The sequence below is a fragment of the Syzygium oleosum genome, unplaced genomic scaffold (assembly GCF_021117445.2).
Source record: "Syzygium oleosum isolate NSW1041296 unplaced genomic scaffold, Sole_v2.1 Sole_v2.39, whole genome shotgun sequence".
Lineage (NCBI taxonomy): Eukaryota > Viridiplantae > Streptophyta > Magnoliopsida > Myrtales > Myrtaceae > Syzygium > Syzygium oleosum.
Genome location: NW_026607523.1, coordinates 1780847 through 1852090, shown reverse-complemented (window position 1 = coordinate 1852090; position 71244 = coordinate 1780847). Strand labels below are relative to the sequence as shown.

At 39.2% G+C, this 71244-nt stretch overlaps 6 protein-coding genes across 8 annotated transcripts; 4 read left to right on the top strand and 2 right to left on the bottom strand.

Moving 5' to 3' along the window:
• Nucleotides 1-21132: 21132 nt before the first annotated feature.
• Nucleotides 21133-25794, top strand: LOC115691935 (probable serine/threonine-protein kinase PBL19). 3 transcript variants are annotated; one of them, XM_056305735.1, is made up of 6 exons: nucleotides 21133-21549; nucleotides 22268-22704; nucleotides 23097-23215; nucleotides 23294-23357; nucleotides 24460-24582; nucleotides 24965-25794. In XM_056305735.1, exons 2-6 carry the CDS (start codon nucleotides 22354-22356, stop codon nucleotides 25523-25525), a joined length of 1218 nt encoding a protein of 405 aa, XP_056161710.1. In that variant the 5' UTR covers nucleotides 21133-21549; nucleotides 22268-22353; the 3' UTR covers nucleotides 25526-25794. The 3 variants fall into 3 exon arrangements, with proteins under 3 accessions (XP_056161710.1, XP_056161709.1, XP_030474541.1); XM_056305734.1 differs by adding an exon at nucleotides 21645-22175 and having other exon boundaries at nucleotides 21150-21549; nucleotides 23097-23357; XM_030618681.2 differs by having other exon boundaries at nucleotides 21152-21549; nucleotides 23097-23357.
• A 2789-nt stretch (nucleotides 25795-28583) lies between these two features.
• Nucleotides 28584-36159, bottom strand: LOC115691951 (pentatricopeptide repeat-containing protein At5g41170, mitochondrial-like). Its single transcript, XM_056305803.1, has 3 exons — nucleotides 33063-36159; nucleotides 31212-31423; nucleotides 28584-30524 (listed from the first exon to the last, which is right to left on the bottom strand). The coding sequence occupies exon 1, from the start codon at nucleotides 35998-36000 to the stop codon at nucleotides 33277-33279; it is 2724 nt and encodes a 907-aa protein (XP_056161778.1). The 5' UTR covers nucleotides 36001-36159; the 3' UTR covers nucleotides 28584-30524; nucleotides 31212-31423; nucleotides 33063-33276.
• A 1419-nt stretch (nucleotides 36160-37578) lies between these two features.
• On the top strand, nucleotides 37579-40577 carry LOC115691966 (10 kDa chaperonin 1, chloroplastic-like). The gene is made up of 7 exons (XM_030618715.2): nucleotides 37579-37820; nucleotides 37915-37973; nucleotides 38125-38175; nucleotides 38736-38801; nucleotides 38908-38955; nucleotides 39588-39617; nucleotides 40329-40577. The coding sequence occupies exons 1-7, from the start codon at nucleotides 37733-37735 to the stop codon at nucleotides 40395-40397; spliced, it is 411 nt and encodes a 136-aa protein (XP_030474575.1). The 5' UTR covers nucleotides 37579-37732; the 3' UTR covers nucleotides 40398-40577.
• A 2134-nt stretch (nucleotides 40578-42711) lies between these two features.
• On the bottom strand, nucleotides 42712-48131 carry LOC115691958 (protein TRIGALACTOSYLDIACYLGLYCEROL 4, chloroplastic). Its single transcript, XM_030618710.2, has 5 exons — nucleotides 47774-48131; nucleotides 46751-47000; nucleotides 45555-45936; nucleotides 44026-44342; nucleotides 42712-43021 (listed from the first exon to the last, which is right to left on the bottom strand). Exons 1-5 carry the CDS (start codon nucleotides 48043-48045, stop codon nucleotides 42824-42826), a joined length of 1419 nt encoding a protein of 472 aa, XP_030474570.2. The 5' UTR covers nucleotides 48046-48131; the 3' UTR covers nucleotides 42712-42823.
• Nucleotides 48132-51077: 2946 nt separating this feature from the next.
• Nucleotides 51078-51815, top strand: LOC115691963 (putative invertase inhibitor). Its single transcript, XM_030618714.2, has one exon. It carries the CDS (start codon nucleotides 51119-51121, stop codon nucleotides 51662-51664), a length of 546 nt encoding a protein of 181 aa, XP_030474574.1. The 5' UTR covers nucleotides 51078-51118; the 3' UTR covers nucleotides 51665-51815.
• An 11097-nt stretch (nucleotides 51816-62912) lies between these two features.
• On the top strand, nucleotides 62913-63461 carry LOC130135915 (putative invertase inhibitor). Its single transcript, XM_056305781.1, has one exon. It carries the CDS (start codon nucleotides 62913-62915, stop codon nucleotides 63459-63461), a length of 549 nt encoding a protein of 182 aa, XP_056161756.1.
• Nucleotides 63462-71244: the final 7783 nt, after the last annotated feature.

The following is a 71244-nucleotide window of genomic DNA, read 5'->3' as shown; positions in this document are numbered from 1 at the left end:
ATCTTATAATCTTTAGCATTAGTCCGAAATTGATGATGCATCTCATATTTCATTTGCTCTCCCTCCTTGATTTCGTAACAAAATTTCATTTACTCCTATTGGGGGCACTTTCTAAGACCAGCGCAGTCGACATACCCACGAAATTGCACGAGTACATCAAGTCCGAGAGTCGATTTTCGAGGAGACATAGCAAGATCTTCCACTACGTCTTCTGATACGATCCAAATCTAGTGTTTTGCAACTTGCACAACTGTAAGTCCAATGAAAGCTAGAAAATAAAATTAAATAAAGAATAGTTGTAGATTACTATTTACGAGATGGGAGAAGATTAAAATTTGTATGACACGTCACCTATACTACTTGGCATGCTAATATCAAATATTTTTTTATTGTTTCTAGTTTTTAACGTATATTGACGACGAAGGCTGCATTTTGATGTTTCGAAGCAACGTATCTCCTTTTTATTTGTCTTGAGCTACCTGGGAAACAAAGGAATCCCCTGCTTTGGACTGATGAAGAATCTCATTGAAAATCGTTAGTCATATCAAATGCACGTTTAACAATAGAAACTCCAGGCTAGTGACCCACATGGGACATTCTTCCCTATTTATTTATTTGAGGTAAATGGACTGGAAGACCTAAAATATATCAGGAAAGTGCCACTTAGCCTTTAAAACTTTCAAAGAGTGTAATCAAGTCGAGTGCAATCGAGTCATAAAATTTTCAAAAAGTGCAATCAAGTTCTAAAACTTATCAAGTTGATGCAATCAAATCCTACTTTTAACTCCATTCAACTTGATAAATGGAAAATGCTAACAAGCTTCAAACTTGAATGCACTAATTTGATAAGTTTTAGGACTTAATTGCGTTTTTGAAAGTTTTTAACTTCAATTGCACTTTTATAACAAGTTTTAAGACTTGATTGCACTTTTAAAAGTTTTAAAACTCAATTTTAAAACTTTCAGTGTGCATATCCCTTTTTATTTTTATATTTTCCTATTTTTCATTAACATAGGAAACAAGAAACCCTAGTACATTGGAACAACTGAGTCGTCCGAGGAAGCACTGACCAAATTTGAGCCCCCCTTCTTTGGAAGAATCGTCCACCCAGGTCGGTCCCCTCCTCTCCGTTGTTTTTTTTTTTTTTCTAACTCTCCTCTTTTGCTCAGCCTCTTGCAGAGCGTGAGAGTCGAACCCTGTACCTATGATACTAGCGTCCCCATCCTCCTAAACCCTTTACCAATAGGGCCACATGCCTATTGGCCTCGTCGTTGATTGACACTTGATATGCTTTGAAACCTGCTTAACACTTTCCTAAAAATAATTATCAGATTGTGCAGTCTTGAGGTATTTGTCAAGATTTTTATAACAATTGAAGCGCCTCTTTTTCACGACCATAGCTGCTACGAAAGATATGTGGAACTATCATATTGGTTACAATGGAAACGAATAGTAAATCACATGTTTCACATGATCTTCACGGGATTAGACTATGTCTAAGTGCTTCGCGGACCCGAACTCGAACCATATACATGTGGCCTAGACTTCGATGGCGGTGTTAAGAGTAGGAGTTTGCTTCGATCAAGAAAACCGTCGGCTGAACTTTGCGTTACGAGTCAAGCAGGCATACATACTATCCGAAAGGTGCCGAGATAAAGAAAGAAGAACATGTCACATACTCCAGAAGTATCACATTTTCGTATCTTTAAAAGAATGAATATATTGAAAGAGAACTTGAAAATTCCTCGCAACAACTTACACGGAAGTACTTTTGTCGCTAAACAATTTCTAATGTGAAATTATGTGAGTCAAATGTGCATATACTTGAAATGGGGTACCATCTCTTATTCCAGATGAAGTTACAGAATTCGTCTTAATCCTTTTTAGGGCGGTATCTCCCATGGAACATTAAAAGCTTCTTTTTCGCATGAGCACTATCCGAGAGTGTTAATGGGTTGAACTGGAAACCAAACAGCAAAAAAATTGATTATTGAAGATGGTTGAGATCTTATCAACTTTGATAGGAGAAAATGTTCTTGAAAGGCTTTGATTTCCACTAAACTTCTTCTACACCGTGTTAACTTGTGTAATTGACTAATTTTGCTTTATTATATAAACTGGCCAATTAGCAAGTTATGCCCTTTGTCTATTTGAATTGGACAATCACGTCGAGGCATTTTCTTCATTAAGTATTAGAAGTTTATGTACACATTTTGAGGCAAATTTGGCTGAGGCAAATCTCTGAGAAGCTTTTGAAATTGAATTTGCAAGGCATCAGTTACAACTTGAACAGGAAGAAGATCTGAACTCTGGAGGGCGGTTTTCTCCGGCTCAGGAGTGGTTGCCACTGGTACTTCTTTTTCGTGCTCTGTTGCAGGAGTGCAACAATTGATATTCCAGAATGCTTAATATCTTTGATTTTCTAAGCGAGAGGGATCTCCTCGCTAGCCGTCGCCCCTGAAGATTCCTCTTTTTCTCTAGTGAGATCGACTTCATAGGGTTCCATAGGAGCATGCGATCTCCGACTGGACATTTTTTGTGCCAACGTATTACTTGAAGGCGCGAAGTCCCTGAGATGATTTTGGAGTCACTTTGGAAGATTGAAAGAAGAGACTTACGGGTGATAGAATTTTCGATGATAGAGTTTTGGAGAGAAAATGAGAGAAAGGACACAAGGATGATGAGACGAAGAGTTTGGAAGTCAGTTGCTCTTTATAATACGAGTAACTGCTTGGCCGCGATTAGCAATTTCATAGGAGGAAAGCAATAGAGTAAGCAGAGAAGAATTTCAAATTCTAACAGCAAATTTTTATCTCTTTCCAATTTCTTCCTAAAAGTTCGGTTCTGAATTCGTACAGAAATTCTTAGTGGCGATTATTATGATCTTCTATCAGAACTATCAGAGTAAAAAGACGGGGTCTAACAATAATAATTTGAAAACCAGGAACTTACCTTGTGCTTGAGCCAATTCCATTTTCCTGCATATATATCGACACTTTTAGTAAATACAAGTCTGTAAATTTTATTTACCATGAAATCTCTTATAATCTAACAATCGGGGAGCTTGAAAGAGGATTGGTCAATCACGGGCAAAAGAAGCAAAATTCCTTGTTCCACCAACCTTCCTGCAATATCCAAGAATTACGGGCTCCTTTGCAATCTTCAAGAAGCATTCACTAGCGGATCTCCACTCCAAGAAGAGAATGCCAACTGTGAACTGAACAGAAAATAGAATCCACCCAGGAAGCAATCTAAACGAAAGTTAATGAATCAATTACGGAACCCTTTCGTCTTTCCTAATCGATTCAGTGAACATGCTTCAAAGTTCACTTTATGATTGCCTACCATGTAAATGAGTCTCGAGCCATTCAACAGATAAAACAAGGGCATATACCCATGTGGTCACATGAGACATGTATTAGATGGTTCAAGTCGTGCCAAATGTAACTCTTCCTTATGAAGCGACCTTTATACAAAGCAATGTAATTTTATCAAAATGTCAGCTTTTATCATGTATTTCTCTCCTCTTGTCAACCATTTAATTGGAAACCCTTTGTCCCAAATAATTCATAACAATCTTTGTGAAGCAACCAACAGATTTGTCTTTTAACAGAGAAGTTCTCTCTCTAACTTTTCTTGGTAGCTAAAATACGTTTTCGGGGAACTCAAGAGTACGAGAAACACTTTCTATTGGGTCAGCTAGATGCTTTCATCAGTTATCCACTTCTCATTCCCTGCCATAGTCCCTAACTATGAGACATGAAGTAAACCAAAAGTCTAATTATACCAATGATATCCACGTTGCTAGTTGTTGAGAAGAGAGATCTCGAGATCCGTAAATATCTAAGGATTAGCCTTGCGCAGAAGAAGCACCCACAAGAGTATGAAATAGAGAGGGAGTGAGAGGAGGAGTGAGCAATTACTGGACCCAAACGTCGGGAGTAACAAATGGCAAGTCGCTCGTGGGAAAGTTTTCTCAGTGATTTGCCGCCGAGGTCAATAAAAATGCTGAAGTCTAGACATTCATTCATCTAAAAAGTTCCTTCAATAAGTGAATTAATAGGATATTTATACTAAGAGAATCAAAAGGATTGCTTGACAGGAATATAACATGTGGTGGGAAACCAACAGTAGATAGGCAACCGTGTGTCAAGGAGACACTGGCCAATCATGGAGTGTCACGTGCTAGGAATACACAAGCTGACACTAAGCCCACTGGAAAGGTTGGGGGATAGGCTCGACCATCCCTAAAGAACCTTGCTCTACGTCTACTAAGCTAAAATTCTCTAAATCATCCCAATCGGAGGGGAATAACCAGGTTGCTACCATCAATTCTAAGTTATGCTTGTGAAAAGCAATTCTCATGTGGATTAAGCCTGCGATAAATCCATAACAATAGCACTTATTAGTATTCAAGCAATTATATGAAAAATAATATATTTATGTCTATAGTAGTATATTTAATCTTACGTCATTAAACATAATTTTTGACAAAATTGACCATCATTAGAAACCTCGTCATCTTTGAGAAATCAATTGTAGATTTATGATGAGGATAACGAGTTTTCTTTTGGGACACTGATTATAAGATACATTGGGTGTGCTTTGGTGTCCTTTGAGATAGTTTAGAGATCTAAACAACGTAGGAATAATGCTGTAAATAAATAGGTTTACTAAATGATGCGGCAAATTTTCGTGTACAATTTGGGTATCTCTGGGGTTACTCTAAAAGTAATAATATATATCGAATTTTATTTGCTCTTCCTCCTAGATTTTTTTTTTTTTTAAAAAAGGGCATTTCTAAGACCAAAGCAGTCGACATACCCACGTAATTGCACGAGCCTATTAATCCGATGGTTGATACTCGAGGAGACATCGCAAGATCTACTTCTATTACGTCTTCTGATACGATCCAAAGCTAGGGTTTTGCAACTTTCACAACGCTAAGTTCAATGAGAACTGAAAAGAAAAATGAATCGGATCATCGTTCAAAAATCCTTAAACCTATTATACGGCGGTCAATTTAGTTTTAAACATTTTAACGTTGCCAAATTATTTCTAATCATTTTGATGATTTGTTAATATAGTCAATCCAAACAAAATCATTACGTGGACGCCGGCCGTCCTACATGATCGGTGCTAACGTTGACATTTTTGCAATTTTTTTAATCTTCTAGATTTTTTTTTCTTTCCTTTCTCTTTTTTCTTTTTTTCCTATTACCCTCTGCAGATCACCAGGGCCAACAAGTTGCCAGCCATCGGCGAGGGCCGAGTTGCCCTCACTAACCATAGGTGAAGAGAAATCGGCAAAAAAGAAAGTGGAAAGAAAAGAAAAGGTAAACAAGGAAAAGAATCATAAAATTATTTTAAAAAATTACAAAAATCGTCCACATCAGCGCTATCGTGCCACATAGGACGGCCAAAACTGACTAGACCGCCATATCTGCGATTGTCTGCCAATTTTGGTCTAAAGACTATATTAGAAAATAGCAAAAAAGTTTAGGATTAATTTGGCAAAATTAAAAATTTAGGACAGACTTGGCCGTCGTATAATAAGTTTAGCAACATATCTCCTTTTTTCTATCCCATTTTTTGGTCAGGATTTTTTTTTTTAACTTTTGCTTGGCAGTTCAAGAAAACTCTGAATTAATAAATAAATTAAAAAAAGAGAATTGTAGTTAAATCAAACCACAAGCCACCTTGGAAACGAAGGAATCCCCTTGCTTTGGACCGATAAAAAATCTCATTGGAAAAAACGAGTCACATGAAATGCCCGTTTAACGATAAAAACCTCCAGGCAAGCGACCCACATGGGACTGTTTATTTATTTATTTATTTATTTTCCTAATTTTTCATTTAACATAGGAGACATAAAATCATAGTACAGTGGACCAAGTCAGTCGTCGGAGGAAGCGCTGACCAAATCTGACCCCCCTCTTTGGAGGAATCATACAAGTATTTTTGCGCTTATATTCAATTACAACCTGACACAAAATTACAGACATTGAATAAAATGAAAAAAAAAATAGAAATCTACTCAGACCACTTACTTTCAAGAAAATATTAGGTGGTCCCACCCCGCCACGTCAGCCACACTCCTCTCCACTCATTGATCGCCACGTGTCCAAATGGGGGGCTCGCGTTTCGGATTTTCAAATATCCCTTTCTCAGTCCCCTGTTCTTCTCCCACAAACACCCCCACAATCACATTAGACTCTGAGCCTTGAATCGTGCAAAGCTAAAAAAAAATGTCGCTTGTACTCAGTTGCAGATTTTGACGCGTAGATATGTAATCTTGGGCGCTGCATTTGTTTCTTTCATGAATGATGGCTCTTTCTTTGCCTTCGAGATTTCGTTCTGGCGGTGTGATTTCTTTTCCGACTGCTGAGCATGCATGTCTTTTCCGTGTGTTTGTTTGTGCACATGTGCTTTGCCTTTGTTTGGAGAGGATAATTAAGCTGGGTGGCCTTACTTGGCTAAATCGGTTTCTTCGGTACTATATGTTTTTCAGGCGAAGAGAGCATTGTTCCATTAATAGTGCGAAGACTAGTGGATTTCCCGGCGTTGACAAAAATAGAGACGCTTCTTCACTGTCGCATTTCCAGAAACCTTGAATCGCTGCAAAAATCGTTTACAAAGCTTCCTCAAGCTCAGAACAACCATACTTGAAGCTTTGAAGCTTTGTCATTGGAATGGCTATGGCGGTTTTTTGGAGACGATGAAGATGAAGTTGAGAGGGGCGTTTGTAGAAGAAGAGCAGGTTACTGAGAAAGGGATTCTTGAAAATCTGAAATATGGACCCCCACCTATACACGTGGCGATCAACGAGTGAGAGGCGCATGGCTGATGTGGTGGGGCGAGGCCATCCTATAAGGCTATATATTCTCCCTACTTCTCTCTCTTGCTCCTCTGACCACACCATCTCTAAGCTTGACCTCTGCGCCTTCTTCGTCGGTGCTACTTCCACGCTAACACCGCTACACATCCAAATTGAGCCACTCACTCCATCGTCTTTCGTCTTCGTCTATTCGTCTTCGGCTTTGTCTTCCTCAATGTGTCTGTTTGCCTTTGATGTTGGCTAACAGTATCATCAAGAGAGTAGTGAATAGATGATTTCTAGAAACTCGACAAAATATTACGAAATTTATACATCAAGTTTGATATAAGCACAAATCGGTTAAAGCGGTGTGTTGATATAGGCAGGAGCCAATAATATCAAGTGGTGCAATGCGCGTCTGTCATGTTGTAATGAATATAAGCAGAGAGAATGAGAACAATGCACTCAGAGCTTTTATAATGGTTCGCCTCAGTGGAAGCCTACATCCACTCTCCCAGACTAACAACCTATTAACTGGATTATACTAGCAATCTTTGAGTAGTTACAGTAGAATGTGCCGAGTATACCCAAGCGCTTCTTCTTAAAGTCCATGATGCTTATACCCAAGCAAATAGATCTCGCTATCTCACACCTAAGCATAAATTATAACACTATCAACACTTCTCAAGAGATTACAATTTCAATATGCTCAAAAATTTTTATAAAATGTAAAGCTTTTCTTTGTAATTGGATTTGTTAACTCTGGATCTCTTGTACTCTTCTCGGGGTCTTATTAATCTCCTTTTATACTCCTTAACATCCGATCTTTCCATTGGACAATCTTCATGAGGATCAATCTCCAAGCTGACTGTGAGACGATTGTCTAATAGACCAATTTAGCCGTTAGAGTCAACTACTTTTGAGTTTCCGTATATTTGGTCGCTCGTATAATCAAATCTTTGGTTTCCAAAAATAGAGTAGCTCGTCTAAGAAAAGTAACTTGTCTTCAAAATGATTGTCAATCAATCAAGATATCACACGTAATTAATATCTTCTACCTAGATAATCAATCATTTTCTTCTATGATAGGAATCCATACCAGATCACAAACTGTCAAAAGATAAGATAACTTATCTCGGGAAATTATCCTCAGAGCATGTGATAAGGTTGTTTTTCCAGGTAGTGTAGTGGATCTGCTTATTATAACAGTCCCCTGCTATATCCAGTTGCTTGATGATATCAGACTCCTGCTTATATTAGGCTTTTTGTGATATCAGACTCCAAATATATCAAGTTTCCCGATTATATTTAACTGCGTCTCACTCGATACTTCGAGTACGGTGGTGATGCAGATCCTCTAGAATGTTCTCCTTGATACCTCCAAGTCTTTATGAACCCTCCATTCTTCAAGACTTGTTCACCTAGGTCCTTCCAGCTATTTTGAATCTTTTCATTTTACATATTCAAGTTCCTTTTATGTGGATATTACCTTAGGCATAAATAACACTTGCATATATGGATTCATGGATTATTTTGTCAACTTCAAAGTATATTAAGAGGTTTTCTCAACAGTCTTCGTCTTCGGCCACCGGCCAAATCTGGTTGCTTCATCTTCCTGTCATCACCATAGCTCCAGATATGGTCTTCGGCTTTGTCATCCTTGGTTCATCTTCAACTTCGCCTTCCTCCATGTGTTTGTTTGTTTTTTACTTCATCTTCCATTGTTCGTCTTCCTCTGTTTTTGTTTATGAGCTCAGCGACACTATGAGCTAGGTGTCCTTACTTGGCTAAATCAGTTTCTTCATCACCATATTTTTCAGACAAAGAGAGCACTATTCCATTAATAGAGTAAAGACTAGTGGATCTTGACGTTGACAAAAACATAGACGCTTCTTCATCGTCACATTTCCAGAAACCTTGAATCACTGCAAAAATCGTTTACAAACTTCTTTAAAATGAGAGCATACATATCACAAATAGCACTTTTTTTTCTTATTAAGCTCTAAACAACGATACTTTGAAGCTTGGTCGTTGGAATGGCTATGGCGGTTTTGTGGAGACCAAGAGATGAAGTTGAGGGGTGTTTGTGGAAGAAGAGTAGGTGACCGAGAAATGGACACTTGAAAATATGGGACCCCACCTGGACACGTGGCAATCAACGAGTGGAGAGACGCATGGCTGACGTGGTAGGGCAGGACCACCCAATATTTTCTCCCTACTTTCTCTCTCTTCCTCCGTCGTCCACACGACCTCTAAGCTTAACCTCTGCTCCTCCTTTGTCGTTGCCACGTCCACAACGACACCGCTGCACATCAAAATTGAGCCACTCCCTTCATCGTCTTTCTAGTCGTCTTCGTCTTCGGCTTCATCTTTCTCAGTGCGTTCGTTCGCTTTGATGTTGGCTAACAATATCACCTAGAGAAGGGTAAATAGATTATTTCGAGAAACTTGACAAAATATTGCTGAATTTATAATGTCAAGTTTGATATAAGAGTAAATCGGGTAAAATAGTGTGTTGATATACGCAAAAGCATGTTATATCAAGTGGTGTAGTGCGCTTCTATCAAGTAGTAATAAATATAAGTAAAGAGGTGGAGAATGATGCACTCGAAGCTTTGTAGTGGTTCGAGTTAGTGCAAGCCTACATCCACTCTCCCAGATTAACAGTGTGACATCCATGAATTAACACACTCGAAGTGTTGTCCGCTTTGGCTCGTTTCATTGCAAGTCTCACGATTCTTCGCCTTCCTCCATGCGTTTATTTGTCTTCAACTTCATCTTCCACTGTTCGTCTTTTTATGTTTTTGTTTTTGGGCTTATAGTGTTGCAGGAATAAGATCTGGTCGTAGCTAGTCATGGCCACGGGCCGGTTTCGGCCCGAAACCGGCCCGGTCAAACCCGGGCCCGACCCGTTGACCGGGCCTGTGGTTCGAAATCGGAACCGGCCTGTGGCCTACGAGCCCGGTTCTGGTTCCAAAAATTTTGGAACCGGCCCGGAACCGGCGATTCCGGGCCCGGTTCCAAAAAAAAATTTAATAAATAAATTTAAAAAAAATTATGCAAAGCAGGTGGCCTCGCACGTCCGTGTGCTCCGCACGCTGCTTGCCAAGGCAGCCTTTGCAGCTGCCTTGGCAACGGGCAAAAATAAAAAATAAAAAAAAAATAAAAAAAATAAAAAGATAACCGTTGCAATAGCTTTTTTTTTATCCTAAATTTTCTTCTCATTTTTTTCTTACAAATTCTCTCAAATTCTCTTCTCTCAAATTTTCTCAATACTCTAAATTCTCTCAAATTCTCTCAAATTCTCTTAAATTCTCTCAATTTTCTCAATCCGCGCAATTCTCTCTTAATTCTCCCAATCAATCCGCTCAATTCTCTCAATCCACTCGAAAAATTGCAAGTGGAAGTCGAGTGCCAACTGGCAAAGGTAAGAATATCATGACGGAATCCCATTATTCTTTTGATCCTCGTGATTATGTAGATTTTCAAGATGATGAAATCAACATTTTTCCCAATGTGGAGTGCGTCCCGACGCAAGAAAGTCTTCGTCCTCCTGCCGAAATATCTACAACAAAGGAGGCGGAGCGGGAACTTACATCTGACATTTGGGATCACTTCACGAAAATGGAAAGGTTTGATATTGGTCAAAAAAGGCATGATATAATTTGTAAACATTGTGGGAAAATATATAAATATACAGGTGGACAAGGATATGGAACATTCAAACGACATCTTAGGAGCAAACATCCAACCCAAGCGGGAATCGATATCAGGCAACAACAAATTTCCGGGTACGTCAATCCTAACACTTCCCCTTTATTTCATTTTAATGAAAAAACTTATAAGGAAGAATTAGGTAAATTTGTTTCCGTTGAGCATTTATCATTTAATTTTGGAGAAAGATTTGGTTTTAATCAATTTGTACAAAAAGCATGTGCTCCACAAGCAAAACGTGTTCCTAGAAAATTCACTTAAACGAGTAATTAAAGATCTTTACAAAAATGGAAAAAAAGATTTACAAAACTTTTTTATGCAATTTAATGGATGCGTGCATATAGGTAGTGATATTTGGAGTGATCATTGGCAAATTCATTCTTACATGGGCATAACATGTCATTGGATAGATGACGATTGGAGTATTCAAAAAAGAGTTATTGCATTTAGAGTTTTCGATGATAAGCATACGGCAAATAATATTTATAGAATAATTAGGCAAATTTTAGAAGAATATTATTTGCTTAACGAAATTTTTTCAATTGGTTTTGATAATGCCGCGGCAAATACCGCTTCAATTGCCAATTTAGAAAATATTTGTAAACCCGCTTTTGGCGGAAAAAAATTTCACGTTAGATGTGCTTGTCATGTTTTAAATTTATGTGTACAAGATGGTTTGAAAACTTTTGATATTTTTCTTGAATCAATAAAAACGGCGATTCAATTTTTATGGAAACATTCCCAAAAAATGAAAAAATGGGGTAGATTTTGTAGAGAAAATGATAAAAAGCCAAAAAGATTTCCAAGAGATATTCCAACTCGTTGGAATTCTACTTTCCACTTGCTTAGTGAATCTTATGAATATAAAGATTTATTATGTGCATTCATTTCTAATAATATACCTCAGATTAATTTATAGCCACAAGAGTGGGGTATTTGCAAAAAAAAATTAGATATTTTAAAGGTTTTTAATGATGCAACTTATACTTTGTCCGGTGTTTATTATCCTACTACGCATTTATTTTTAGTAGAGTGTATTAATATTGTCGGAGTTTTTGAGGAATATGAAAATGATGTTGAATTACAACATACTATAGTAACAATGAAAATGAAGTGGCTACATTATTATAGCGAAATTCCCATTATTTATTTAGTTGCTTGTGTTTTTTATCCGCGTTGCAAATTAGATGGTTTAAGTGATTATTTGCATATGTATTATCAATATTTACATTATGATACGGTAAATGTTACAACCATACTAAGTGAGGTTAAAAACGTAGTAACAGAATTATATAATGAATTTTATACTAAATATAATTTAGGTGATATTGGATCTTCTCAATCTATCGAGACACAAAGTGAGAGTACAGGTAAAATTAGTAGAGGGTACCAACTTTTATTACATAGACAAAAAAAACAAAATGGAGTAATAGGAAATATTTCTGAATTAGAGATTTATCTAACCGTTTCCTTTGAGTTTACTAAATTCGAAGGTAGTACATGTTTTTTTATTTTGGATTGGTGGAAGATGCACGCAAGCCAATACCCAATCATTTCTCGTATTGCAAAACAAATTTTTGCAACCTCTTGTTCCACAGTTGCGGTCGAACAAGCATTCAGTGCCGAAGGTAATATTTTGGACGAACATCGTTCAAGATTAGCTCCAGATTCAGTGGAGGCTCAAGCTTGTGTCGATGATTGGACGAAGGCTCAATACCGACAACAAGAGATAGATCAGAATAATGAATCCGAATTCTTTAACGACGGAAATACCACCGGTACCGCTACCGCTACCGGAATGGGTAGCGACGACTGAGGGTAAAAGAACTGTTGGAGTTGGCAAATATTTCGGGGACCCTTGTTTCTCATACCGAGCACGCCCACATGAGCTTAGGGAAACCGAAGTATAATCCGACGACATGTGACCCCTGTGCACGGAATGCGGGAGTTCGGATAGGCTTAGGTTTTGGGGTCATTTTAGGGCATATATATTGTGTTCCTTTTTTTTATATAGATCATTGTAACGAATTGTAAGGCGCTTAATGATAATTTATTAAGTTCAAGCCCCCTCTTTCTTTCTTTTTGTCCCCAAATTTGATTACAATTTATATTGAATAATTCATAATTTCATAATTCATTATTTTTTTATTTCATAATTTATTTTTTAAAATTTTAAATTATGAACCGGAACCGGAACCGGCCCGGAACCGAAACTGGCCCAGAACCGGCCCGGAACCAGCCGGTTCCGGTTCATACATGGCTACGAACCGGAACCGCCGGTTCCGAATCAGAACCGGCGGTTTTTGAACCGTGGCCATGTCTAGTCGTAGCGGCCATGGACTAGCAAGGCTCGTGTCTATGGACAAGCCGCCTTGCTGGTCCATGACTAGTAATGTCGCTATTCAAATTTGGTCGACTCCGTCTTCTCAAAATAACCATGGCTCTAGATCTGATCGGCCAGAGCATATTTGCAGCAATGAAGGTGAAGGTGCACACTTGTCGCTTGGTGTAACGGACACAACAATGCGGAGGGTTCAAGGATGGAGGTTGCAGTGGCGACAGTCGTGCTGGGTTTGTGGGGCGGTGGCTATTATGGTGGAGGAAGAGAGAGAAACTAAGTTTTTAATTTTTGTATTTAATTCCACTTAGAGTATATGTGTCAAGCTACAATTGAATATGAGTAAAAAATTGCTCGCCACATTAATTAATCACGTGGTGAGAACAAACTACTGAATATATTCTTTGTTCATGTTGCCTTTCGGTTGACACTTGTCATAACTCTTGTTGATCCCTTTGCTTCACGAGGTACGTATATGCTTTGTAGCCTGCTTAGCACTTCCCTAAATAAATTATGAGGCTGTTTTAGTCTTGAGATATTCATCAAGGTTCTTAGAGAAACTGAAACACTCCTTTTTCACGACTATTACTGCTGTGGAAGATATATCAAACATCATATTGGGTTACAAGGGGAATGAATAATAGATCACATGGTTTCGCATAAATCTTTATTAGAAAATTTCTTAGTGCTTGATAGACCCGAACTCAAACCATCCATATGTGTGTATGGGTGTACGCACCTTAGGTTTCAGTGGTGGTGTTAAGAGTAGGAGCTGCCTCAATTTGAGCTAAGGGTCAAACATGCATTTAATCTAAAAGGTGTCAAGATTAAGAAGGAAAAAAGTATTGCATACTCCAAAAGCTGTTAAGATTGAGTATGAAACATTGTATGCCTTCTTTGGTATCTTTAAAAATTGAATGTGTTAAAGAGAACTTGACATTTTCTGGTGTTAGGACTTAATGCGCAACAATTCCATTTTCTAACCCTAGGCCGGTGAGGTCAACGGCCAACCCTCTCCGGCCACAGTCAAGGGCATCAGCCCTCTTCTAGATCCAGGCGAGGGCAGCGATACCCTCGCCAGCCAACAAGCGGGGGTTACGATGCCCTCAACCAAACCAAGAAAAGGTCGCCAGCCCTCGCTTGTGGCCGAGGAGGGTCAACCGGCGACCTCAACGGCATAGGATTAGAAAAAAAATTGAAAGAAAAAATTGGCAAATCATCAAAAGGTTTGGACTAAAATGGTCAAATTGAAAGATTTAGAATTGAATTGGCACAAATGCGATAGGTTTAGAACTTTTTTGGTTATTTTCTCTACTAAAGATACTCAAACTACCTTACCAAAAAAAAAAAGATACTCAAACTAATTTTTCACATATATCCCCAAAAATCCTAAATTTACCATAATTTAGGATAAATGTGGTATGAGCGTACCCAAATTTACCACAATTTGGGATAAAATGGCATGGGTGTACCAGTTTGGGAGTAAATATGACATAGATGTATTGATTTGGGTGGTTTTTTTATGTTACGAAAATTAGTTTGGAGTAAATGTAATAAGGATATACTAATTTGGGATTTTTGGTGATATTAACTCTTTGTTTTAAAAATTCTAACCAGCCAATTAGCAAGTTTTGACATTAGTCCTATTTTAATGGAATGATGATGATGAGCATCATTAGCCTAAGAAAAATAAGGGAAAGTTATCCAATTAGTCATAAATCTATTGTACGGATGCCAATCCAAGTTTTTATGTTTTGACTATAATTTGTTTTCGTATAATCTGTGGATTTTCTTTGGATAGGCAAGAATTGCTCGGTATCAAGACGAAGATGGGGCAAGCCAAAGTGATCAAAACATTGTTGTGTGTGAGCGGAGTGACGCTGCTCTTGTTTTATCATGGGTACACCATTGCTGGTAGTAGCTCTCACACTAATTGGTGGTATGCAAAGAACATGACTGGTAAACGGTCCACCCACCAAAGCCACTCCTTGGGATTTTGCCTTCTCCTTTGTAGCGTTCTAGCTTGGGACTTTTGGTTCATCATCCAAGTAAGCGTAATGGTCCGTTCTTTTGCTTCTATGATTATTTTTCATATCCTTCTTTTTGGGGACCAAATTTATCTTAAATAGGAACTTTGAGAGTTTGCTTCGATCTCCTAATGCTTGTTTTGTAACAAATTTAGGTGAATTAGACCCTTAGATTTCCAGCTCCTTACATGACCACAATGCTAATGTGCCTCATGGCCAGTACTGAATGTGCAATCGTCGGCGCTGCTACGGAACACAATATTGCCGCCTGGTCATTGTGATCCAGGATCCGGCTCATCACAGTTGTCTATTGAATGAACTTTAACTGTTGTCTATTGTGGCTCTTCAAGCACCAACGGTGTGGAAAATGTTTTGCACAAAGGTAATGTTGATGGTTATTCCTTTTAGGGTGTTGTGTGTTTTGCGCTCGCTTTCTGCATTTTGACTTGGTGTGTAAACAAAAAAGGCCTACTCTACACCTCTGTCTTTAGCCCTTTGATACTCCTTATGTCGACCCTCCTGAGCTGGGCACTCCTTCACAAGAAACTACACGTCAGAATGTACGTATCCACGAGGAAAAGAGAGAAGTGTGCTTATTAGTTATTCATGGCTATCATATAATAATTTTTTTGTCATTTATACTTAAGCTCAAATAAGACTAAGAACTCACTAACCGACTAAATCTTCGCCAGTCGGAGTACGTGCATCTCATGAAGTGGCACGTGAGGTGCACAAAAGTGGCACATGAGGTGCACGTTCTCCCAATTAATGAAGATTGGCCATCCATTGAGCTCGAGTCTTTATTTCATACTAAATTGGTCACTTCAGGGTCTTATTTAAAATAATGTTCACTCTAAATCATTTTTTGAGAAAACAACTACACTGCCAGAAAGTTGGTACCGGCACCATTGAATTGTTCACTTATTAATGCTGTCAATATACTTATTTCCTTGCACCTCATTAACCTCGAATTATTCTCCGAAGTGTAAAGAAGCGATTGACTAGCACATTGTTGTTAGCAATATCTAAAATATCATATTTCATTAATGTAATCGTTGTTGTTATCTCTAGCTTATTGCCATAATCAAAGGGAAAAATGTCAAATAAGGATCTAAAGTGTAGTCATGTTCTCAAAAGAGAGCCCTATTTCAAATAAGATGTTGAAGTGACCAATTCAGTTTGAAATAAAGCCCCAAGCTCAATGGCTGGCCAAATCTTCATTAGTTGGGAGACCGTGCATCTCACGTGCCACTTCGTGAGATGGACAAGTGAGATGCACATACTCTCCAACTGGATGATTACAATCATGCAAAAATTGAAACTCATTATCTTTTCAATTTTGTCAATATAATCCTATATCTTTATGTGACCATCATGCCAGCAATTTTTGACAAAAATTGATTAGAATAACTACATTTGAATTTCGCATAAGGGATTAGGATTAAATTAGAAAAATCAAAAAATTTAAGATTGAATCGGCATCCATACAATATATTTATGACTGATCAGATAATTTCTCAAAAAAGCATATTTACTATCCCGTTGTGGCAATAGTAGATTTCACCACCCACAACTTTCTTCTGCGATTCATATGTATAGTTTGGTTGAACTAATCTTTTTTTTACGGGAGTTCGCACTGTTTTTTCCAAGATTTGACTGAAAAATGAGCTATATACAGAAGAATTCATACCGAATCTCCACTCTGGTGTTGATTTAAATTTTCTTTTTCGTTTTCGTCAGACGTTTATCATTCTTTTTTTTTTTTGAAGTTTATCATTTGAAAAATGTAAAATGTCTGAAATACTTTTGACGGTGACCCCCCACGCGTATCGGTCGTCATCCCCATATGTTCTAGAAAAAGTCAATGCCGATTTTGCCATGCTAGTCATGTCATTGTCTAAGCCATATTGCCGTGGGGTGTGGAAAAGGATTGCCATATTTTACGCACATATGACAAAAACAAAAGACTTTATGCATGTACCATGACGTCGAGCTCGGAAAATGGTTGACAAAATGCTTGAAAATCCAGAAGGCAAAAAGCATGATTTAGGAGCCTTTTTCTATCTAAATAACATAGCACACAAAACTTGTTTTATAGCCAACTTGTGAGTTTTGTTCTCTTTTGATCCGGTAGTCACCAAAGGGCCGGGATGAGATCCCCGAGGATTCATGGTACCCCGAGTTCCAGTTGCATCGGATCACGTGGTGAGCTGCGATCGAATTGTCTATTCTCTTTAGGCATCGTCATAAAGATCTCATGTCGGATACTGAATCTGCAAATCAGAGATCGGGGAGAGATCATCATCACTCAACGCTACAAATAACGCATTGCTTCAAGTTCAAGATAGGCCAGCCCCATACCATAACGTAGCTCCATCGAGGCATTAGAGGTCTGGAATCCTTTCACAAAAAGCAAAATTACATAGCTTACAATTGTAAGCAGGTACAAAAGCATGATGCCATGTTGCCTTCCATGTGAAAAGACTACTCGTGGGATGCCAATTGCCCTTCAACCGAAGATGTCAAGATCACATTAATATAAAAGGTCGGTCGGCCCAATCCCTTTGACGTAATGTGGATGATTCGTCAACGAGGACCCATAAATTCAAAGGTTCTTCTCCTTTGGCGTGCGGTATTCCAGCAACTACGTCTAAAGTATTGAAGGGTTAAATTGTTTTACAGGCCATCGACTAGAAAGAGAATTACATATATAAATTGGACCGTCACTAGTAATGCATGTGGAAAAGAAAAGGTTTAGGTTAAGGTGACAAGGTTCGATAATGCAATGCTTGTTTATCCCCCAAAAGGTAAATATCGATATGACATAATATTAAAGCGCGAAAATTAGTCATGTAACATAAAAAGCGAATGTCGGGTTTGGAGATTCGAACATGAGGGGGGGCGGGGCAAGAGCCTTTGCTTGGACCTCTATGATGATGAGATGTCAACAACTCAAATATGAAAACTTAGGGTTAATACCACGAAAAACTCCAAACTGGTACACCTCTGATAATTTTATCCCAAATTAATTTTTTGACCAACCAAAATTCCAAACTGATACACCTATGACAAATTTACCCTCTGTTAGTTTCCTTTAAATTTTACCGTTAAATTAGTGAGTTTGATGCACGTGGCAATTGACGAGTGTATCAGTTTAGGGTTTTAACAATCTATTTGTGACAGAATTGCTAATTTGTGATTTTTTGTAGTATTAATCCAATTTAACAGAGGGTAAATTTGTCACAATTGTACCAATTTGGGGTTTTTTGTGGTAAAAAAATTAGTTTGAAGTAAAATTGTCACATGTGTACCAGTTTGGGGTTTTTTGTGGTATAAACCCAAAACTTTAAGCAATTAGAGAACTAGACATGATCAAGCGAGTTATGCAGAACTAACTAGATAAAAAGAGCTAATTTTATCCTAAAAGGAATAATTATCAATAAGGAATAAGCACCGTAAAATCGCACCTATTTGCTCTTTAATATGGAGGCACATGTTATGAGAAAATTTGAGTAGTCGAATAAAATTAATTATAATTAAGGATAAGTCATTAAGGTGAGGAAATCATAACAATTGTTTCATGATGAGTAGTGATATATGCTTAGGTAGAGGTTTTCTCTTTGGAGAATGCAACAAATTCTATGTTTGTAATGATATAAAAAAGACGTTTCTAATTATTTAGAGTTCTATGTGTCATTATGAGAGACGACTCATTATATAAATATATATATTATATATTAAGATCTTGGATTTTCTTAAAAGAGAGGTCTTCTTTTAAGAATTGAAGTTGATTTTCATTATCTTTAATAATACAATTGATTTCGGAGATCGAGTGTTCTTGCAAGAGACTTATGTTCCTTGTCTGTTTTTTTGTGATAAAATTAGAAATGATTTTATATCGAAAAGCGTTTGTTTCTATACCTTCACTTGTTACTTCGGAAGGCTGGATTAGTTGGATGAAATGTGTACCAAAAGCATTTACGCCAAAAAGTGACCAATTTTTTGTTACCATTGACGTACGATAGACTTAGTTTTTTTTTCGGTCGAAAACGATAGATTTAGTTGATAAAAGCCAAGTTTGGTAATTTATTATCGACTATGTGAAGAATCGTCAACTTGAAGGAATCAACAAAAAGTAGAGTCAACAATATCATATGCAACCATCAAAGAAGTAACTGCCAATGTAATGGAACAAAGGAACCGTTAACATAATAGAGTTGAAGAAACTGTCCAAGTAGTGGAGTTGAGAAAGCCGTCAAGAAAGTGGGAACAGCATAACCGTCGATAACCGTTTGTAACTTTTGTTGGTAACTTGCCTTTGTAATTTCTGTTTGTAACCTCCTTTGTAACTTCGTCTTATAACCTCCGTTTGTAACTGTGGTTTGTAATTGCTATTTGTAACCTCCATTGATAACCGTCGATCGTAGGCTTTAAATAGTCACATCGTACTCTTCGAAGATCCCCCAACAAATCAATCAAAATGCTATCTCTCAATTATCTTTACTTTCCTAAACTGCATTTTATTTTTCCTTAGATGTAGCTTTCCGTTTCGTCTCATTGATTGAATTCGGTGTGTATCTCTATCATAGGTATTGCGTCGTCTATTAAATTCCGGCGTTACATTTTTGCATATTCTCAAGCTTCGTCGTCGATTAAATTCTGGCACAGTTTGTGTACGTGTATTTATGTGAAAGTAGCTGTATTTTCAAGCTTTGTTGTCGATTAAATTCTGATACGGTTTGTACTTACATTTCAATTCAAAATTCGAAATAAAAGTTTGGAGTTATTTCTTGTCTGTCCGGATATTTCCTATTTGGAATCACCACAGAACCTGTCTTCTCTCATTAAAAGCCGAGGAATGACTTTTAGTGAAAGATATTTCGTTGAGAAAGTAATTTTGGTGAAACACTATTTTAAGTGTATATAGGTTATGATGTCAATCCCAAGTTTCCATTAAGATGAAATAGAAGTACAAGCAGCATAACCGCACTAGCGACGGCCAACACCGGTGGCGGTGGTGTCGAGATCAACAACCTTAAAAAGACTCAAAGTCGAATGAATTTTTTGACGTTTACTAGTCCTCGTGCTAGTTGTCCTCTTTAATGAAACTCGTCTTTTTTCTTAATGAAAGAACCATGTTGCTTCCGTACTAAGGAATTCAAAAGGTTTAAGCACATGTTGGATGGGCGACGAATCCCGCCATAGTTCTACGAGTTCTTAGGGATTTCAAACATATTAATAGGGTTTGTCTGCAAAAGTTCTCCTTTTCATAGAAAAGATCCGAGAAGCATTGCCGGCAACGGGCACTAGTCGGGTTCGGGACGGATGATCTTGTCGGGAATCGAAACCCGATAAGTTCAATTAGATCTCAGATCTAGCGCAAAACTGAGTTGATCAGCGATGCTTTCACATGGGAGTCCTACACCCAACTCGTGAGATTATACGTGATCCAAAACCCGGTGACAACAATTCGTCTCGAGCTAAGTATTCTTCGATATAAAATAAATGGTTAATCATCTCATCACACTAAAAAGAAAAAAAAACCTCCTCTAATATGTATTAGTCCGATAGTCTAACCGATGATGAATCGGAATTACGCCAAGAGTACACTTTCGATTAATTTTCTTATCTTTAGATTAATTCTTTTATCTCATTAAGATTTTAATTGCTTTTGATCATGAATTGATATTGGGATTATTAAATTATTTCCAGTCAGCGATGCTTTCGCATGAGAGTCCTACACCCGACTCATAAGATTATATGTGATTCAAAAAATCAATAGCAACAATTCGCCTCAAGTTAAGTATTCTTTGATATAAAATAAATGGTTAATCATCCCATCACACTGAAAGAAAACTCCTCTAATGTGTATTAATCCGATAGTATAATAGATGATGACCCGGAATTATGCCGAGAGTACACTTTCGATTAATTTTCTTATCTTTGGATTAATTTATTGGGCTTGTTAAATCATTGCCAATCTTTGATGTTTCTTTTTCCATTCCGCTACCTTTGATCTAATTTCCTACCTTTTCTTGCTAACATTTTTTTCTTCCCTTTCTACAATTCCTAATACTCTGTTTTTCATTTTCATGTTCACAATGAAGACGAAACCTTAAATTTAGTGTGTAATAATGATGCTGTCATGAAAGCACGCAACTGTCTCTGTCCGGGCTCATCTGGGTTGACCCAAGAAAAGAGTTCCATTGGAAAGCGCAAGCTCTCTTGAAAAGATGAAACTGGCCGTAATAAAATCAGCAGCACCTTCGTCGCATCGCTTCTGTGAAACTTTGGGTCCATCTTTGTGTACGCGCGCACAGAGAGAGAGAGAGACGGTGGTCTCTTGCTTCTCGTAGCTGAAGCCATGATGAGAAGCTTTTTCAGCAACAGTCAGCACGCCAAATCTTATCGTTTTCTTGGTGCTTTTCGACAGGCCTTGATTTGTTTAATGTAGAGACGCGCAGTTTTTCCGTTGCCCATCCTCGCAAGAAAGAGCCCGCGGTCCTCCTTCGCCAACCGAACTCGACCTAACGCATCACCCCACGTGCGAAGCTTCTATCTTGTTTGGCCTCTCATTCTTCATTTTAAAGAAGCAAAAGCAGAGGCAGAGCATGTAGGCAATTCGCGTGGAAAAGTCTGAACCTTTTCCATAGGTGAGTTATTTGATTCAAACTTTGCCGTCATTTTCTTGATTTTTTCTGAAAAATCTCTCGAACTTCTGTTCTCTGTCTCTTTCTCTCTCTCTCAGGTGGGTGTTCTCTTGGTTCAAAGTCTTCTCTCGCTGGTTCAGTTTTCCCATGCTAATTCTTTTTCCTTTTTCTCATTTTTCACGTGGGTATTCAGAGGTTGTAGTTAATCTTTCCAGTTTTAACTCTTATGCTCTCAGCATCTTTCTGTGGAAGAGTTTTGTGTTGTGAATTCATATCTGGGTCTTTGATCTCGTTTGTGTTAAACGGTTCCCTTCTGGTGACTGCGCAAAATTTTCTTGTCTGGTTGTTTCATAGCTTGTTTCCTCCTCTTCTTGCCCCTCTCGCGTGAATTTGCTCGGGGGTGCCATTGGCGTTGACCTGTTTGTTCTTTTTCATTTCGTCAGACCTTATTTTTCTAATGCTAGTTAGCTAGGCGCGAGTATCTGACTATCGATCGCCGGTGAATTGTGACAGAACAGAAACAAAGAATGATTAAAATTTGATATGGGGACTCTTCTTTAATTTGGAGCAGATTTTCTTTTTTCCTTGGCTGTTGCTGTCTCTTTCTTTCCCCATCGGTTGTCGGGGAGGTGATTTGTTTGACTTCGTAAAATATATCTCCACAATGGAAGACTTGACTAGGAAGAGCTTACATTTGTAATCCTTGCTTGTTGATTTGTAGTCATCACATTATTGATTCGCTGGCACAAAGCAAGGTCCAGCTATTTTGAATTTTTGATTTGGGAAGACAGCATCGAGTTGTATGCAATGGAGTGCTTCTACTACTTCAAGAACAGATTGAAACCCAAGGAACGGAGATCGGCGCCGGAGTTGGAGAGAAAATCGGATAGTTCAGCGGCCACCACCGATCGTGTCGCTAAGTCGTCGTGCTCAGCCAATTCGCCACGCGGTATACCAGAACTCTATGAGGAGAAGGCCCACAATTTGCGGGTGTTTTCTTTCTCGGAGCTCAGGCAAGCAACCAATGATTTTAGCAGGCTTCTTAAGATTGGAGAAGGTGGATTTGGGTGTGTTTATAAAGGTTCCATTAAGCCTGTCGACCGAAAGGGCGAGCCAGTGCAGGTTGCCATTAAGAAGCTTAACAGGGATGGGTTGCAGGTGCGGAATTCTGCATTCTTTTTACAGTATTTGTTGTGGACAATACAGAGAAGTTCAAATAAGTTGGCTTCTTTTCGTCACATTTCTTGAATTTGGAAATGCTTAATTCTTTGGATTTTCAATCCTAAGCTTTTAATAGCATTGATGCTCTCCGTAGACAACCTGCTTTGTGACTTTCGTCTTATCCTCATTTAAACTATATTCCAATGAACCTGTTTTCTCCTCATTCAGAGATCAAGGTCAGATTTTCGATTTTGCACAACTCCGTTAAAAAAAATTTGAGTGGGCCATCGTCTAAATGAAATAGCAGTATATTCAATTGATAGGTCAAGTAGATGCTCCGCAGCTAGAATTTTCCATCTACCGTATTCTTGTTTCTCTTTTCTGTTTAGGGTCATAAACAATGGATTGCAGAAGTTCAATTTCTCGGCGTTGTGGAGCATGCAAACCTTGTCAAACTCATAGGATATTGTTCTGAAGACAGCGAGCGAGGAAGGCAGCACCTTCTCGTGTACGAGTTTATGCCAAACAAAAGCTTGGAAGATCATCTTTTTAATAAAGCTTATGCTGCTCTTTCGTGGCAAGCTAGATTGAGAATATTACTTGGAGCAGCTCAAGGTTTGGCTTATCTTCACGAAGGATTAGAAGTTCAGGTACCATTATAGATCATCATTGACTTTCGAACATTTGCAGCTTCAATTTCTGCATCTTTGATTAGCTTCCAAACTTACTTTTTATGTTTTTAGAGTACAACTGTTTTTGCAAAACTAGCGAGTCTCGATGTATGCCTTTTGCATTTAAGGAACTTAGCTTATAGTGAGCTGGTTGGCTTGTCTTCCCCTAGTTAAATATGTGAGATGCGGTTCAACAGCCTTTTTCAGTAGCCTACACCATTGCCATGTTGACCAAATGCAGCCTCCCAATATGCTTTTCTCGGATTTTTTACATCATGAAGTGAACAGAAAGTGCTGCAAATATATATGATCTTTATACGACTTTGTCCTGAGAACTCTTTCTTTTTTTTTTTTTTTTGGTGAAAGGGAGAGGTACATCAAATGGCTTATATCTCCATTGTGTTAATGATGTGGTTCAGTGGTAATATTTGCTCAATGATCAGTTCATTTGGATTCTTAACTAGCTTGTTTAGGACGTATGACAGTTGAATTGAACTTAAGTCATTTAACTCAACCATGTTCAGTTCATGTTACTGACAAGTGGACCATATTGCTGGTTGGTTTTCTTCAAAACGCTGGACCTGGGTTCCTCACCTTCTACTGTTGAAGAGTTCATCACTTTGACTTAACAAAATTCGATAGATCAGGTTGAAGCTTAAATTATCTTGAGTCTTCAGTAAGTGGAGTAAGAATGATGAGGATATGCTTTATATGTCTCTAATATGTGGAAGAACTAAGATTCTATGCAAGGACAGGCAGCCCTTTCAGGAATCTATTGGAAAAACAATTGTGGTTTTCCGATCTTCTCAGCTGGATTTTGTTCCAATAATTTAAGTATTCAGCAATCCAACTTACTCAGTATCCATATGATGTTTCTAATCAAGTGACTTGATAGCAATCATTTCCTATTCTTCATTATTTATACATACTGATGCTAGTGTTTCGAGTCATTGTTTGATGTACTAAAAAGTTATCAGCTGCATCATTTGTCTACTATGGGCTGAGTTGCGAAGCTCCAGGCTATTGTCAGGAATTTTGTATCCTCCATTCAAATCGATTTGCTTTCACTCTGAACGTGTAGGTGATACACAGAGATTATAAGTCCTCGAATGTATTATTGGATGAGGACTTCAAACCAAAGCTTTCAGACTTCGGGCTTGCACGGGAGGGACCAACACATGACCGTACTCATGTTTCAACTGCTGTAAGTTACACTTAACTCATTCTCGACCCCCTGTAGCCAATTGTTTAGAGACGGTAATTGTTCTTCCGTGGAAGACTTGGTAACATTTGTTGAGCTAAAAGTTTTCACGGTGCTCAAATCCTTTTTCTCAATTAGGAAAGTAACTATGGGAGCATTGACAATCTTTTCCAATTTGAAGATCTATCCGTAAGACCAAAAAAACAAAGGTGTTTGGCTTTGTTGAAATGACCAATAGCCTGTCTCAATTCTGGGCAGAACATTTTCTCAAAATTCAGTGCATGGCTTATCTAAAATCGTTATTTTTTCATATGAACCAAATCTTGCAATGGGAACAGAAGAATTTTACAACTTCATTGCTTATGATAACTTTTTCCTTGACCAGGTGGTAGGAACACATGGATATGCTGCTCCTGATTACATTGAAACTGGTCACTTGACAACTAAAAGCGATGTGTGGAGTTTCGGTGTTGTTTTGTATGAAGTGCTCACTGGAAGGCGATCACTGGAGAGGAACCGTCCGAGAACTGAACAAAAACTTTTGGAATGGGTGAAACACTATCCTGCTGATAGTAAGAAATTCAGCTCAATAATTGATCCCCGACTCGAGAATCAGTACTCAATCAGTGCGGCTCGCAAGATTGCTAAATTAGCAGACAGTTGCTTGTTAAAGAGTTCAAAAGATCGGCCGAAGATGAGTCAAGTGGTGCACGGTTTGCAGGAGATAATACAGGTTTCGGGTGCCGGAGATGATGCAAATCAGGCAGCAGATAGGAGCTCCGACTTTAGTGAGAATGAACCGGTCGACTCTGAATCGAAGCCTGGTGAATCCGGAACTTCTGAGTCATGGAAAAGGCGAATGGCCCATTTAGCTAAATTGGGAGAGCATGTTGAGAGCGCAAGCAGGAGAAGATTTATGATCATGCAGAGGGCAAGAGTGCAATAAAATCTTGCTCTTCTTAATGCAATCGGATTACTCCAATATTTTCGCTCAATGTCATATAAACTTGAGATTTTTCGCTCGGCTCGGCTCGGCTCAGCTCTTCCTTTGTACAGGTAACGGAAGAGAGATGGTAAATAGATTGTTTCGTTTATCATTTTGTATGTATCTACATGTTCCTGCTTCTTGACATGAATAGATCTCAGGGATGTATGTACTTTAGCAGTCTGCCGCTCCAGAATCTAATTTTCAGAGTGAATTTGTGGCGTTTTTTTTACTCTCGAGAAAGAAACCTGTCTGCCGAAAGCTACGTCCTCGCGATGAAACTTACGCGTTGCATTGCCATCACGAGTCTGTCTTAAAAACTTATCAGCCACACGAATAAGTTAATAACCACGTAAAATTAATTTGTTCGTTTCTTTTAGCAAGATCACTAACTATACACTTACCAGTTATATAAATGAGCGAACTTGCATTTTTCTTTTTCCACGAAAGGTTACCATCAACTTTAATAAGTTGCTAACTCAAGTTACTCATTGTGGCTAACTTTTCGAACTTAAATTTATTAATCAGATCAATCTTTGACGGGGCTAAGTTTCTAAATAGGATTCTTTCTTTTTTGCTTTTCTTCTTCGTTTTAAGTATGACCTCTGTACCAAACGAATTCTCATATTAGTCTTGTGCCTACACACTTGACATGGTAGCACTTTGCAGTTACATCAATCTGGTAGTTTTCACTGCATAAGTAGCTGAAAATCATGTAAAGTAGCAACGAAAATGAACATTGCCCAACAACTCAATGCAAGAGAGACTAGGCAAGATTGAATGTGATGTTGTTACTTCAACATCAACATTCAACATACTTGAGGTACACTTTGTCAGTGATCCGAAATCCATTTCGCGTGCATGAAGGTTTTCAACACCTTCGTCGTCGAAAATGATTCAGTCCACTTAATTCAGCGTGGCTCTTATATGCCCATATTGAAAAAGGGAACGTACCTATCCAGAGCTAATGGATGGCAATTCCATACTACTAAAGGTGATAGAGGTGGTAAGAAAAGAAAATAGCCGACTGGAGGGCAGCGCCATATGTTCTAACAGACGGTACCTTACCCCCGCAAAGTTTCTCTCAGCCCTTGCTCTGATGTGTCCTGCCGAAAGGATCTGACTATATTACGAGGGAAATGCATGGAGTTTGTGGAGTTCACACACGGGACGAGCGTTAGCCCATAAAGCAATGTGAGGGCTATCATTGGCCCTCAACTACGAAGATGCCGAGGCACGTGCTCGTCCGAAGCTTGTCAGAAACACTCTTTAAATCCTCAACTGACACCCGGTGATCTGCTTCCCATACCTTCTTCCTGGTCCTTTTGCCACCTTTCCCATCTGCCTGAGGACATAAGGTTCGCATTAGTAAACAAAGGATTGTTTCACCAGGTGTAAGTAGACAGAAACTGTGAACAAGATCTTTTTTTTTTGGTAACCGACAGTGAACAAGATCTTTGTAGATGCAATATAAGAGAAGGTTGACAGCTCTCAAAGGGAGCTGAGATGACAAGCTTCCAAAGGGTCTTATTGGCCAATTGGACGACATACAAAGAACACGACGTGCAAAACTACGTGTACAAGAATCTTGGAGAGAAGACGATGACATGAGTTACGAGGTCGTCGGAACTTCTGGGTTGGAGGTTGCAGGTGGTGCAGCCGGTCTAGACCGAGAAGAAGGCGGCGGCTCAGCAGGCCTAAGTCAAAGAGAAGAAGACTGACATGTAGGAACCCCGATCTGAGAGCTTGAGCTAGCCATTTGACCATAGTAGAAGCAGCATTGAGGGAGAGGGAAAAAGGCGAATTTGATTTTGAGATAAGTTTTCTGCAACTTTTTGTGAATATAAGTTTTGATGAATCCGAACCTTAAATACGTGAAAAATGGACTGTACCGATTAGACTGTTCGAAAAATCAACCCTCCAAAATTAGCCCGAGAAATCCCGCTCAAAAGAACATTCACAATTAACAGAGAAATCAATGGTCACAATTGGTTGTCGATTTTGCCACCATCGACGGGCTAGATTGTCAATGTAACTTCCTCTACATGCCCCCGCACAAATCTCAGAGTAGAAATCAAAGTTTATGCAATGGGCGTTCGTTACATCGATGTCCCATAGTCGAGATATGGGCTACTAATTCCAATGGCGCAAAATGTGACATCTTGATTTCCTTCTGTTTAGCATTGATCCTCAAGTCAGGAAGGAAATAATTAGAAACCATTTACTCTCGACCTGTCAAGCTAACTGACGAGACAAAGTGAGAGGAGGGTAAGTGATAGAAGCGGTTTTAAATAATCTATTGATAGACATGTTCCTTCTAAGCCGACAATACAAGTGCACCACCCGACATGAAGACCCGATAGAACATGATTTTCAAGGTCCGAGCTGCAGATAACACTTGACAAGACAACACTTTAGGATCACCTAATTCTAGGCAAGAATCATGAATGCTATCTAAAAGACTAGACATGCATTGATCCCTAAAGTTGGTACAAACGTAACTTGTCAAGCCGTCTTATCTATGTGTCACGCGAAGATCACCACTCATCAAGTATGTCTCGACAACCCACTCAAGGGGTAACCTATAGAATAGTGATTCAAGCACACAAAAGTACAGGGTTGGTCATTTCTCATCTCCTGAATTCTCTCTCTCACATAAACGCGAACTTGAATATGCTCCGGTGAAGTTCACAGAGAGTCAGAGATCAATCAATTCGATTCCCCTAGAAGCCAATTGCTCGATTACATATGGAATGGTAAGAAAATATGAAATACATTTGATCTTAAACTCCAATCAAAGTAATCATATCCTGATTGTATGCATAGGGCGACGATGGACATTGACAGAATCATATTTTCGGTGCTTGTCAATATTTCTTCTTTGATAAGTTTTATGGTAAAGTTTTAGAGCTAGCTTCTGGATATGGGAAATAAGGAATGGGGGCCGCCACTTAACTTTTGATTTTAGTTTTGACTCTTGCTGATCTGAACGCAGAAGGTATTCTCAAATGGGACGCACTTCAAAAGGTCTATGGCATCAACCTTTTTGGCCGTGGAAATATAACCTTCCTAAAAGTCAAACCAAAAACTTTGAAAATCAATTATAAACTGCTTCAATTTCCCACATATTCTGTTTTGAGAAAACAAAATGCCAAAGATTGTATTAAAGCTGCTGTGGTTTGCCGAAGCATTCAAGGGGACTGGTGAGGATGTAGAATTACCTTTCTTTTTCCGGGATAAAATGCTGGATATTCTGTGATTGACATGAGAGACCGGAAAGCTTCAATGTAGTAATCTGCCAAATTTACGGTTCAACCAGACCTTCTCCTGATAATAGAAGAAAGTAGATTGCACATGTCACTACCTCTTCTCTCACTAAAAAAGTTTGCTTGATCTTATTTTGACCACGGGCAGCACATATTCCTGTTCAACTTTTCTCTCTTATGATCAGGAACTTGAAGCACATACCAGAGCAGGTTAAGTGCCCCAAAATAGCCAACTCGTTAATCAGTACCTTCCATTCTGTGAGGAAGTGAGCGGGGAAGGAAGCAATAGAAGAAGGCCTGCATGTAACATTCGCCATGGGCATGATCACTTCTGATATATTGCGTCGGAAAAATTGTGATGATGACTAAATAAACTGCTCCATTTCCACCAAAACTGAAAGCTCTTGGCCTGGGGCGGGTCACTTGAAGTGATCGTCTGCAGACGAGCCACTCAAGCAATACCATGCTGGAACTCCACACCTCACTCTTAGTTGTTAAACTGCCAGTCTCAATGCAATCAGGAGCTCAACTACATGCGTTCCAATCACCTGCCCAAGAAAATCAGATATAATAACCATCGCATTCTTGTGGCCCCAGTCCATCACTTACTTGATATCAAATAATTAACTGCAAAACAGATGGTATGTAATAGACACGAAAAAACCGAGAAAGCTAAATTAAGCTAGATTTTCTTTTTTGGCCAGTAACTAGATTCAGCTAGATCAACCATCATAAATTAATCAAGATGAAAATGATAAGAAAGCTAATTTTTCTCCGATGGAAGGCAGGAAGGATGTCTGCATGCATCGGAATCAGAAAGTATCTACAAAGAGATAAAGAACACAAATTAAACTTCATCATTAGATCTTTTGAATCTAGAAAAATAAAAAATATATCTTCTGATTTTACAATACAAATGACTATGAATCCATTGCGCCAAAATTGCACTTCTCAACAGTAATAGGAAAGGTAGATTCTGACAATTAAAATCTTGACCAACAACATAGGCCAGTCATGAATGGTCATAGCAAACTAGAAGTCATAAAAATCGCAGACTTTTTTCAATACTAGAAAATTCTGATGGGATGCTATTTGGCAGAACAGTCACTCTTTTGTCCAGATTGTAAAGAAAGATTTCACTCAAAATGTTTTGTCTGGAAACACTAGTATTTCAGCTTTTTCCCCTCCAAATGTACGAGGATATGCAGCTGGTAGCATGTATCCTTGTAAGAAGTTGAGCCATGGAATGAACCAAAACCACACATGCACGAAAAAATGAAAATAACGTGCCAGGAACACGAAGCTTCACACTCAACAGTTCATCATACCCCTCGATCCAGCCACCATCTGCAAATTTTTCTGGAAAATCTGACACACACACACACACTCCACTGAACAAATCTTGAGAATTGATGAACTTTTCTCAATCCAACTATCTAATTCATAGATCTACCATTATAAACTAGTTAGAAAATAAACAAAGAAGAGAAACATGAGTGTGGAGAGGTGGGTTGTTATAAAGCAGTTTAGCAAGAACAGTTGATGCTTAGTTCTTTGAGATATGCATCCAGGTAACTGAGTAGGCAACAGATTGATCTCCACATCAGATTTGGACTCAATGGCCTAGTGGGTCCATTTTGCAACGGATAGATTCTCCCCATTGGACTCCATAAATGGTATCAAAATCCTTCTTCCTGCATGGAATTGTATAGGCTAAGATAATCCATGCCGGAACAGAAATCTTTTCCCTGGACAGTTCAAGTGAGGGTATTAACCAAGAATAGGATTCTAACTAATCTTCTCAAAGGACTTGATTGCACAATCATCTAGAAGTAAGCAGAACTGAGTATGATACCAAGATTTTAATTGCTACTGCAATTATCCACTTCAAGATCTTAAACAGAGAAATTTTTTAAAGTCAACACAAATATTATGCAGAACCACTAAGGACATATTACCAAATTTAACCTAAAGAAAACATGCACTGCGAAGATCACAAACAAGGGCCATCTAATCCATCTCTCTCTAAGCCATGATTGAATAGAGAAGAGTTTAGAGAACTAATATGAACGTTGTCTGAATTTTCTAAAAGGTGCTTTTAGCAACCACACTCTGAACAACTTCAGTTCTGGGCAATTCTGCATTGGATCAGTACAGTAACTAAAAAGAGATCAATTCACATTACATAGACTAAGAGAAACCAGATCTCATGAGAGATATGGGGAGCCTAAATCATTCCTGTGCAAAAGCACTCATCCAATTTGCCACTTTCACTAGGAAGAAAGAACCTCTTCAATCAATCTTGAAGATAATGTAATCGGCAATCAACATTGCCTGATAATTAATTTGAAGCCACACAAGATAGTAATTCGATATGTTACCTGAACTCCTAACCCTTCAACCCGATAAGCTTATACTCAGGTTCCTCCAAGTAGTCTCCCAATCTTAGTCTGCCATGAGAGCTGGATGTACCATGAATTAGCTTTTCTTAGGCATGTGTTCAAAAACAGTACCAACTGAATTTGTTCTTTGCTGTCTTCACACAATATGATGCTCCACAAGACCAAAAAGTTGAACGTCAACAGCACTTTTCCTATAACCAAAACGGCAAAAGGAACTCCAACATCATTAACATATCATATCCGGAGCATATGTTTCATTTCTCAGTTGAACATAAAGCACCGCAAAAGCTCAAATAAGGAAAGTGCATTTAAGCTTTGGGTGCATGTGCAAATAATCAGAAAAAAGAACCTAGCTATCCCTTCTAGCACAAGCTTTCTTCACACACCCTTCAAAAGTTTAAAGTGCTATATGAAATGAAGCCGTGCTAATCCCTAAATCTTTCTTGGTCATGATAAAGTAACTGCATTCCTGAAAAGGTGGACTTCAAACTGGAGCTAACAACTTGTTAAATTGAACTCAAATGAATCTGATGGAGAGAAACTAAAAGCTATTTTTTACACCTAAAATCTTTCTCCAAAATCAAAGACCGACACAGACTTTATAGGAGTCATGCAGCATATCCTGACCAACGCAACCACATGAAGATAACCTTAACTGATCTCTCGAGTATTCATAGGTAGAACTCAAAGGCTAAGGTCAAGGTAAATTTTTCTCCCCAGGCTGACATTCGTGACTCAACATTACCAGTCCGATTTGGAAAGAGAAATAAAGGCTGATCAAGAGCAGCTACGTGTTTATTTAGAGCTACCATCAATGCACAGGTCTCCTTAGTTTCTTTCAGTATATAGCAGATTGAATCTCCAATCTATAGAGCAATTATTCCGAAAGTTTACCAATCAGGGAAGTGTTTTCAGAATATTTTCGTTTTCTGGAAGGTTTTTAATAAATATAGTAATTCAGAATATTGTCACCAGAAGATTGCATTTTACTTTTCATGTGATCTCAACAATCTTTTGATAGTTTCTAACAGATGCACGCAATGGTTCTAGATTGAACAAAGCAAAAGGTAGTTGTTTGCTTTCAAACCAAAATTTAAAATTTATTGTCCAGATTTCAAACGATTATGAAAGAATTATTTATGAATCTACATGCCAACATTTATATATTTGAGAGTTTCGGGTGTTTCAAATTAAAAAAGATCAAATCCATGAGCCATAAGATTTAGATTAGACTAAAAGCAAAAGTTAAGTCAATCTGGAGACACCATTACTAGGGGTTTTTCTCCAATTGATGCTTGGCAATTGGTGCTAAAAATTTCTACATCAGGGGATTTACTCCCAAACATTATGAGTAATAGATGAGATGCAATCATAAGATTGATGCATTTCTTTGGTAGAAGTAAAAATCACCAGCAAATTTCACTCTGCCGAAAGAACTCATGGCTCTAGTCCCATATGCCTTCAAGAGGCAAATCTGACAGCATTGTCACTCAGCCAGAACTTTTCCATTCAATCTTAAGTAGCAGTTAGCCACAAGACGTCCCAGCAAAAACTGCCAGTCAACTTTCCTCCCAAACCCCACCCTCTCAAGATAAAAGCCCATTTAAAGTTCATTATCAACTTGGTGAATACTTGTTTCACGAACTCTAATAACTTCAACAGTAAATCGGTAAGCTGCAAGTACAACTCTACAGCTAATTCACACTTTTGTTTTTGCTATCACTTACATTGATATGGAATTTAAACCAGGTGTTAACTATAAAAGAGTCAGCAGGGCAAGAACTATTACTACTTATGGTTACAAACTTTAAAGCAATAGGAAGACCAAACCTGTTAGTCTTATCAGTAAAATCTTCATTTGTATAGGCAGAATGAGATCAACTTGATGATATTTCTTCAGCCCCACAGTAACAGTCCTTCATCTTCTGTGCCAAACAATATACAGCATGTACAATAAATTTGAGAATAGGTAGACGTTTATCCACCATTGCATGAGAGTCTGCATCATTCACAGCCGAACCAAGTACTCGTCACATTTCAACCTTCATGGTGCACCAACACCATTACTCATAAATTTAATCACACTACGACTTGGTTCAATATACTGTCTATTTCTATACATATAATCGTAAGTAATGTACATCAAGGAATTTAAAAAGAGTCTCTTTTCAGAGGCACCACTGAACAGCTCAGCACTATTCTGCGTGCTTTCATAGGCTCTCTCAATAATTCTATCTGAAACCTCATCAAAGCCGAATGAAATTTCACTCAATTTCTGCCCCCACCATAAGGTTCTCTCAGGCATTCCCTGCTTCAAAAATTGTGACAGCAATGTATTTACCGTAACCACATTTGGAATGAAAGACATCTTAATCAGTTTAGCAGTAACTATCAACGCACGATCTAGTATGTCCCTGCAGATGCCATTCATCATTGTGTTATATGTGACTATATTTGGAGCAACACCTGCTGCAGCAAGCTCATCAAGTGTCATCACTGCTCTACTCATTTTCCTGCTACAGCAAAAACCGTGGATTCTTATATTAAACGTTGTAATATCTGGGTTCCATCCACTGGCGTAGATTTCATTCATGAATTTATCAGCACCAGCCGTGTCAAATGCTTTGCAATACCCATTTATCAAAGTGTTATATGTGACTATATCAGGGGTTAACCCAATTCGATGCATATCCATATACGCATCCATAGCAGACTTCAGTTTTCCGTGTTTGCAGAAACCATCAATAATAACATTGGAAGTAAAGACATCCGGAAGAAAACCCTTTTGCCTCATTTCTCTCTGCAACCTCACTGCTTGCTTTAGCTTCCCACAGTCACAAAAACCCCTAATCAAAGCGCTGTAGATATAACTGTTTGGAACTAATTCTTTCCTTAACATTTCCTGAAAAATATCGTATGCCTCCTCCACAAAACCTGCTTTTGATAGTCCATTGATGAAGGCTGAGAAGGCAATAGCATCAGGAGATATACCCCTGAGTTCCATCTCATCCCACAAACTCTGAGCCTGAGTTATGTCCCTTACTTTCAAATATCCATCCAAGAGAACTGTAAAGCCCACTTTGTTGACCGGGAAACCCCTTTCCATCATATCATACAAAAGACCTCTGGCTTCTTGCAACCTTCCTCTCTTTGACAAACCCAAAAGAAGAGAGCTGGATGTGGATGAAGAAGGTGACAGACCAAATCTCGTCAGTAGCTGATAAATCTCATAGGCTTTATCGTGCATCCCGACCCTACCATAAGCAGCAATAATTGTATTAAATGCAGTCAAGTTTACAGGTTCTCCTTTCTCAAGTATATCCCCCAGAAGTTCCACAGCCTCATCTATTTGACCAGTCCAACACAAACCTGCAACCGTTATATCATAGAGGGAATCCTTGGGAAGCAAGTTAGACGCAAGCATATCCTTGAACAATCTATCACCATCATCTTCCCTTCCGAACTTGTAATAACCACCAACCAGAATATTAAAGGTGACACAATCAGGAGATATGCCATTGCTCCGCATTTCTTCGTAAAGCATATTTGCCTGAAGAATGTCCCCTGCTTTAACATACCCGTCCATGAGAGAGTTATACATGAAAGTATATCCGGAAAGACCCATCTCGGGGACACTGTCGAAAAATTGTCTTGCTTTTGCCACATTGCCATCTTTACACAAGGCACTGATGACAGTATTTAACGTAACATTGCTAGGTCTACAACCTCTCTCAATCATAAGATACACCCAGTTTATTGCTACCAATGCCCTCCCGCCAGCGCAATATGCGCCAATCAGAATGTTGTAAGAATAAACATCAGGTCTGAAACCGAATTTTCCCATCACATGAAACAAATTCTCAGCTATTGTAACACGACCTTTCCTACAAAACCCAAGAAGCACTACATTTACAGATTTATTTGAAGGAAAAGGTCCCCTAAAAATCATGTCTCTAAACAACTTCCATAGATTACTGAAGTCACCTACTCTAAGCAAAGACTTCAAAAGAATAACCATTGCAGATTCGCTAGGCATCAGGTTCACTTCCCTCATCCTACTCAGAATCCCCACCGCCTCCTCACTCATCCCCACATTCAGAAATGCCCGCATAAGCGTATCAAGAATGGAGAAATCAGTTTCATAAAGGCCGTGCTTCTCCCACATAAACTCTACCAATTCCTTACTCCTGCACAGCCCAATTCTACTGATCAGCCACGAAGTGATATCCTGCGCGAGGAGACGGAGATCCTCGGCCGCCAACATATGCGCAGCCACGCAGCACGAGCGGACTTCCTCCTCGGAATCGCCTGCGAACACGAGCTTGAAGAATGCAAAAGCAGTATGGCGGGATTGCAAATTCTTCAATATCTTCACCAGGAAAAAGGGGCAGAATGTACCGAAAAAGGCCTTCAAGACGTACCCTTGTCTCCGCTTTATCAGTCTGGATAATCCGACAATGAGCCTTCGCCTTTCGTGCGAATTAAGGAAGCACAAATTATCAGCGCGCGAGCTCGAACGGGGCAAGAACTGACGCAAGAACCCGAAGCCGGGACTGCCGTCGGTCGAGCTAGAGCAGCAAGCGGAGTGCGACAGGCTTCGCCTGAAATGGGTTCGAGGAGCTAGGGCTTCTTGGAGGTGAGAGGGCGTGAAGTGAACGGACGCTTTCGCTCCGGGGTCTACTATGGAGTGCGACTTCGGTTGAGACGGAGGGACGGAGGCAGGGCAATGCACTCGGGGGTTGCGCACCCGGCGCAGGCTAGCTGACATCCGTAGAAGCCAGAGGCGGACGGCGTTTCGCGGCCGGATGTCCCCGCGCCCGAAGGTGGGAGACGGCGGCGGCGCGGAAAATGCAGCCACTCCTCGCGAGCGCCGATCCCTGAGCAAGCAAGAAGACGACGACGACGACGACGGCGAGGAAAAAGCGAATTAAACAAGAAGACGAGACGACGACGACGCCGACGTCGTTTTTTTGTTGGCACGTTAAAAGGTGTAATTTTTTTTTTAAATTTGCATTAAATCCATTCTTGTCTTAAATTCGAATAGAAATAAATAACATGTAAAGAATGACAAAAATTGCCACAACTGTCCTTTAATTGTATCGTTCTAATTTATTTGATTAAATAAACTATGAAATTTTTCGAAAAAATAAATAAACAAAATTATAAATAGATAAGAAAATTGAGGGAAATTCTACTAATGTGATTGTTAATAAATTGCGGAAGATCCTTAAATTATCTCAAACGGCCGGTAATTGTTTGATTTGGCTCATTTTCACTTTTAATCATAACTTTACTAATTAAACGAGCTATTATTATCTTGAAAAGAATGAAAATTAGAAAGTTAAAAATGGAAAATAAGGATGTTGCCAACGAATGGCCAAAAAATTAAAAAGGATGAAGAGGAGAAGTGATACGAAGAGGAGTGAAGGATTATCGAATTATGATATTCATAACTTAGCACATGACAATCATAATTTTAGTTAGTCAAAAGATTAATAAGAGCAAGAAAAGACATTATAATATTACGTTGTCAGGAAAATATAACAAAAGTAAATTTTATATAAAAATCCCAACGCAGGTTCCTGGATTCTCGGTGTCCAAGATTAGGTCTCCGACACCAAAGCCCGAGCCCATCGAGATAGGGCTCGTGACCTCAATGCTCTTTCCTAGGACCTCGACCCCTGTGCTCGAGTCAATTGAGTTCAAGCCTGGGCCTTGATGCCTGCACTCTAGTCCATCTAGGTTGTGCCCAAAGCTTTAGTACATGTGCCCAATGCCTCGGCACTTGGGTTTACAAAGATGGAGCGTTTGATCTCGATACCCGAATTCTATCCCCAACACTCGGGCCAGGGTCTACAAAGGTCGTGCTCGGGTCCCTGACGCTCGAGCTTTGATCTCCGGCACTCGGCCCCGAATCCACAAAGGCCATGCCTGGGTCTTCGGCGCTCAAGCTTGGGTCCCTAATGCCTAAGCCAAGGTCTACCGAGGCTGAGGCCTAGGACATTGGTGCCCTTTATCGGGTCTATCGAGGCCCGAGCTTGGGCCCCAGTGCCCATGCCTCGATCTCTAGTGCCCGAATCGAGGTCCATCGAGACCGAACCCAAGATTTTAGTATCCATACTCAGTTTTTTGACTGCTTATGTGTAAGTTACTAGAATCCGAATAGTGTATTTTTATTTTGAAAAATCAAATCAAATTTTCCATACCAAACAACGGAAAACATTTCAGCTCATTTTCAGGTTTTAGCCGAGCACAAAAAAATAATATTACCATTTTGCCAAAAAATAACTTTATAGAAAATATTTTTTTAAAAACATTATATTTTTTGCGAAATATACGTAAATCTTCAGGAACTCTCTGGAACTCCGGCCCCAAATGCGGACGAAAGTCTTCTGCTCCATTCGCTATCCTCCTCCTCGAACTCGAAGCAGGGTTTTGGGGTTCTGAAAGCAGCCACTGCAACAGAGACGCGCACACCAGCACTGGTCATCTCCTTATCCATGGCGTCCACGTTCGTCACGTTCCCAAGACCCTTCTCCGTCAAACCCACCGCTCCCTCCTTGTCCAACCAGAGGCCCCTCGGTACAAGTAAAGCCTTCTACATACGCACACGTTATCTCCTTTCGCTTCGCTGTTTGCCGTTTCTTCTTTGGTTGACGACCGTGTTTCGACCCCTGAGCAGGGCTGCGAAGGAGCTCTTTGAGAATCAACGCGGTTGCCACGAAATGGGAACCCACCAAGGTACCCTTTTTCTTTTGAAGAATTCGCGAATGCCCTTTGGCGGGGTTCTTTTTCTTTGCTCTTCTGTTCCGTTGAATTGCACAATGTGCTGCTGCAAATGGGTCTTTGGGGCTTAATCTCACGGTGGTGAAATTTTGTTGGGGGAATGAAGGTTGTCCCACAAGCTGATAGAGTCCTGGTTCGCCTTGAGGAGCTCCCTGAGGTACATTTCATTGAAATTCTTCTCCTTGGGTAATTCGAACTGTCCCCTTGTTTTGAGTCAGTTTTGCTATTTCGAATTCATGGCTTGCTGACATGTCTTGAACCTTACGAGCACTTTATGCTTTACCTCGAATATGTATCGTGCAAGTGGGAATGCTGATATGTGATCGAGTTCAGATCGAATAGCAGTTTGTTCATGGCAGTTTTTTCTGAAGAACTGTTAAAAGGGATCGGACAGCAGTTTGTTTTCTGCGGATGCTGTATTCCAAGCAGCACGCACTTTGGACAAAAACGATTTATAGTCTTGTTTATTGAGCGGTTCGGATGGAGTGGAAGATTTGTGTGTCTATGCTCGACTCCACTAGTAACGGGGAACGATCTAGAAGGAATTTTGTTATAACTAAGCTCATGTCAGTTCTAATAATGTAGCAATGGTATATCTGAATGGTGTTCTTTACCAGCAAGAATTATCACGCATTGCAACTTATGTCTTGTGGCATATACGGCATAATCCTCAATTGCTTGTAGCACTTTTGCTTGATCTATTGCTTAATGCTGCAGAAATCTGCTGGTGGAGTTTTGTTGCCTAAATCTGCTGTCAAATTTGAGCGTTATCTGATGGGCGAGGTGAGTACACTACTGCGATTTACCATATTATGTTGATTAAATTTTGTTTCAACTTCAAGCAGGATTACTGGCAAAATCTCAGCTGAACCCAATACCCTTGTTACAGGTTCTTTCTGTTGGCACAGAAGCGGGGGTTGTGGATTCTGGAAAGAAGGTAGGAAATTCTGTGCTTATGCATGCGTTTGTGTATGTGTGTGTGGAGTGGGAATCGTCTTACGGTTGGTTCCAGAAGTTCTAAGCTAACCTGAATTAGTATAATGGTGATTCTCATATTGCACTTTGTAGTTCTACTATAACATCGTCTTTTTCACATTCCATATCTTGTCAACTCTCACATGCTAATTCACCACCAAGGCACGCCTGGTGGCAAGGGGGGTTGGGGGTGGGGAGGGAAGTCCGTGGTTCAAACCCTGGCACAAGCAAAAAAAAACTCTCGCGTGCTAATTCTTAAGCTCTCTGCAAACGCATTGTGGGAGATCAGTGCTCTGGGGGCCATCTTCTTGAGAGTCAGAGATACTAGATTTCTTTTGGTTCCAAGAGAGGGAGATAGAGTGGCAGATTTTCTTTTGTTGGGCTCTTAGGGATTTTTGTTTTCTGGTATTTATATCTAGAAAACCTCCCTGTGCTGGCGAGGATGAGTTGTCTTTCTAATTTATGGTTGTTAAGCTGTAGCTTCAATGGGATGCATTCATGTAACTGTATTACGTTGTAGTTGGTTAGATGAGTCTTTTTTTACAGCCGAAAAAGAATTAAATTCTCAACTGAAGAAATGTTTCTATGTTGCAGGTGCTATTCTCTGATGTAAGTGCCTACGAGGTATGCCGGTTTTCTTTAAGATTCTTCGTGAATGGCATCTTTCCATCTACATTCGTTCTGTGATTATCAAATATGACACTGCCTTCCAACAATGTTAGATGTCCCTTTTGCTGCATCAAGTTCTTCAGTGGAGATTTGTCATTACTCAAAACACTATCATTTCTTTAATCTGCTTTGACTGCTGTATTGTAATGGATACTTTAGCTTGCCTGGACTGATGAAGAAGACCCCAAATGACAAGGAACTTGTTCCTTTAGAAATTTTTAGTATACCTTTCTCTCTAATCCATCCTCGATGAATCTATTCTGAGAGTCGGCGTAATGAGGTTCAGCTATGCAGAAGGAAGAGGTCTCTGGATAGGGAAATTGTTGGTTCCTCTGTCTAAACAATATATTCAGTTGGATGCTATCATGCAACTTTCTTTTCATGAATCTCTCTAAAATTACCAATGGCTGGTCATTGAGGAATGACTCTGGAGGATTTTCAAGTCCTCTCTACAAGCAGTGTAGGCGAAACAGTTTTGATACTGGGTAGATGTTGTTGGTCCTTGTGAAGCAAATGAACTTTTAAAGCATATCTTGCACCTCCCAGAAACTAGCATCTATGTTCATGCAGCATTAATTTGCATTTGAAGGCTTTCACGTTAATTAATATCTTGATGTTATTAATACTCATGCAATCGAATTGATGAATTTGTTGTGATTTCTGCAGGTGGATCTGGGAGGAGATGCCAGACATTGCTTTGTCAAAGCGGGTGATCTATTGGCAGTGGTTGAATAGAGATTTCGCTAAAAGCTAATGTTGGGCATTGGACGTGTTTTATCAAATTTTTGGCCTCTGTAAGGTGTAATTATAGACGCGCCTATTTAAACATCTCTTTCGCGGTGAACGGCCAATAGTTGATGCAATTTCTTTATGCTTTATGAAAAACGAATTGATCTTGATATGCTTTTCTGATCATGTCATGTGTGCATTTTTGCCCCTTCATCTCTTCCCTGTGCAGTTGTATGCATTTAGATTTTTAGAAGCAACCTGTTCGTTTGAACACCTCTCTCTCTCTCTCTCTCTCGATTTTTTCCCATGTATGAAGCTGAGACTAATGCTAATTCACCACTGTACCCCTTAACAACACCATAAAATCACTCTTTCATTGTCGTTGTCACAGCCATTGCAACAACCCCCAAACCATCCAATTTCTTCTACCATCGTCATTGTTGCCTTTGATCACACTTGACCTGCACCTCTGGTCCCAACGGTCGGCATCGCTACCTCGCTGTTGGACAGGTGTGAGTATTTGTACGGAAGTTGGACTACTTCAACTGAAACAATTTGAAACTGAGACTTATTGATTATAGGCTGTGGATTTGGAGGTTTATATGACTGTAGGAACACTAACAGGTAACGTATTGTTTTCCTTGGTTCAACTCAGGCATCAAGCTACAACTAAGTCAACTCAGGAATTTTGATGCAGCGTATTCATCGACAATGTTAATGAGTGAATTTTAGTGACCACTTTAAGAATGTTTACTGAAAGCTAATTTTGCTTGGAAAAACTGGAGGAAGTGAAACCATGCAAAATCTGGTCAATTTCAAAACACTGGCTCTGTGGTGCTTTTTTGTACGTTACAAGATTTTATCTGTTGAGCTTCAATTTCTGGGCTATGTTGGTCCTATTTCCGTTTGATACAGGGCTGATGGTACCCTTGACTTGACATCCTTTGTTCTATTCCACTAAAATCCTCGTTTTTGTTTTGCTTCGGGGTTTTGCTATGAATCATATCTTCAATCGACCCGTCTTGCCTGCCAATATGAAGCTCGTCCAGGAGTGGAATAATCAATATGCTAAGAAGCGTAGACCGACATCATAACTTAGTTAAGCAAATTAAGAAAACCTTAAAACCAATAAAAAAGAAATTCTAAAGCATCTTGAAAGATCTAAAATTGTCCATAATCCTTTCACCAATTCCAAGTCAACTCTATAATAAGATGCCCGCAGAATTTCTCTGGCAAAATTTTTGAACTTTTAGTTAAGGTTACAGAGGTCAACCAACAGGTGAGAATAATGTCCCTTGAATACCAAACTATGTTCCCACCCCCAAATTTTTCTCATTGAGCCATTTGCTCAAGGCATTAGTCTTTGTTGTAGGTTTGATTTACAGACAATTGCATCAATTTCAAAGTAGCTATCGAGATGTTGGGATGTGATTCTCTCAATCAATTGATTTGATTTATCATCTCCATATCACGGTATATCATTCCTCATTGGTGATTCAGTCATGATGAGAGGTAGTCCATTAAGGGTGTCTAGCATTGACAAAACTGTTGATTACTTGTAAGAGTATGTTCAAATCATGCGCCATTAGGTGCTTGAATCATTGCTTACTGGACGAGCTCATCATCCCGTCCCATCGAAATGCAAATGGAGGACTCAAGATCGAGGATACGCCTAAATCCAAACTTGTCCTTCACAAATTAACCAAGATTTCTTAAGACTAATGATAGATTGGCGAATCAAATCGAGAGCTTGCAAACCAAGTTTTAGATCACTCGGTGGTTAATCAGCATAGAGTGCCAAAAAACAGGACCGTTACTGTGAAAGTCCCATAATCAGAGTTCTTTCTAAAAGATTGCTTCCACACGCCTTTGTTTCGACAGGTTAATAATTTACTTATGTTTCAGATTTACATGTCCCAAGTCTAAAACACCTTGTTAGAAGGGGAAGAGACCAAAATGCTGTCAAATCTATCTCATCTTAATGGTAGCCTTCAGGCCGATGAGAAAACCTTCACGGAAGTCCATAGATTAGCACGACGCATTAGCTTTAACCCCTGTTTTTTCGACAAGGAAGCCTATTTTGGTAGACAAACCCAAGAACACCTTTTCAAGAGTAGGTAGGCTATATAAAACCCGAGTGGGTTAGCTATAACCTTTTAATGCATGCATGTATGCGAGTGCCCGAGCGCTGCCGGGGAAAGCAAGAAAAATCAGCTTCAATCCCCTGTCACACCTGTTCCTATAGATTAGGTTGTTCATCTCCCGCTATCCCCTCCTCCAGACATATGCTTGCTAGGAAAAGAAACATTAAAACAGGTAATGAAACCTGAAGATGAACCCATCCTTGCCCTTTCGCCAATAGTACATGTTACTAATTAAAGCCTCAATGGAAGACAAGAGAAAACAACAATTATGGCGAAAGACAGTGACCATCAAAACTCAAACAGTCTCAACTCTACCATACCCTCTTTCCTTTTGGGGGAGTACCAAGCGACGACTTTCCCAGATTTCAAGAGCCTGAGAGAGTAGCTCAAACTATAGATTAAATCCTCGACATGCGGGCCTTGTCTTCCTGATAAAGAACCCAGGGAGAACTTGGAATCTACACGGAACATGATCGGCCCTGCGACCTAATGATTCAAGCCCAAAAATCAGACTCTACTATCAAAGAAGCTGCTTATGAGATCCTAACAGGCAAGGCCAAATGTAATCTCTTCTGTACAAGCTTTAAGAAATTCACGAGGAAGTGTGTGCTTCATGGCAAAAAAGAGGTAAGCAACTTGTATGAAAATAGCATTTGATGCAAGAAGAGAGACTGATCTTTGTGACAATGCTCGTGACAGAGAGCTCTATAGAACCATTGAAGGTACATTTAACTTTTTCATATTATTGAAATAACAAATCTCCTTCTGCTCTAGCAGATAGTTCATTTTAAGCTTCACAGACGCCTGTAAGTTCCTCTCTCTCTCTCTCTCAAAAAAGAAAAACAAATTCAAAGTGGGTTACAGTGCTCCATATTACACTACTATTATATTAATAAGAATTTCACATCAGATCTCCTGCTCTTGCAGATAGTTCATTTTAAGCTTCAAGGATGCCTTTATGTTCCTCTCTCTCTCTCTCAAAACAGAAAAACCAAATCAAGTGTGTTACTGTGCTCCATATTACACTACACCACTATTATATTAGTAAGAATTCACTAATGACCATCTCTCTCTCTCTCTCTCTCTCTCTCTCTCTCTCTCTCTCTCTCTCTCTCTCTCTCTCTCTCATATCATTTCACTAATGACCAGAACCTTGGCAATCCAATGATGTCATGAGCCATCATCCTTGTCATTGGGTACTATCAGATGACAGCTTCTCTATAATTTCTTTTTCTTTCTATTTAGGATAATCAATCTTGCAAGTTGCAACTCCTTTTGTTTTGTTTCTATTTAGAAACTTGGGTCACTAACAGATCTGCCGTTTCTATCCTATACTACTTCCCTTAGCTAATACTCAAAGAAAAACACACAGCTTTTCCCTCTTTTGATTTTCCCCTGCCCTTCCATGTAATGCAAAACTGATAATGTAATGGCTCCTTACCAACAAACATACGCACAGGAATTAGACCAATTCAAGTACAATAAAGTACCTGCTGCTGAAAAATTAAGTTCACCCTTGGAGAAGATGATGGCCTACGAAAGCTGCTCACTGATGAACCACTCAAAACATTGAAAACTCGCTGGGCCAATGCTGATGCAGAGGATATGTCTAGGCGAGCATCTATACGGGTGAGGTCACCGTATATTTTTCTAAACTTCCCGTGTTGGAAAGTATAGCACACTGAACCATATAAATCAGCACTGAATGGTCTCCTCTTTGCACTAGCAACAGGAAAAATTCCACCTTCCCTTGATTCAACAGCAATAGGAAACTCTGGATTCCAAAACCAGGCCGTACATATGCCACCTAAAACATAGCATTTCATAAGGCTTTAACCTCACAAAAAGAAACTACAATTCTGTATATGATATCAATTATTAAATCGACAGAGGAAAGAAACATTCATCATAATATAGTCAAGAAGTCCATGCAATCAGCCAAATGTTGAAAAAGGTGTTCCACTTTTCTCTTGATCAGATAGTTAATAAGCAAGTATATCATGACTATACACAGGCAACACGTACTGTTATTGTTTCCCTGTAACATGCATACTGTTATCAATTCTTAGCAGAAGAGAATTTAGACTCATGAGGGACTGAAGAGGTTTGAACCAATGCGGGACTAATGAGCAAAATGGATGTAGCAACAGAACAAGAATAATATCGAGGTCAACCTTCCTCTTTGACATTTCATACATTCTAAATTCTAATAGTCCTTTTAAATTCAATTTGGGACAATCATGTCTATTAGCAAAATGTCAAGTCTGTCCTCACTCCTCTATAGTTCATTTTATTAAAATTAATTCTGTCCATGGCTTTCAGAATCCTGTGATAAGATGAGAACAGACCCAGCATATTCTTCAATCTGGCCAAGTGATACCATCATTCTCCATCAACTTCAGGGTTGATGGGATGCTATTTACTGGATGTGATGTAGTTTACACACTGACATTGCAGCTTGGATACCATCACTTACCCCAACCTAACACCATTACAACAACTAAAGATAATGCCGGCTTAAGATAATGCCTTGATTGCTCAATAAACATGATATACAACGTTTTCTAGTAGTCTTTAAGTCTGCAACTACAATAACTAGCAAGTTATCTTAAAGCCACCAAGTAATTTACAATAACCTTTTCTACCAGTCACCTATAAACTTGCAAAAAAAAAAAATGAAGTTTTTGACGTGGGAAGTAGTTTCAAACCCCTCTCTCTCTCTCTCTCTCTCTCTCTCTCTCTCTCTTTCTCTCTCTCTCTCTCTCTCTCTCTAAATAATTCCAAGCACTGCAGTTCCTTTATAACAACCAAACCAATAAATCATGACCTTTCATCAATTAGAATTCACAAGTGCAATGTATACAGTATGCTGCCTCACATCTGAGATAAAGAGACTCTTGATTCATCATCTTAGCAGTGTGAAATTAGTCAATTCGTTCAAAAGATAATGATAGAAAATTTAACGATATTAATTGCAGGAAAATCAATCAAAAAGTACTAAAGTGGGTGGGGATGATACCAATTATGGCAGATACTGCAGAATGAGGTTCATTAAGACGTATATCATATGAGGGCCTCCAAAAGAAGCCCTTCTCTGTCTTTACTATGACATCCTCTTTAGTCTCCTCCTGCCTCCAAAAGTCTTTACTCTTTTCATAAGAAAAGGCAGCCTTTGCGCATAGGCCAGGCATTAAAACAGAAGGTGGTTCAGCATTTGTCGAATTAGTGGCATGGGGATGACCACCGTTCTTGTGGATTCCGAACCGGTATCTGAATCCAGACTCAGAAACAAGGGACAAAAGGTCCAATGATATTGATTCAGGAACATCCCAATATCTACCGTTATGATCCAGAAATAACCCAGGCCAGGCAGCCTCCATCATGATATCATGATTAGGGAGCTGTAGGTAAACAAGCACACAAGACCAAACGACCTTAATTGGCTGTTAAACTAGAAAGCACTACAAATAAAATAAAAAAACCAACATGTCCAAGACAGAACTTTTTCTATTCGTACAGCTAAAGGGACACATCATTTGCTTGCAATAATTTTGTTATAAGACACCGAATATGATAATCCTAGTTATTGTCAAACGGAAGAACATCTACTGGACAATTTCTAATTTTCACTGATTCAGCTTCATGGTATACCAAGATCCATCGCGTATCTAATTATATGGAATGCCATCATACCAGTAAGTTCCATATTCCCAAATGCTTAGTGTGGCTTCTGAATTAAAGTCAACATCCTACATGTTCTGAGATGTACATTGATATTGGACAAAGTTCATATTAGTGACCCAGCAAGTGTTCCCAAAAAATGCATTATGCAAGCGCGGAGATATTCTTTTTGATGGCAATAGAACTAGCATACTGATAAGCAAGTTTCTTAGTGGAAGCCATCAGAAAAGCAGCAATGCTTATTGGGTGGCATAGCTTAAAGAGAAAAACAAAGCATATTCTTATTGTGTAGATCAATACATGTTTTTTTAGCAGAAAACCCATTTGAAGATTCGTGAAACAAAGGTCCCAAGAAAAGGAAGCAGTTTCCTTCCTATGAAAATAAACATGCCTGTATACACGTGACTAGAAAAGTCAAAGCTGCACATTGTGAACCTTATATCTAGGGCAGACACGAAAAACAAAACCAAGTAATATGACATTTCTGATGAAATATGAGGGAGTAAAGTAACTAAGATAGTCTGAAGCACATGCCTTGTGAAAGAGCATCAGTTTGTGGCGGCGTCTTTCCTTCTCACCAAGCTGTTCTGTGCCAAGAAGAACTGATGTCGAGGGCAACAGAGAAAGCTGTGAGCACATACCAAGTGAGTAAAGCGACTTATCCAAGAAATGTTTTGCCACATCCTTCAATGCTGAAAGCTCCCATTCATCAACACTAGAAATCTCCGCTTTTATGGAATTGATCAATTTCTTTGGTCGGAATTGCCCAAGCACTCCAAGCCACCTATGCAAACCGAGTTAATGTGAGCTTAACGGTTTAAAACCACACTGGTCGGAAAGGTGAAATTAAGACATCCATGCTTGTGAAAGTGATTCTCAATCACTACCTTACAATGGAATGACTATGATAGGATTCAACTTCACCAATCATGCCAAAAAATGAATGACTATGACTCCCAACCTACGTAGAGTAGACCCATTTGTCTCAAAGATTAACTTATCAAGAAACCATCTGGCAATTTACATCGAGATTGTGACTCAACACTCCTCACACATAAGCCAGGCTAAACTGCGAGGCACGGGATGAGATGAAACAACAGCACAACAGAGAAAACCAGCAAAAAACCAAGAGCTTAAATAAAACAAACAAGAACCGAGACCAGGACATCAAATTCACACACCGACTTAGCAGAGCCTTCTTTGGAAAATCTCAAGCAATCACTGCAGGCCAATAACACAAATGGACCTCATATTGTCATTTGCAGACTTCAGCTTTTAATCCCAACTGGGGTAAGCAGCCAGGAAGGGCATTATCATCTCGGAGGACTATGAACAGTAAACATGATTCGGTCATTTCAGATAGACCACAAAACCATAATTCTCAAACAAACTAAAATTCGGTCGCCCAACGTGAATGCCAAATTCCAAACAGCCACAAAACTGCAGGAAAAAAGAAAAACTACCCAGCAACAAAAAATTCGCAGAAAACTTCAACGCGAAACATCAAACAGAGCCCATCGCCAAAGCTCGACTCTTTTTTACCCCCTCTTTCCTCACCAGTTAGCAGTGGCGGGCCTCAGGAAGAGAGACTGGAGAGAAAAAGAGCCCAGCTCCTTGTGGGGGGTGGGGGAATAGGAAGGGATGATGCCCAGAGGGAACCCATTGCGCAGAAACGAGAGCTGCTGGAAGCGGAGGGCCCGGCTGGCGACGGCGCCGTCGAGGGGGACGGGTTCGCCGGGGACCAGCTTGGCGGAGCCGTCGAGGGCCTGAGGGGAGGCGACGTTGAGGTCCCAGAAGGCCGCGTCCATGGCCGTCCTCAGGTTCGCCATTCTCTGGGGCGGAGGCGGAGGCTCGAGCGGAAGCTGAGCGTATCGTGCGCGGCGGGTGCGGAGTGCCGCTTCGGCTGTGTCGTTGTTGCTCTTCCTTATCTGCGAGCGACCGGCATGTTTTGCTTGTTTTGAATGATGGGCGAGGGAGCAGATGAAGGCTTGGGTTTTTGGAGGATTCCCTCCTGGGTTTTGTGAGACGAGGTACCACCCTTTCTTGTTTTTTTTTTTATGTCTTTTCAAGGGTAATGGCACAAATAATCTATGAATTTTGGATCGATATATAATGCGATTCCTGAATTTTTAATTTGTTTAATATGATCCCTAAACTTTAGTCCAATGTAGTCGGTGAATTTTAAATTTATTTAATGTGGTTCCCAAACTATGGCCCAATGTCCAATGTGATCCACGAACTTTCAATTTGTTCAACGTGGTCCATGGACTTTTGATACATGTTCAACTTAGTCTCCGAACTATGTGAAGATATTCAATGTTGTCCTTTCATTAATTCAAGTTTAGGGACAATATTAAACATTTTCATATAGTTCGAGGACTAAATTGAACACGTACCAAAATTCTATGGATCACATTAAACAAATTGAAAGTTCAAGTATCACACTGCACATTAGGCTATAGTTTAGGGATCTTATTAAATAAATTAAAAGTTCATGGACCATATTACAGATTGGGCAAAAATTCAGAGACCATTTATGTCATTTTTTCCTTTTCGTTTCTCCACTAAAAGGAGTATTTTTACGATTTTCCAACTTTTTAGTTTTACTTTTCACGTCAAAGAATTTAAAATGGGAAATTATTACAAAAATAATCTGATGTTTGTACATTTTGAAATGCTTACGGGTTCCAGATTACCAAAAAGAGAAGAAAAACAAAGCAAAGGTCGCAATAAAGAGACCTTTGTTTGCACCTTTCAATTAATAAACTGAGCTACTAAAACGCGAGGTAATTAAAAAATAAAAGATTCAGACATATAGAGTAGTGTTATGTGCATCAAAATTGATCTGCAAAATTAATTTATTCAGTGATGTGATAAATAAAAAAAATCAAATAGTTAGATAAAAGGATCATACTTGGCACCCACTAAAATAGGGAAATTACTAAGAAAGTCATAAACCTACTGCATTTGTGTTGATTCAGTTCTAAACATTTTAATTTGACTATTTTAGTCATAAACCTTTTGATAATTTGTTAATTTAATCCTAAACCTTTTAATTGTGCCAATTTAATCTTAAACATTTTAACAATTTAGTCTTTTCGACCAAAATATAGCGTCTAGTCAACGCCGGACATCTTGTGCGGCACAATCGACACTAACGTAGATAATTGCTCGTATTTTTTTAATTTTTGTATTCTTTTTTGTTCAATTTTCTTTTCTTTTTTCTTTCCCCCTTTTAGAGGGCACGGAGGTCGCCGACCGACCCTCGCCTAGTCTGGCGAGGGCATCGTGGCCCTCACCGACCAATAGGCGAGGGTCATGACCATCGCCTAGATCTAGGTGAGGGCGGCGAGACCAAGCAAGGGTCATCCCCTAGTCGCTTGTGGCCGGCTAATGTTAGCTGGCAATCTTGTCGACCAAGAGTTGGAAAAAAAGGGAAAAAAAAAGAGAAAATAGGATAAAAGGAAAAATAATAATAAAATTCAAAAATTTTTAAAAATTATTCATGTCAACATCGGCCATCGCCAACCATACAGTATAAGATGGCCGGCATTGACCAGAATATTACGTCAGCATTTTCCGACCAAAATTGGTTGAAAGACTAAATTGGCAAATTGTCAACACGTTTAGGACTAAATTGGCACAATTGAATGGTTTAGGATTTAATTGGCACTAGTGCAATAAGTTCAAGACGTTTTTGGTAATTTCTTCCATTAAAATATTGTCCGATTATTTATTATGTCAGTTTCAAAATTTATTATTAGTACATCGAGATCAAGCTAAGAACTACATTGCTTCTTTCCAAGTCAATGGATTTGTAGTGTCCACTCTATTGCATCCCTTGCTCGTAAACATGGGATATGGCTCTTTATTAAAAGGTCATACAATCTTTCTCTCACGATAAGAGTTGAATAGTTAGTCTCGTCTAGGTTTAGTTGATTTCGCGAAAAATAAATGATTTGAAGATTATTTTCTTAAAAATAATTGCTTATCTCCCTTACAGAAAGAAAAATGTTTTCATTGTTCACGAACATATTTGGATATAAACTGCTGTCGGTATTGCATTGGCTAACTATTTCAAACGGTACATATTTTTTGAAAAAATGTTTTATTTGTCTATTTGATCACGTGGCTTGTTGCAGAAGCAATTCTGTCTTCACACAAAAATAGGAAAACCTCTTAGGAAATGAAAGCTCCTCTTAAAGTGTATTTGTTTCGCAAAAATTGAATAATTTAGAAAATATTTTTCTAAAAATGATCGACCATATCTCTTACAAAATATACACGAACGAAAAATATTTTTATTGTATCTAAATTGTCTTCGACGATGAAAACATTTTTCATCGACTAATTATTTCAAGCGATACAAGCGATTATTTTTATGAAAATATTTTTCAAATCATTCATTTTTTGCGAAACAAATGATGGGTCCTCCCCAACTATATCGGGACACACGAGAAGATAGGGACAATTTAGAAAATTTCCAAAGTATTATCTAGTGCAAAAAGGGTAAAAATTTCAGTAAACAAGGAAATATCCAAATAGACCAACATCCAGCGCCCAATCAACTGGATTGGCCTAGTAAAGTTTAAAAAAAGGAAAATGTAAAAACCTAGGAAATGTAAATCCACAGCATTAAATCAGGACCAAATTTCGTGGTGTAAATTAGATGGTCATTGCCACCCAAAAAATAAAAAATCAGATGCTCATTTGCTCCTGATTTATCTCTTCCTAAATTGGCTCAATTTCCTAAAAAGAAGAATTTGTAACCTAAATTGCTCTTCATTTCCATAATACAGAGCATGGATCAACCCCTTATAAATTGCTGCATGGTCTTCATTTCATCAACCCGTTCTAATAAGCAAGAAGAGAGGGAAAAGGAACAGAGAAAAAAAACGAAAGATGAATAGCTTACTCTGCACCTTGTCCCTCTTCCTAGCCTCCTCTCTCGTCCTCTTCCATGCCAGATCGGTGGCTGACGTCGTTGCGGACACCTGCAAGAAGTCCGCGGCCTCGAGCCCGAACGTGAACTACGACTACTGCGTGAAGGCTCTCGGGTCGGACTCGAGGAGCAGCTCGGCGGACGTCCAGGGCCTGGGCCTCATCGCGCTCAACCTGTTGGAGAGCAGCGTGACGAGCACGGCCTCGCACATTCAGGAGCTGCTGAAGCAGAAGCAGGACCCGTACGTCCAGAAGCGCCTGACGGATTGCTCGGACCAGTACTCGGACGCGGCCGACAGCTTGAAGGGAGCGGTCGGGTCGTACCAGGCGAAGCAGTACCTGGACGTCCAGACCGCGGTGTCGGCAGTGTCCACGTACGCGGACACGTGCGAGAGCCAGTTCAAGGACAAGGAGGGCGCGACCTCGCCGTTGACGAAGCAGAACGGCGACGTGACGCAGCTGTCTTACATCGAACTTGCCATTGTTGTCATTGTTAAGGGCTCGTGAAGGGTTCGGGATGATGACCGGGGTGCCTCAAGAATAATGCTCGTTTTTTGTCCTTTGATTCGGTCATGGTTTTGCGTTGTCCAGCGTTATAGCTCTGGAGTTTTGTTTTGGCTTCTTGCGCATTACCAATGGTTATCGTGAATTTTACTTATGACTTTTAAATTCTTATATATGAATTTAATGGTTCTTAATTTGACTTTAATTTAACGTGCGAGGCCATTAAAAAAGACCTTCCAAACCATATAGATCGGTCTATGTAGATTGATATATAATATGTCCTCATTTTATAATGTTTGAAATAACTGTTAAATTGAAATTTTGGAAGGAAATTAATGACGTTGCCCTTTGCATAACAAGGCATGAATTATGATTTACACTTAACAAACTATTTTGACCCAATTTGAGCTCTTTTTAAGGAGGCGAATGATGGTCGAATCATTTTCTATATAAATATACTATTAGAAAGAGGGTATGGATATTTTTCATTGTGCAATGTGGCATGACATTCGATTATACTTTTATTCACCACTGACTTCAATTAAATGTATGTTTTAGGCTTTCTTTGTTTCGCGAAAAATAAATGATTTTAAAAACGTATTCGTCAAAATGATTGCTTAAATCGTTTACAATAATGAATAAACGAAAAATATTTACATCATTTACAAAAATATTTAAACATAAATTATTATTGATGACGAAAGCTTTTTACAACAATGGGAAATTTTTTAAGTGATACCAATAATCATTTACAGGAAAATGTTTTCCAAGATAAAAACAGAGCCTTAATTTCTTAATTTTGTAACCGATCTCAAATATATAAATTATATTTAATCATTTTTTTAATTGCAAGATAAAAATTGTCAAAATAAAATTCTTTTATTTAGGTATCAAGGTTAAATTCCAAAGAAAATCAAGAAGGTAATTAGAGACGCCATCTAGGTATTTTTTATATGACCACATAGGATTTCTTGTAATTGAAATATTAATTAAGTTTGAATAGTTGCTATATTCACACAAAGTAGGAAGAGTGTCAATGATATCCGATTTAAAACTAAGAAATCATTCAGCATTAATTTCTATAACAAGGGATTGAATGAGATGTATATGTCATCATATATTTTATACTCACTAAGTCTATTGAAACCTTCACCTTAGAGTCACAAAATATTTTCCCTAATCTCATTTATTTCCATATTCTCTCTAAATAAATTGGATTGAATAAATGTCTGTTTTAATTCTTCAATAACTACACAAGACTTTCCAATCCATTTGAAGATTTTTAAATATGAACTTTTGATATTGAGACTATTTACTATAGCTTTCCTACGATAGTTTTAGTTGTGAAAAAGAGTGTTTGGCGAGCACCTCAACAGCTACAACACCTCAAAGTTATGGCAGCTTACAATACTTCTTCAGGAAGCCGTATATGTAGTTAGTGAAGAATTAAAATACCGTTTTACGTCATCACAGTGCAATGAATGTATCAAATACCGTTCTACGTCCCCTTTCTTGTTTGAATGATGATGATATGGATTTAAATTTCTTCATTTTGTCCTAGGACTAAGTCTCATTCTCCCATGGCTATTGTGCTTTTTAATTGGAAATATTGTCAAAGAAGTTTTAAGCCGTCTATGTCATTACAGTGCAATCAAATATATAAAATACCATTTTACGTCCCCTTTCTTGTTTGAATTATGGTGATATGGAATTAAATTTCTTCATTTTGTCGTAGGACTAAGTCTCATTCTCCCATGGCTATTGTGATTTTTAATTGGAAAATTTGTCCAAGAAGCTTTAAACCTATTGTATGACAGCTAATTCAATCATAAACTTTCCAATTTGATCAATGTAATCTTAAACTTTTTGACGATTTTTCAATTCAGTCTATTTGATTTCGCCAAGAAATGATGACATGGAGGTTTAGTCGGCGCTGACCATCTTACGTGGCATGACCGGTAGCTAACGCGGAAGAAATGAATCGAAACGACGTTATCTTGGAAATTTTTTTCAAATTTCCTTAATTGTTATTCTTTTCCTTTGCTTTTGTTTCTTTTATTCTTTTCTTTTCTTTCGTACACCAGTTTTTGTCTTCTTGGGGGCTCGTCGGCCATTGGCTAGGGTCGCAACCCTCGCGAACCACGAGGCAAGAATGAGGCGGACACCACTTACAAGGAGCTCATCAAGATGGACAACACGGAGGTTGAGTTGTTGGAAATATTGAATAAATGTCTCTTTTTAAGCCGTCTATGTCATCACAATGCAATGAATGTATAAAATACCATTTTATGTCCCATTTCTTGTTTGAATTATGGTGATATGGATTAAAATTTCTTCATTTTGTCCTAGGACTAAGTCTCGTTCTCCCACGGCAATTGTGCTTTTTAATTGGAAATATTGTCCAAGAAGTTTTAAACCTGTTATATGTCAACTAATTCAATCACAAACTTTCCAATTGGATCAATGTAGTCTTAAACTGTTTGACGATGTTTCATCTTTTAATTCGGTCATGGTTTTGCATTGTGGAGCGTTATAGCGCTTGAATTTTGTTTTGGCTTGTTGCGCATTATCAATGGTTATCGTGAATTTTACTTCTGACTTTTATATTCTAGTAAATGAATTTTAATGGTTCTTAATTTAACTTTTATTTAATGTGCGAGACCGTTAAAAAAACCTTCCAAACCATATAGGTCGGTATATGTAGATTGATATATAATATGTCCTCATTTTATAATGTTTAAAATAACCATTTTATTGAAATTTTGGAAGGAAATTAATCACGTGGCCGTTTGTATAACAGGGCATGAATTACAAAGTACAATTAACAAACTATTTTGACCCAATTTGACCTCTTTTTGAGGTGGCAAATGATGGTCGAATCTATTCTATATAATTATACTATTAGAACGAGGGTATGAATATTTTTCGTTGTGCGATGTGGCATGACATTCGATTGTAGTTTTATTCACGACTGACTTCAATTAAATGTATGTTTTAGGGTTTCGTAAAAAATAAATGATTTTAAGAACATATTCGTAAAAATGATTGTTTAAATCGTTTACAAGAATGAATAAATGAAAAATATTTACATCATCTACAAAAATGTTTAGACATAGATTATTATTGAGGACAAAACCATTTTACAATGAGTAATTATTTTAAGTGATACAAACAATCATTTCTAGGAAAATATTTTCCAAATCGTTCATTTTTCGTGGAAAAAATGGAACTTTAATTTCTTAATATGTCCTCATTTTATAATGTTTAAAATAACCGTTATATTGAAATTTTGGAAGGAATTAATCACGTTGCCTTTTGAATAACGAGGCATGAATTATGAAGTACACTTAACACACTGTTTTGACCCAATTTGACCTCTTTTTTAGGTGGCGAATGATGGTCGTATCTATTTCTATATAACTATACTATTAGAAAGAGGGCATGAGATGATGAATGATTGCTTAAATCATTTACAAAAATGAAAAAGTGAAAAATATTTTCATCTTGCATAAAAATGTTTAGACAAAAATTGTTATCGATTATAAAAACATTTTGCATTGGCTAATTATTTTAAGTGATATAAACAATCATTTTTAGAAAATTATTTTTTTAAATTATTCATTTTTTGCAAAATAAACGGAGCCTTAATTTCTTAATTCTGTAACTGATTTCAAATATATACATTTTATTTAATCAATTTTTTTATTACAAGATAAATATCGTCGACATAAAAAAGTTCTTTTATTGAGCTATCAAGGTTAAATTCTAAAGCAAATCAAGAAGGTAATTAAAGACGCCACCTAGGTTTTTGATATTATACCACGTAGGATTTTTTGTAACTGAAATAGAAACTTATTTTGAATAGTTGCTATATTCACACAAAGAAGGAAGAGTGTCAAAGATTTCAGATATACCACTAAGAAATCATTCAGCATTAATTTCCATAACAAGGACATTTTTTTTTTGGTCGAACCATAACAAGGACATTGAATGAGATAAATATGTCACCACATATTTGATACTCACTAAGTGTTGTCAAACCTTCGCTTTAAAGTCACACAATATTTTCCCTAATCTCATTTGATTCCATATTTTCTCTATATAAATTGGATTGAATATTTGACAAATGTCTGTTTTAATACTTCACTAAATACATAAGACTTTCCAATCCATTGAAGATTTTTAAATATGAACTTTTGACATTTTCCACTGTTGAGAATATTTACAGCAGCTTTTCTTCAATATTTTTGGTTGTGAGAGTTGTTTGGCAAGTACCTCCAAAAGCTACGACACCTTACAATACTTTTTTAGGAAGTCGTCTCACTCAAATGTTGTAGTTTCAAAACATTTTTTACATGCATATATCTTTGAGGTGCTGTAACTTTAAGGATGTCCGTAGACATTCTAAGTTGGCTAGGCTATTGAGCATTTTAAAAAATCAATCTATCTAATCAACTTGAAAGTGTTTATCTGACTACCGTTTTTACATCTTGTTTGTAAAGTTACTTACTAGCGGGGGTTAATGTCTGGGTTCATTCCTCCATGTCATTGGCCAAATGATTTTGTATCCACATCACGTGCCAATAAATGTATAAAATACCACTTTACGTCCCCTTTCTTGTTTGAATTATGGTAATATGGAATTAAGTTTCTTCATTTTGTCCTAGGACTAAGTCTATTCTTCCATGGCTATTGTGCTTTTTAATTGGAAAAATGTCCAAGAAGTTTTCAACGTATCGTGTGACAACTAATTCAATTATAAATTTTCTAATTTGATCAATATAATCTTAAATTTTTTGACAAATTTTCAATTTAGTCCATTCTATTCCGCCGAGAAATGATGACATGGAGGTCTAGTCAGCGCTAACTGTCCTACGTGGCATGGCTGTCAGCTAACATGGAAGAAAGGGATCAAAACGATGTTGTTTTGGAATTTTTTTCAAATTTCGTGAATATCTATTCTTTTCCATTCCTTTTGTTTCTTTTATTCTTTTCTTTTCTTTCATACACCGGTATTTGTCGTCTTTTCGACATCACTAGTAATCACTGTTGGTCGGGACCTCGCTGACCATTGGCTAGGGTCGCAACCCTCACCAACCACGGGACAATTACGAGGCGGAGGCCACCTACAAGGAACTCATCAAGAAGGATAACACCGAGGTCGAGTCGTTGGTCCGTGATCCGCTAGGCGAGGGCACATCGGACCACTAAATTGAGTGCAACCCCATGATGGTCCGCCTCACAAGGAAGCACCCCCTTCAACGCTGAGCGACCACTGGCCAGCTCACGCACCCAATCATCATCAAGGCACCAACAACTCCCATCGGCACTTTTCGGGAAGTTGAACAATGAGAAAAACGAAAAAAAAAAAGAAAAAAAAATCAAAAAGTTCATAAAATTACTGAAAATGATGTCGTTCTGAGTGGAGTTTGATTGTCGGCCATGCCACCGATAATGACTGGATGTCACATTAGCGATTTCCAATCAAAATTGATTGGATAAACGGCATTGAAAAATTGTCAAAAGGTTTAAGAGTATATTGGCCAAATTAGAAATTTAGGATTGAATTGACGACCGTACAATAAATTTAGAATTTTCTTTGGATTGGCCCCTTTTTAATTCATGTTGCCAAAACCATCCTTTTAGCCTCCTAGGGACGTATAATGTTAGCTGGACCAGAATATTCTTCATTGCTTCAAACCAAACCCGTGCTATGTATGTACCGGATTTATAATTTCTTACAGAAATTTTATCAGAAAAATATAAAAAAAATTCTCCCTCACTTTTAATCTCATAATCATTTACATACCTCTATTTTTGCAAATACATTTCTCATATCTTTAAGCAAACCCCACATTGAAAATATCAAATTGTCCCTTTTTGCAAGCTCTTTTTAGCATCTTGCTTAGGATTTAAGTCGTTTGTTTTTCAGTTGATTTTAATTGTTTGGGTGGGTGTGAGAATTTATAATTGGGTTTTGAGTACATTTTGGAAAGAAAAATGGCAATTTCTAAATATGTTCAAACACACCATCAACGAGATGGACCAGACACAAGCAAGTCCATCTGCGGCAGTGGCAACGGCCCAATGCTCAGCCTCAGTGGAAGAGCAGGCCACCAATTGTTGTTTGCGGGCTCGCCGGGAGATGAGATTACCGCCGATGTAGAGGTGAAATGATTCTTGTCAGTGGCCCAATCCGCAACAGAGTAAACATGAGTGTAAATGGAGCTGTTTTGTTCGAATGAGTAGGCCATGATATAAAGTGCCTTTAAGATGGCAAAGGAGCCGTTTGGTGGCAACCCAATGAAGAGTTGATGGTCGATGCATGAATTGCACAAGATTGTTGTCGGCGAAGGCAATATCGGGGCAAGTCATGGAGAGATATTGAAGAACACCAATGACCTTGTGATAGTCGGTTGCATTAGCGGGGCCAGAGCCGTCAATGAGTCGTGAAGTAGAGGATGTGGCAAGGGATGTGGCGCCTTTTTTTGCATCCGCCATGTGGGTGCGGGATAGAAAGTCTTAGATTTAGCTATGTTGGCTAAAAATTTGCCATGTCGTGGGGTTAGCTTCAAGTCCAAGGAAGTGGTGAAGGGACCCGAGATCCTTAATGTAGAATCAAGGTGCTAGAGCGGCAATTGCTTTGTTAACCCGCACAAAATCATTACCTATCACAAAGAGATCGTCAACTTAAACAAGAAGGAAAATCCGAACATCCTTGTTGCATTAGATGGGCAGTAATGCATCACATTTCGATTGAGTAACCTCAAGATCTACGAGACATGAACTAAGCTTTCTATACTAGGCCCGTGGTGCATGTTTGAGACTGTAAATGGACTTTTCCAGCAATAAAAATGACGCTGGAATTCATTGTCAACAAAATCCCTGAGACGTATGAACTTCCTTCCCAAGTGTACCATGAAGAAAGGCATTGTTAACGTCTAACTTTCGAATTTTTCAATAATTGGTTGTTTTGAGTGTGTTGATGTCCCTAACACTGTAGTGGGCTAGTGTTGAGGGAAATTTGACATGCTTGGTTAGTGCTTGTAACGGCTTTTATGAATATGTAGATTTTTCGTATGTTTGTAATTACATTAGGATACGTGCGCACAAAAGATAAACCGGTTAATATGTTAGATTGAGATCAGATTACTAACACTTGAATCATATAGAATGCATGTATTATTTCTCGAGTGATCATATCATTCCGTTATGAGCATGTAAATAATAAAAGAATGAGTTTAGTATATATTGTACTTTTGCCATATGAGTGATTGGTATTTTCAGAATTATAGCGATTCCTCGAATGATATGTGATAGTACTTGCTGATTGTTATGTGCTCTCGATCAAGTGGTAAGTAGATCTCCTACTTGAGACCTGGAGCTTTTATTTACTGAGCTTAGACTCACTCCAAATATGTTACAAATTGGTCGACATCTAGTTGAGCTCTTCCGAAGATCTCTTTGAGGAATGGATCAGAGTGCGCAGCAAATTAAAGTGGTGGTGTATCTTATGTACTCAGAGTTTTGACTATGTTTAGTAAATTAAAAAAATCGTGTACATCATTTGAGGCTCAATTATTTATTCTTCCGATGTTCAAATTGAACGGAAAATTTGGGTCGTGACAAGTGGGGTCCATTCCTCTTCTCCTGGAAAGAAGCGACAGCCTGATAGGTGAGCGGCAATTGGCTAGAGGGTGTAAATTTAATAGGAGAAGGAATTAGACAGGACCCTATTAGTAATAAGTGACTCGGTTTTATAAGACGATGGATATGGAGGAGAAGCAAAAGGAAATTGAATTTCATAAAAAACGATATCCCTTGAGAGAAATATTTTGTTTGAAGTCGGGTCAAAACGCTTATACACATTATATTGAGTTGAGTACCCAAGAAACACACAAGAACTAGACTTTGGGGCTTTACGATGACCATAAGGTTTCAGCGATGGTAACACAAAGATCCGAAGACCCTAAGTTTGCAATTATTAGGAGTTTGATGAATAAGTACCTCAAAAGGAGAACGGGAATCAAAAGCTGGTATCGGGAGTTGATTAATCAAATATGTGATAGCAAGAAAGGCATGTGAACAAAATGCTAATGGAACAAAAACGCGAGAGAGGGTGAGACCGGTTTCAACGAGGTGTGGATGGCGGTGTTCGACGGATCCACTATATTTAGGAGTGTAAGGTGGTGTAATGAGATGGGTAATGCCATGGTGGGAGAGAAAAGGACCAGGTTTTGTGAATTCCCCTCCACCATCATATTAAACTGTGATAATTTTTTTATTAAAGAGATTTTCAACAAGCAATTTGAATTTAACAAAGATGGCATGGATATCGGCAATTTCTTGTTGAAGTAGATACAACCAATATATTTCGTGAATTGATCAATGAAAATAACAAAAATTCAATAACCATCAATTGAAGTGGAGTGCAGGGCCCCAAACATCGGTCTAAAGCCGTCCAGTGGTCGACCATTGACTGGACTCCATGAAATATTGGAAAGGAAGAAGATGACTTCTATTGACAAGACTTATATGTAAGAAACTTAACTCGATGAGAGAGCTGGTAAAGAATTTCTCTACAAAACCCTGTAAAAATCAAGGAGATGGGTGGCCCAGCTGAGGATGTCAATACACCGTAGGAGTTCGTTACTAATAAGGGCCAAAGGAGGAGGCAATCGCACTTTAGTTGAGGGAAGTTGATAAACATCATTAAAATTTGGCACCTGCAATAGAACCATCCTTGCACGTCATCGATCCTTGATGACAAAGTGAAAAGGATGAATTCAAATAGCACGTTGTTGGATTTTACAAACTTAAGAAATTTGGATTAGAGTTTTGGTGATAGCAAGAACACAAAGAACATTTAATATTATAAAGGAAGACGAAAGGATGCGGAGGTGTCAAGCCTTTAGCATCATCAATGATGAATTTATGCGGACCATTGTACTCTAGATGCAATGAGAAGTAGCCTAGGTCAAGTGGTGACATTATAAAAGGCTTTGGAATTAAGGACCCAGACTTTTGTTGATGGGAGCGATGGAGGCTGTACAGTGAAATTCAGGATCTCCATGTCGCTGGCGAAATTGCCTAGATGTTTTAGCCGTACGATCTTGCTCGTCACATAGCTGACAAATAAGTACATGCTGTGTCTTTGACTCTAGATACAGCCGTGATGATAAGTGGATTGATTGGAGTGATGATATGACTGATTACAAGTCAATATTTAAAAGAGAGGATCATATCAAACAATTCCATCTTCACACAAAAGATAGGAAGGGCGTCTTTTTAGGAAAAGAAAGTTCCTCTAACAAGTTTACATTCCTCTAACAAGTTTACAAAAAAGTGAAAAGTCAATAAACAAGCCATTATAAATAGGCCGAGAGGCCTAGTTAAAAAGCAACGCCCAATCACCGCCATTGGGCTAGTAAAATGAAAAACAAAAAAGAAATGAAAAACCAATAGACAAAGATTAACATATATGTTGGTAACGGAAGGGTATAAACTCAATATGATAATGGATATTTGTATATAAAAATGGAAGCACAAAAACACTTATCAATGATATAATAATATAAGAAAGGGGAAATTATCAAATGGAGGAGTCATAAGCTTTTTCTAGAATAAAGAGGATTAAGGCTGCATTTGGGAGAGCCCTTAGGAAAGCTTTTGGAGAAATGTAAAGGGTTTAGGTTTAAATGTTTTTTCGAAATGCAAATAATATTTAGTAAAGTGTAATCGAAAAGTGCATTTGGGAAGGAACTTTAGTTTAAATGTTGTTTGGAAAAAACTACGATTGTAAAGGACTTTAGTTATTAAAAAAAAAATACTAAAGCTCAAGCGGCGGCTAGACGACAACAAAAGATGCTGGCAAGCTAGATTTGACATCGGCGACCCTCGCCTGAAGTCGTGACCCCAAAGCCTAGGTCGCACAACCTCACGCAAGGGCCGTCGGTGATTAGATCTAGCTCATCGGTCTAACCTTGTCATTGTTGCGTGTTGGTGAGTATAAATTGAAAGAAAAAAATGTATTAGCATCCCGGAAATGTTTAAAGCCAGCTAGGTAAGACTTGCATTGAGAAAAAGGCCGTTGGAGGATTTGAAAATGCAATATATTTCCCAAAAATGTTTAACCAAACAGATTAACATTTACCCAAGGGTCTTTGGGAAAGTGTTTCTAAATGCTGCCTAAGAAGGTCCTAGGCTGCTAATGGAAATAATTAAAGCAATATTAAGGAATCATGATACTGCAAAAAATGGAAAATTTTCAAATTGTCCTAGGTAACACCTCCAGTAGCTGAGAGCTCAAGAAACCTATTCTTGTTTAGGAATACATGTAGCAGACAATGAGGGCAATAATTTACACTGGTCTGTAAATATATATATATATATATATATATATATATATATAGATTATTGATGACTACACTGTTTGCTGGATATTCCTACTGTACATTAACGTAGGTAAATTCCCATTCAACAGCCGATATTAATCAACTAAATTAACTTTTTTTATTAATTCCATTCCGATCGAGTCCTTAATAATCATTCATTCTACAGTTTTCCATTTCGGCTGCTTAATTTTTACAAACCAAACAAGGAATGGGCAGGAATCAACTGGTCTGGGCGGGCGGGAAATGTGATGCCTTAGAATTCAAAGCACGTTTAAGGATACCTTTGTTTTACATAAAACTTTATGATAAAAGAAAATATTTTTTTATGTAAATCATTTTTTAGGAAAATTGTTAGTTTTTATTTATTTAGAGATTTAGGACAAGTGATATCTTTCTTACCAGAAGGGAAAGTTGCTTTTCCTCAAAATCTAAGCTTGTTATTTTCGGTCCATGAAAACGTTTTTCATTCAGCGATTATTTTTACATCATTCAAATACTGGCAAGTTATAAAATAATTTCGCAAAAGCAGTGTTCTTTCAAACAAACGGATCCTAAAATTCCATGCTTTCAAGATGATACAAAACTAATTAGCAGTATTGCTAAATTTAGTAACGTAAATTTGTAACCAAGTGATGTATTAAAGTGATACGACGTAATTGCTGAACTTAGCATATAGGCTTATGCCAAGCCATAAATACTAGATTATTGGAGACTTTCCTTCCAATAAATGAGAATTCGATTTACATTGCTTAATTAACGCTCCTGATTTTAAGTATGCATGGACGATCTTCTTTAAATGCCAATGGTCTTCATTTGATTAAGGCGTTGATTAAGATTTCTATATGCAAGAAACAAAGATGAATAGTGCCCTCTGCATCTCGTCCCTCTTCCTAGCCTCTTCTCTCATCCTCTTCTGTGCTGAATCGGCGGCAAACGACATTGTCGGGGACACTTGCAAGAAGATCGCAGCCTCGACGCCGAACGTGAAGTACGACTACTGCATGAAGTCTCTTGGATCGGACCCAAACAGCCGCACGGCGGACATCCGAGGCTTGGGCCTCATCGCGCTTAACCTGTTAGAAAACAGCCTGACGGGCACATGCCCATACATTCAGCATCTGCTGAAGCAGAAGTGGGACCGGTACGTCAAGAACTGCCTGTTGGATTGCTCGGACCTGTACTCGGACTCGGTCGAGACCATGAAAGATGCGGTTGGGTCGTACCGGGCGAAGCGTTACTCGGACGCTCAGTTCTTGATAGGCACGGTGCCTACGAATGTGGACACGTGCGAGAGCCAGTTCAAGGAGAAGAAGGGCGCCGTCTCGCCGTTGACGAAGCAGAACAAAGACGCGGCGCAACTGTCTTTCATGGCGTTTGCCACTGTTGCTATTGTTAGAGGGTCGTGAAGGGTTTGGGACGAGGACAGGGTGCCTCGGAATAAATAGTATATACGTAGTTCTTTTGATTCGGTCATGCTTTTGCATTGTTCAGTGTTCTAACTCTTGAATTTTGTTGGTGCGCATTATCGATGGAGTACGATGACTAATTGAACATGTAATGGTCTTGTCAATCCTACTTTAAAGTTTTAGATTTTTACTAATCAATTTAATGATCCTTAATTTGACTTCTTTTTAAGGGGCGAGCCTTTCAAAACATATGAAGATTGTTATATGTAGATTTCAGCACGTAATTTTTCTTAAAACTATCAAGTTCAAATAACAGTTGCATTCAAATTGTGGAAAGAAAGTAAATGGCTTAGCCTTTGTGTAATATTTGTATTGTATTAGTCATATTTAGGCTTCGCTTGTTTCGTGGAAAATGACTAATTTGGAAAATATTTTCCTAAAAATGACCGCTTGTATTACCTTAAAAAATAATTGAACAAAAAAAATTTCAACGTCCATGAAAGTGCTTAACTATAAATTGTTGTCAATAATGAAAACTTTCTCTATTATATAATTATTTCAAGCAATACAATCAATCATTTTTAAGATTTTTTTTTCAAATTATTTATTTTCTGCAAAACAAACAAAGTCTTAATGCTGACATGTAAGCCATAATCAATTGCCACATAAAGAAGGAAGATTGTCCACGTTTTCTAATTTATCGCTCTGAAATCATTCCGAATTAATTTTCCACGAAAAAGGAGGTATCAAACCAGATATATATGTTATTACACATTTAACGGGAAAAGTGCCAAAAAAGTCCTAAACCTTTTGCATTAGTGTCAATTTAGTCCTAAACCTTTTTTTGGTGCCAATTCAGTCATAAACCTTTTGCATTTGTGTCAATTTAGTCCTAAACCTTTTTTTGGTGCCAATTAAGTCCTAAACCTTTTAAATTGGTGCCAATTCAGTCCTAAACCTTTTGTTTTTGTGCCAATTTGGTCCTTCTGGCCAATGTTGATCGGAATTTGCCGACGTGGACGCCGGCCGGCCGGTCACCGGCGCCGACGTGGACAACTTTAATAATATTTTAATATTTTTTTGAAATTTTTTTTTTTTGGTCTTTCCCTCCTTCCTCTGGCCTGTCGCCGGTCCGGCGACCGGCCGGAGGCCAGAGGCCGGCGAGCTCGACCTCGCCGGCCACTGGCAAGGGCGACCTCGCCCTCACCGCGGCCTCCGGCGAGGGCTCGAGCCTCGCCCAACCAAGGCGAGGCTCGAGCCCTCGCCGGGAGGCCGCGGCGAGGGCGAGCCTCGCCATGGTCGGTCGAGGCCCGACCTCGCCGGATCCGGTGAGGTCGCCGGGCGAGGCTCGACCTTGCCGGATCCGGCGAGGTCGGGCCTCGACCGACCATGGCGAGGCTCGAGCCCTCGCCGGAGGTCGCGGCGAGGGCTCGAGCCTCGCCATGGTCGGTCCGAGGCCCGACCTCGCCGGATCTGACGCCTCCGGCGAGGGCTCGAGCCTCGCCATGGTCGGTCGAGGCCCGACCTCGCCGGATCTGACGAGATCGAGCCTCGCCCGACCAAGGCGAGGCTCGAGCCTTGGTCGGGCCTCGACCGACCATGGCGAGACTCGCCCTCAACAGTGGCCGGTGAGGTCGAGCTCGCCGGCCAGAGGAAGGTGGAGAGTCCAAAAAAAAAGTGGAAAAAAAAGAAAAAAAAATAAAAATTCAAAAAAATATTAAAATATTATTAAAGTTGTCCACGGCGGCGCCACGTCGGCGCCGGTGACCGGCCGCCGGCCGGCCGGCGTCCACGTCGGCAAATTCCGATCAAAATTGATCGGAAGGACTAAATTGGCACCAAAATAAAAGGTTTAGGACTGAATTGGCACCAATTTAAAAGGTTTAGGACTTAATTGGCACCAAAAAAGGGTTTAGGACTAAATTGGCACCAATGCAAAAGGTTTAGGACTGAATTGGCACAAAAAAAAGTTTTGGACTAAATTGGCACTAATGCAAAAGCTTTAGGACTTTTTTGGCACTTTTCCCCACATTTAACACTCATTATGTCTTGTCTAACCTCCACTTTAGATTGTAGAATTTTGCTACGGGAGCTTGCCAAAGACTAACAGTTAATACGCTAAAGACATGACATATTTTCCCTAGTCTCAATCGATTCCATATTTTCACTAAATACATTGGGCTATACATATGACATTAAAAGTATGTTTTAATTCTTCACTAATATATTGATGTTCTTATCCATCGAAAACTTTGCAAATAAGGACTTTTGACCTTTTCCATCATAGAGGCTGTTTGGTACAGCTCTTCGTAGAAGTTCAAACTGTGAAAAAAATGGTGTTATAATATAACTTTTGAAGGCATTTTGGCAAACAACTCATCAGTCGTAACCCCTCTAAAGTTATGGCAACTTACGATATCTTTTAGGAGGTTACCTCATTCGACTTTGAGGTGCTACAGGTTTATAACATGTATTACCAATCATATAATACTTCACAGTTTTGATTAGTTGTGGTGTTTGGTAAACACCTCAACAGCTACGGGTTTGACCCAAAAAAAAAAAAAAGCTACCGTTCGTTCAGAGTTATAGTGGCTCATAGTAATTTTTCGGAAACTGCCTCACCAAACGTCGAGATGTTACGGCTTTAAAACTTATATTACCATACATGCAACTTCGAGGTGCTATAACTATATAGGAGTTTATAGAACTTCGTTAGTTGGTGAGGCTATTGAACACTTTCAATATAATTAATCTATCTAATCAACTTGAAAGTATTTATCCGATTTATTATTCTAAATTCTAATTTGTAGAGGTATTTACTCAAAGCCTGCGCATTTTGGGTTAACGTCTAGTGAGGCTTCTTGTAGCTTCTATCCTCTTTATATTTTTTAGATAGGGCTTGATCACACAAAAGGCCTGCATATTTTATTTTCGCATCTTTAGATTATTCCTCCGTGTTATTGGCCAAAAATAATTTTTTTGTGCATTGCAGTGTAATGGATGTATAAAAGACCGTTTTATGTTCCTTTTCCCGTTTGAAAAAAAAATGCTAATATGGAATTCCCCAATGACTATTGTGCTTTGTAGTTCGTCTTGCCAAAGCCATCTTTTGAGCCTCCTTGGGACGTATAATCTAACCGGACTAGAATATTCTTCATTGCTTGAGACCGAACCGGCTTTATGTATGTACGTAATTTATAGTTTTTTAAAGAAATTTTGTTCAAATATATGAAGGATATACCTCACTTTTAATCCAATAACTACGTACACACCTATATTTTTGCAAGCACCTTAATTTTATCTTTGATCCTTGCAAACTCATTCTAGCATCTTGTTTAGGGTTTAGGTTATTTGGCTTTGAATTGATTTTAAGTGTTTTTGGGTATTGAGGTACAACTATTTTTGGAAAGAAAAACGACACTTTCGAAATATGCTTAGACGTAACTCGAGCCGGCGCTCTCGTGGCGTTGCCGCCATGAAGAAAGTCCTCCACAAACAGCGATGTAGAGAGATAGAGAGAGATATGGAGGCATCACTTGCCGACTCGCGAACCCTCATCAATGGTGATGACCCCTCCAGATCTGGAACGCAGATTTGCAGTCGTCTATGGCAGCACGTCTCTAGCATGCTGCCATAGACGGGGGCCCTTGGTGTTAGGGATGTCTTCATATAGAGAGAGAGATTTTGTTTAGAGGTGTCAGGTGGTGGTAGTTATCGTATATACTATATTTATAGGCCTAGTTTTCTGAAAAAAACCCCTAATTTTAGGTTTAGTCCCAACTTTTACCCCAAACTTTTTTTGTCTAGAACCAAATCCCAATCTTTAGGTCTAATCCAAATCTACTTCAAACTTTTCTTTATCTAAAAACAAACCCCAAACTTTAGGTCCTGTCCTAAATTTATCGCGAATTTTTTTTTCTGTTTAAGAGAAAAATCACAAGTTTTGACTCTAGTCCCAAATATGCCCCGTTAGCCCTCTGTCCAAAAATTGCCATTAATCATCCCTAAATTTCATATCTAACAACGGTTTCGTTTTGAAGATAATTTTCGATGTTACCTTGTTGACGTGGATTTGTTATCGATGTGGAAATGCCATGTCAAGTTGGGATTAGACCACGTGGGCATTTGAGAATAGATCGAAAGTTTGTGATTTGTTTTAGACAAAACAAAATTCGTAACAAATTTGGGACTTAATTTAAAGTTTGAGGTTTTTTCCGAGACAAAAAAAGTTTGGGGCAGATTTGGGACTCGACCTAAAGTTTGGGGTTTTTTTTAAGATAAAAAATGTTCGATGCAGAATTGAGACTAGACCTGAATTTGGGAGTTTTTTTAGGAAATTGGGCAATATTCTAAGAGAAATTAAAATACAAAAAACAAACTTCACTTTTAACCCGATAATCACGTTCAATTCTCTATTTTTCCAAATACCATTAACGTATCTTTAAGTAAAACTCCACATTAAAAAGATCAAATTGCCCCTCCTTACAAACTCACTCTAACGTCACGTTTATAGTTCAGGTTTTAGGTCTTCAGTTGATTTTAAATTCACGTGTAACAAGAAGTACAAAAGCTTGGTAGATCTCTCCGCAAGTGTGTATACTGTCATTTGGATGATGGGTTAATGCACATATGTTGGAAAAATTGTCGATTTATGTATTGAGCATCTCTCTACGACGACAAAGTCCACTTTATAGATAAATCTCATTAACAGTAGTCCACATTTGCTACGAGAGATCGAACTTGAATCATAAGTCTAATCCACGTGTCGCGACCGAACTCCCGAGCCCTTTTTTTAAACAACAATGCAAAAAAAGGGGGGGCTCGCCTGGTATGTGCTAAGTCTAGGTTCGGGACTTAACTCGGGCTCTCCCAAGCCCATACCATATCGCGACTTAGGGTTTAAGTTTTTAACATGCAAGTGGTTTATATCAAGGAGTCGCCACTAATCGATTTGGGGTGGGTCGATTAGAAACCCAAATAGGGTGATGGGAGAATCACCCTATTCCTACGAACCAGAGATTAAATGAGTTCGGGGACTTGGTTACACTAGTTGGATAACTAATGCCCTTTCGGTACCATTTTACCCTGTTCATTTCTGAAAAACATTTGTCAGGCAATTTGGATTGATTTTAGGACCTTTCTCCTAACATGTGAGGTGATCAAGCGAGTGCATAATCAGAAACGATTAGCAGTCAGGAACACAACAATGCATGCAGCCTAAGGTTCTAACCTTAACTAAGTCAGATGACATTCAAAAACACAACAGCTCATGGAATTGTATTAAAAACATGCATAACAGTAATAAAATTAACATGCAAAATACTACCGCACAACCTCAGAATTGTCTAATTTAAACAAGACAATAACATGCATAATAATACAACAATAAATTAAAACACTTAGATATAACTTAATTTAAAAAAAACTTTTTTTTTTTTTGAAATTTTTTTTTTCGAAAAAGAAAAAGAAAAATAAAAATATATATATATATATATATATATATATATATATATACATATATAAATAATAGTATAGAAGAGAAAAAAAAATTTTTAATTTTTTTTTAAAAATTTTTTTTAAAATTTTTTTTTAAATAAAATAAAATAAAATAAAAATATTAATATAATATTAAACCGGGTCGGGTTATGGATCCGGGCCGGGTCGGAACCGACCGGGTCAACGGATCCGACCCGGCGTTGACCCGGTCGGATCGGTCAATCCGGACGGGTCTGAACCGACCTGGTCAACGATCCGACCCGCGTTGACCCGGCCTGACTGTCAATCCGGCCTGGCCGAACCGACCCGAACACACTGCACCCGCGGGGAGGGGGCGCCGAGAGGCCAAAATTGGCCGTCCGCCGGCCGACCCAGCGCCGCCCCAAATCGCCCGACTAGGACCGCCTCGCGGCCGCCACTCCACCCGAGCCGCCGCTTTGGACCACCGTTCACGGCCGGCGATGAAACAAAACCGGCCTGATTGAGGCATTTCGTCGAACACCTGGCGGGTGCGTGGAAAAACGAGGGAGTCCGACCTCCTCCGGCGATCCGGTCGACTCCGGCGGCTTGGGTTCACCTCCGACGGCGACTAGGGATCGGCACCGACGACGGTATGGGCCGAGATTCGCGCGAAACGGCCGGCGCGAGTCCCGGCCTAACCACGCTAAAAACAGGGAAAACAGAGGGGCTTCTCGGCCGGGGCTCACCGTCGACGGCGCTGTCCGGGTGGCCTCCCCCGCTCCGTGGGCGACGCGACGCCGCCGGTTGTCTTTCTTGCTCCGGCGTGGCCTCGGTTTGTTCTCTCTCCCTCTCTATTCTCTCTCTCCTCTCTCGGTTCTGTCTTTCTCTGTTTCTTTTTTTTTTTTTTTTAAACGGCCCGACCCACTCTCTCTCTCTCTCTGTGTCGCCGCCGTCGGCTCGGCGGCGGGGATGGGTGGATGAGGCGCGGTGGCTGCCGGAGGCTTCTTGTCTCTCCCGGCTCACGCTCTCACGCTCTCTCTGTTTTTTTTTCTAAAAATGGCCGACCGACCGGGGGCCTCTCTCTCTCTCTGGCCTTAAGGCGGCGTCCCCCGGCTCCGTTGCGTCGGCAATGACGACGGCCTCACGCCACCCCACGACTTTCGTGGCCATGGCGGCCGGTGCGGGCGCAGCGGAGCGAGGGGGTCCGGTTCGACGAACGAGAGGCGAACAGGGGAGAGAGAGAGGCCGGGAAAACAGGAGGACGGACGGCAATTAATGCCGCCCGTCGCGTGCCTCTCGGCCTTCCTCGGCCGGCAGACGGTGAGAAGCGGCGCCGCCGTGCGTCTACGCCGCCGTCAGGTGAGCGAGAGGAGAACGGGGCGCGAGAGCGACGGGAGAAGGAAGGAGAAAGGCCGGGCTGGCCCCGGCAATGCGGGGAAAAGAAGGAAAGGAAAGCGGGCGGGCCCGCGAAGGGAAAAAAAAAAGAAAAAGGGCCGGGCCGGGGAAAAAGGAAAAAAGAAATGGGCCGGGTCGGCCCGGCCCGACCCGGCCCGACTCGAATTTTTTTTAAAGTTTTTTTATTAAATTAAGAAAATATGCTCTAATAGGCCCTATTAATGCACATATGCCTAATGTCTATATGCAATGCATTTAAATAGAAATATTTTTTTGTTTTAGGAATTAAAGAAAATTAATTCCTAAATTTTGTGTAATTAATTTTGGGCAAATTAAAAATAGGTGTCAACACCTGCCCCTCTTTGAAGGTGAGCTCGCAGAGATTGAGCTCGCAGAGGTTACGTTCAAAGATAAAATGGCACCTAAATTTGGCCCATGCATGTTCAATGAATGTTATTTTTGGCGAGACCAGAGTCCCATTTTTATGATGCGATATAAGATGATGCATGCTAAAGCAAATAAAAACATACCTGGGGCTACTTACCTTGCCGAAGGGTAGAGTAATTCCAGATAGTTGATATTGTGTGTCGAGGACCCGAACCTGTCTTCGGTCGCCTTGACGGAAAAAATGGTTTGTCTAGGACCCGAACCTTTCTTCGGTCGCCTTGACGGGATTTTGTTTGTCTAGGACTCGAACCTTTCTCCGGTCGCCTTGACTGGGGGAAATCGCTTGCCTAGGACCCGAACCTATCTTCGGTCGCCTTGACTGATTTCATTTGTCTAGGACCCGAACCTTTCTTCTGGTCGCTTTGACTGGGAAATCGCTTGCCTAGGACCCGAACCTATCTTCTGGTCGCCTTGATCGGATTTCATTTGGTCTGTCTAGGACCCGAACCTTTCTTCGGTCGCCTTGACGATCGGGATTTTGTAT

Bases quoted from the DNA above. Each gene is read 5' to 3' on its own strand.
- LOC130135915 (XM_056305781.1), top strand. From the start codon at position 62,913: ATGAATAGTGCCCTCTGCATCTCGTCCCTCTTCCTAGCCTCTTCTCTC.
- LOC115691963 (XM_030618714.2), top strand. From the start codon at position 51,119: ATGAATAGCTTACTCTGCACCTTGTCCCTCTTCCTAGCCTCCTCTCTC.
- LOC115691958 (XM_030618710.2), bottom strand. From the start codon at position 48,045: ATGGCGAACCTGAGGACGGCCATGGACGCGGCCTTCTGGGACCTCAAC. The intron at 44,343-45,554 runs GTATCATCCCCA...GCTATGTTTTAG, and splicing joins TGCAGTATCTGCCATAATTG to GTGGCATATGTACGGCCTGG. The intron at 43,022-44,025 runs GTACTTTATTGT...TTGAATCATTAG, and splicing joins ACTTAATTTTTCAGCAGCAG to GTCGCAGGGCCGATCATGTT.
- LOC115691966 (XM_030618715.2), top strand. From the start codon at position 37,733: ATGGCGTCCACGTTCGTCACGTTCCCAAGACCCTTCTCCGTCAAACCC. The intron at 38,802-38,907 runs GTGAGTACACTA...CCCTTGTTACAG, and splicing joins AGCGTTATCTGATGGGCGAG to GTTCTTTCTGTTGGCACAGA. The intron at 38,956-39,587 runs GTAGGAAATTCT...TCTATGTTGCAG, and splicing joins TTGTGGATTCTGGAAAGAAG to GTGCTATTCTCTGATGTAAG.
- LOC115691951 (XM_056305803.1), bottom strand. From the start codon at position 36,000: ATGTCAGCTAGCCTGCGCCGGGTGCGCAACCCCCGAGTGCATTGCCCT.
- LOC115691935 (XM_056305734.1), top strand. From the start codon at position 22,354: ATGGAGTGCTTCTACTACTTCAAGAACAGATTGAAACCCAAGGAACGG. The intron at 22,705-23,096 runs GTGCGGAATTCT...TTTTCTGTTTAG, and splicing joins TTAACAGGGATGGGTTGCAG to GGTCATAAACAATGGATTGC. The intron at 24,583-24,964 runs GTAAGTTACACT...TTCCTTGACCAG, and splicing joins GTACTCATGTTTCAACTGCT to GTGGTAGGAACACATGGATA.